Raw genomic sequence first — 71,815 nt, forward strand, 5'->3', positions numbered from 1 at the left:
TAACATTTACGGTATCCCAAGGTTTTAAGTTGTACCAAATTGATGTCAAGAGTGCTTTCTAAAACAGTTTCATAGAAGAAGAGATCTATGATAAGCAACTCTCAGGTTTTGAACACCCTAAATACCCATATAAAGTATACAAGCTTCAAAAAGTTTTGTATGGGCTTAAGCAGGAGCCTAGAGTTTTGCATGAGCTTCAAAAAGTCTTTCTTGCTAGAGCATTGATATGTAATGGGGTCGGTGGATAAAACTTTATTTACCTTTAGGCATGACACTGATTTCATACTTGTTCACATATGCGTAGATGATATCATTTTTTGTGGCACTTCTCATGCACTTGTGGCCAAGTTTGCAAATACTATGAGCAGGAAATTTGAGATGTCAATAATGGGTGAGCTCAACTTTTTACTTAGACTGCAAATCAAACAATGTAAGCAAGATACATTCGTCCACAAGGTGAAGTATACTAAGGATTTGCTAAAAAAGTTCGACATGAGCAACGCGAAGCCACTGGCGACACTAATAGCTCCCTCGACCATGCTTGATCCAGATAAAGATGGTAAGGTGATAGACCAGCGTGAGTATAGGAGCATGATTGGCTCCCTCGTGTACCTGACGACGATAAGACCCGACATTGACTTCACCGTCTGCTTGTGTGCCCACTTCAAAGCATCACCAATGATATCTTACCACCAAACGGTGAAGCGAATATTGAGGCATCTCAAATATACCCTTGAGTATGGTCTTTGGTTTTCTACATCTTCTTCTCTCGCGCTTCGTGGTTTTTCAAATACAGATGTACTAGTTGCGGAATTGACTGGAAGAGTACCTCCGGTACCTGTTATTTCTTGGGTACCTCTCTTGTTTGTTGGTTTTCTCGTAAATAGTCTAGTGTTATGCAGTAAACTGCTAAAGCTAAATATATTGCTACCGCTAGATGTTGTTCTTAGATTTTGTGGATGGTTGCTACTTTGAGAGATTTTTTGTTAGATTTTAAAAGTGTGCCACTTCTATGTGACAACGCCAATGTCATAATCTTAGCCACTAACCATGTCCAACACTTTAGAACTAAACACATAGATGTGACATTTCACTTCTTACGAGATCATAATGAGAAGTGAGATATTGTTTAGATCCAACACCAGCTTGCCGACATTTTCACTAAGCCTTTAGATGTAACAAGATTTGACTATTTGAGGGGAGAGCTTGAAGTGTGCCATCCCTATTGCATTATGTGAGGGAAAGTTACAGTTGTACATACTCTATATTATTTTTGTTGTATTTGCATTGTATTTTATCTTGTAAGGTAATCATAGTAATTGAGCTTTAACTTGTATGTCTTTACCATTTTCTTTTGCTAGACTTGAATTTGGGCTAAGTTGAGTAGTTGTGTAGAGCAAGCTTTTAATCTTAGGCTCATCTTGATGCTTTGATGTGAAGCATTTCAAACAAGCTAGCTTTCCTAAAAATAAAATTTGGTAATTTTATGAATCACGTAGACTATGAAATGCTACATTCTTGATCACTATGTTCGTAATTGTTTTGGCTTAGTCAATACTTATGTTAAGGCTAGTTTGATGAATATTTTGTTCTAGACTTCTTGGTTCAAGATAGTGGATTGAGTAATGCTGCACTATGTTTTATGTCTTTCTCAAATGTTTAGCTCATGATAGCACCTTGGGGAACATATGTTACTTGTGTCGCAAACGCACTACTTGACTTGATCATATGAAAACTTGATAATTTATGAAAATTTAAAAAAATATTGAGAAATCTAGTTTTTTTTTTTTTTTTTTGCTAAAATATAATCCAATACGGTTGTCTTGAAGCCTCGAGGTATTTTTTTTACCTAATTATGCGATACTTCGCTTGGATAAGAGGCAACTTAAGGATAAAAAAATAAAGAAATGTGCCTTAATGTTACATCTTTTAATCACTTGATTTAACTAAGTTTTGGTTTCATATATGAGCATTTACAAAACCTATTATCATGAATGCATGTTTGCCTAGTTTGATATTGGAGTTAGCTAGTTCTTAATACTTGTATTGCCTCGGCTATGTGAACTTAAATGTGCCAATAATTCTTCTGTTTAGCTTATCTAGATTTATGTTCTTGTGACACTATATCTTTTTGACCTTTGTGCGCTTGTGACCTCCGCATTCTACTGCACATAGCCCTTTCATGTCTCTAGCATTTGCAAATGCTTTGTAGTATACTTGTGAATGCTTATTAGGATTGCATATTCATGAATTGTATGGTGCTTTTATCCTTGATGTTTGCATAGAAAAAGGGGGAGAAAATATGAATCTTGCATAGATAAAAAGGGAGAAAATGTGGTAGAATGAATATGTGCATTCGTCAAGGGGAGCATCTTCTGCATATTTGAGCTTTTATTGTGTTTTGGCTCGTCTCTGCTTTTCTTCAAGCTTTGGCAATCTTCTTATACCAAGTGATATATTTTTGCTCTTTCTTGAGTTTTTTTGTCACTTGGATGGGCTTCTTGTGCCTTCTTCAAACCAATATCTTTATGCCTTTAGGATTGTCAATGCACTCATCAATGGGGAGATTGAGAAACTAAGTTGAAATATGCCTTGATTTATTTGTGATTAGTGATTGACAAAGTTGTTGTTTTGGTTTGATGGTTTCTAGGTTTGTATAAGAGTGTCTATATATTGCAATTGTGATCTTGTCGAACCAAAGTTGGAGAGAAAATTGTGTTAGAAGTTTTATCTTGGATTTTAGGAAAATTGTACACACCGGAAATTTCGGTGTGCACATCGAAAGTTTTAGTCCTCACAAGAACATCCGTGCTGGAGTTTTGTGCACGTCAGACCATTTCTTGCAAGGAAGAATTTTTCAAAGGCATTTGTGTTGTATTGAACATCGAAAGTTCCGGTGATGACGTCAGATCATTTCTTATAGAGAAGAATTTTTTGGAGGGTTATGTGATGTACTGAACATTAGAAGTTCTGGTGTTGAAACCAGAAGTTCCAGTGAGTACTCCGGAAGTTACATCGGACATTCTGGTGAAGAGCACAGACAGCAAAAGATGTTACACACACCGAATATTCCGGTGTGCAGACCGAAACATCCGATGTTCATGATTTCTGCAAGTTGTATTGACAACTCAAGATTCTTGTGTTGGATTAATTGGAGATAGTTTGAAGTTATATTTTTGCTTGTCTTATGGTGTGTAGGTGATAGATGCAAATTGACGGTCAACGATGAAATCGGGGCTAACCAAGATGTGTGGTATTGGATGATCAAAGATGTCGGACGAAGTCAAAGGTGATCCTACCAGTACACGTGAAGCTTAAGCAAAGCATGGGGGATGAGTGAAGTCGACGTGCTGATGAAGTCAAGCGAAGGGATACTAGTGCATGTGATAAGGCGGCTCGAGGGATCGGGAGTGGGAGAGACTTGTCGGCTATCAAGATCGCAAGACAGGATCCACATGGTATCATAGTGAAGATTGCATCGAAGCAAAACTAAGTCGTGAAGGCATCGCGACCGTTTGATGGATGGAGCGAAAAATAGACCAAAATGCTCTGGTGGTATGTGGGAAGAGGGTATTTTGGAAATAAGTAAACTTGGTATTCAAGGAAGTTGTCAATGACTATAAATAGAGGGGTATGGCTATTGGAAGAGGGTGAGCCAGCCATTTGAGTCTTGAGGGATAGTTTTTAGAGGAGAGGAAATGCGAGCTTAGCCTTTGTAATAGGTGAGAGTTTTTGTGAGTAAATTATCTTGTAATTTGTCGAAAAGAGGTTTGTCCTCTGGATGAAATGAAGAGATTGTCTTCGTCGATGCTTGTGTTCATCTCATCCTAGTCTTCTTCTATTGATTCCTTGTTTTCGTGAGAGTTTTTTTCCTTTTCAATGCAATTTTCGTTATGGCTTTTGGACTGATTTTTCAGCACATTGAGAAGTCAACCTCCTTATTGCTAGAAGCTTAAAATTTACATGCAAATGCATATAAGTCGGGTTGAATTTTCTTGACTCTAGATCCTCAACTTGGATAGTTTCTTCATGTTGTGCTCTTACTTTTTGGTTTGAAGGTTTTTTTCCTTAAAGTTGCAATTAATGACTCATTGGATGAGTTTCAATTAATCTTAGAGTTTATATACATCCACGAGAGTCATGTGTTTTTCTGAAGATTTCCTTAGCAACTTGATTTCCTTCGGTTTTATTTCCAATATTGATTTTTAAGGTGTGTTAGGTGATAAAAAAAATATATTCTTTTCAAAAAAAATTGATAAGACTTCTATTCAACTTCCTCTGACCATTATTTTCGGTCCTATAAGAAGCGATGCACCGGTGCCGCGTGCGTTTTGCCACTGCAATTTTACCGGTTTCACAAGCAAATTGAAGTGGAACCAGCCTATGTGATGAGAAGGGGAGGGAGAAGAACGAAGCGAAGTGAATGGTCGTTGGTTTCACAGCGGTGGGCTTGTTTGGGTCCAGTTGGTTAGAGTCGCATAGTGGGCTGGATTTTTTGTGTTCCGTAGATTTATGTAAGCCTCCGTAAGTTGGGTTGTCTGGGCTCAATAATGTTCATGGTAAATAAGCCTTGAAACATCAATGATTTATATATATATATTGAATACAAAAATTGTAAATATATACATCCATCTTGAATAATTAAAGATATAGATCCATGTGCCCTTCCAAACGGATGATATGTTTAAAAATAAAATAAAGTTCGTTATAATACTCTTCAAATTCAAAACATTATCAAAACAGTCATGAAAAAATCTAAAAAAAATCAAACATCAAACGGGTCCTCTCGTGTCCGTTTAATTATCATTTTTTCTCAACTTTATGCTCATTGACCAGACCAGCATTTTGGAATAGGCATTCCTTCCCTTTTGGCGTAGAAATAATTCGTTCCAATGAAAGCACGAGTCTTTATTTGGTCAAGCATCCATGGAATAGACACCTGATAACATATTGGCGCGACTATGCCGCTCCCACTTTCTGTTGCATAGAGCTTGATAAAAGAAGACTAAAAAATTAGATTTACCAATTTTAGACATCTCAATAATTATTTATGAATGTATCAATATTTAACATATTCATTTAATTATAGGAAAAACAGTGGTATTTTCATGCATACACATAATTTTAACATATAGACGACAGTAATACGAACCTAACTAAATTTGTTTCATTTTTTTCAGTTGTAAATATTTTTCTATGTATTTTAGATTATTTTAACTTATTTATCAATATAACTATGATTTCTTTTGCTATTTTTCTAGAATTTTGCAAAAGAAATATTATGTACATACATATATTATGTATATTTGTACGTATATATATATATATATGTATACATATACACATACATGTATATATCTGTAGACATATACATGTACATACGTGTAACCCATATGAATACATGTAATAGATTCCTATACTTGTTGCAAATCATCGCGTGCAATACAGCTTAAGACTGTACTGACAGGGCAGCCTCGGCTTCTATCTTCTCGCTGCTCTTGCGTCCAAGCTCTGGCACAGAAGCCAGAGCCGTCGCGCTCGTGTTCCTCTCGCTCTCGAGGCTCTTCCTCCTGCTGAGCTCCGCGACGTGGCGGATCATGTCCGTCAAGTCGGCGTGCGACGACCCGCCTTCCTCCATGGCCGCCATCGCCTTCGCGGCGTGCTCCTTGGCCCTCGTCCTCCTCGCCGTCCCTTCGGGGCCGTCGTCCATCAGTTCGGACACCGCCTTCTCAACGTCGGCGCTCGTCACCTGCACCCCCTCGGCCTCCTCGGGGACGTTCATGACGGGCACCTTGACGCCGGACCTGACGCCGAGGCCGAGGACCTCGACGAGCAACCGCTCGCTGCAGAACTGGTCGGCGAAGTATGGCCATGTCAGCGGCGGCACGCCGTGGGTAATGGCCTCCAGCGTCGCGTTCCACCCGCAGTGCGTCAAGAACCCGCCCACCGCAGGGTGGGAGAGGATTGTCACCTGCGGCGCCCACCCGCGGACGAGGAGGCCCCTGTCCTTGACGCGCTCCTCGAACCCCTCGGCGAGCCATTCCTGCACGTCGGTGTTGGACTTGGCCTCCTTGATGGCCCAGACGAACGGCCGCTTCGACGCCTCGAGGCCGCGTGCAAGCTCAATGAGTTGCTTCACCGGCAGGTGCGCTATGCTGCCGAAGCTGATGTACATCACGGACGCCGGCGGCCAGGCGTCGAGCCACGAAACGATGAGGTCGGCATCAACGTCCGCGCGGTTGCCCCGGCCGGCCTTGGCATCGGCGTCCATTCTGGAGGCGCAAGTCGGCCCGATGGACCACGTCTTCCGGCCGACCGCCGCAGCGTAGCAATCGACAAAGACGCCCTCGATGTCGCGGAACGTGTTGATCAGCAGGCCGTCGGCGGTGGCCTCAGCCTCGAGCACGTCGCGCTGCTCCTTCTCCACTTGGGGCCACTGGAAGAAGCCGCGGAACGTAGCATTGTTCCCGACGGCGCGTACCGGAAAGTCCGGCACCTCGAACGTCTCCATCTCGTCCGAGACGCGGTCGTACACGCCGTGCTTGGTCAGGTTGTGCACGGCGAGGAGGAAGTATGCGGACGGGCAGTGCAGCACCAGGCGCGGGATACCGTGGCGGTTGCACACACCCGCCGTCCACGGGTTGCACGAGTCGGCGATGAGGCAGTCGGGCCGCCGGGGCAGCGACCGCACGTACTCCTCCAGCGGCACCTCCATCTTCCAAATGGCCTGGAAGAAGAGCAAGTAGAGGTTCTTGTCCACCAGCAGGTCTATGTTTTCCATCCCTTCCGGCAGTCCGAACTCCGGGCCGGGGAACGGGATCTCGGCGAGCTCGACATCGAGCCCCGCGTTCCTGGCGCCCTCGATGGTGGCCCGGTTACGCGCGGCGTTGACGGGCGTGGTGACCACGGTGACGCGCGCGCCGCGGCCGGAGATGAGGCGCGCCAGGTCCACCATGGGGATGATGTGGCCCTGCGCGACCAGCGGCACGAGCAAGAAGTGAAGCCCCGCCATTTCTGCGTCCGCCGCTTCCTTGCCTCTCTGCTCTCCCGCTAGCTGCAGTGGCTGGTGCATTTGCACCTAATAAAAAGAACCAGCTTGTCACCGAAACACGGCCGATGTCGAGGTTGCAAGCAAGCCCAAGGTTGACGACGTGACGCGTGCAAGCAATAGAAATGCAAGACCAAATGTTGTGGGCGCATCTACTATCTACCGTGGGTGTTTTGAGATTCAGATTGATCGATAAATTATAAAAAATAACATCCTATCAAAATAAGTGTATAACTAGCCAGAACATTTACGCATCATAAAAAAATCAAAAAATATAACTAATTAAATCGTAACGCTACTGAAATATAGCTGCACTGACAGTTAAATCGTAAAAAAGTCATCACACCAGAACAAACGTATAAATAACCGGAACATTTACACTATGATTGATTATCAGAATATGACTGTAGCGACATGTACATTTACACATCTGTTATTTTCTATATTTTCTTTGGTTCGTACTAAGATTGGTGTGCTAAAATATATGCATATAATAGGTATGTGCAGATCACGTTTGAAATTTTCCTTTCGTGACGTGCTCGATGGAGTTCTAGAGCGAAGAGGAGCCAAGGAACCATCCTATGGTCAAGAACGGTGGACGCGATAAGGAGCGAAAGGTTGGGAGACGGCAGGGTGCGTCAAAGAACCGAACAGATAGAGCAGTGCAGCACTGTGATTGCATGATTGGATCTGCATGGATGAGTGGCGGACACGGAAGGTTGCGGCGGTGGCCAGGTGCCGTGGATGCAGATGGCATGGAGGTGAAAGAGGGGGCGTACTGACGTCTGCGCCGAGCGAAGCTCCGTTGTCGCCGTCTCCAGAGTCCAGTGAGTGGGGACTTGGACTCGTGGTTGGCCGAGCAAGGTCACAGTCCGCACCGCTGGCTAAATCTCCTCTTAACAAACCAAGAGCTTCTTTACGGTGGAAAATAATACTTGTAGAGTAGAGTATTGTTATTGTAATTTAATCATCCATTTAATAGGGTATTTTAGTAATAATCTTGGCTGGCGTGGATGTCGTCACATCCCCGCCGGCTACCCCGGAAGCCCGGCATGATGCGGGACGACATCTTTGGCATCACCGTGGGCATCGTCAAGGAGCTCGTGGAGGCGATGGCAGACAGCCGCGCCAGGGTAACTCATCCACATCATCAGCAACCCGGTGTTTCTGAACGGATAAAAGTTCTCAAAACAAAAGGAATATAGCACGTTCCAGAACAGAACAGGAGAGACTGTGTTTCTGAACGGATGAACGGCGTCATGGAACTTGCCGCGGTGGACAATAGCTGCCACACGTACATGCAGATGGCACTATGGACTTGAGATCTAAGTCTTGCCTGGTGGTTAGTGGAGGGATTTATCCTATGCTCATCAACGATTAAACTTTATGTTCACTTTTTTGTGTTTTATTAAAATAAATTTTTTTTTCAGTGGTAGTATCCGTCGACAATAAAACACACGTGATAATTTTATTAATTTTTAATTTCTACATCTTTGAATTTTATAGACGTTATATAAGAATATGACTGTAGTGATACAAATATCTAAGTGTCCATATGAGTTGTACCGGTGTTTCCAACATTTTTTTTTTTTTTTTGCTGTTTGGACCTGTGAAGCTCCGTTGACGTCTGCGCCTAGCGAAGCTTCGTTGTAGCCGTCTACGGAGTCCTGTGAGTGGGGGACTCCGGCCGCGTGACTGTCCGGGAAAGCAACTATAGCAAGACCACATCAATACTATATTCTAAGGAATTGGTACCTTTTCAGGGTCCTGCTACTGTAGTAGTGGACCCGAGTATGTATATGTATATACATATATACATACATATGTAATTTTCTTTCCAAAAATTCTAGAAAAATATCGAAATAAATATTAGTTACATTAATAAATCAGTTGAAAATTTTAAAATGCAAAAAAAAATCTAAAACTTAAAAAAATATGAAACAAATTTTTTTAGGTTAGTATTACTTTCACCTATATGTTAAAACTATATACATGCATAGAAGTACTATTGTTTTCTCTATAATTAATTTAATATATTTAATATTAATAATTTTATAAATAAATATTGAAATGTACAAAATTTGTGAACTTAATTTTTTTAATCTTTTTTTATTATGCTCTACATAACAAAATAAAAATAAACACGACTTACGCGCGCCAATCACACTAGTAAATAAATTTGCAGTCCGCACTCCAGGCCGCAAGGTGGAGTAAGTACACCTCTCGAGCACAAATGGTCTGTGTCCGTACATGTGATACCACCGTGGTCCAGCTCCAGCCCACGGATTAATCGGAGAGTGAAACTGCGGGCAACACGTAACTCACGAAAAGGACGATCCAGCTCGACCACTGTTAGATCAACGGTGTACAGAGGTATATCTATTTTTAAAAAAATCAGTATATATCAGCAGCTCGATTTTCCTCCGCCTCGGTGGTCCAATCGGCCCATACAACATCTAGCGGGCTGCCGGCACAGCTCCGTCGAATGCTACTTTCACGGCCTGAGTTTTTTTATTTTTATATTTTTTAATATTAATATTTAAATAAATAGATCCAATGAAAAAATTGTAAAAATAAACGCCTACAAAGGGTGGTAAGCAGTCTGACCCCACATGAAATGATAAAAATACATGTAAACAGAGCATTAAAAAAACTCACTTTTTCACCATATATCCTAGAGCTAAAAATAATTTTAAAAATTAGTCATCACATAAGATAAATATTGGTGAATTTTATCAAATTTTTGGAAATTTATTTGAGACCCTAACAATTGTTAAAAGTTATAAAAGTAGTCTTTTTTTTAGAATTTTAGTTTAAATTTTACATATGTTTTTAGTGAATCTAATTAAAATAGGTTGCACATGAATTATAAAATATGTAAAAAACATTATGATTTTTGAGCACCAAAAGACCACAATTTTATAGAAAGAAGATAATAAAAAATATTACTATGAACAATGATTTTCACAACACACTGTTCTTACTCGATACGAGGGTTGTTAGCCCCTGCGCAACACGACGGACTGCGGTAAGGGCTTAACTACCCTATAAGAGGATGATAGATGTCTATTCTTATAATTATTTTCATCAAGTGTATATTTATTTAAATATTAATGTTAGAAAATATAATAATAATAAAACTCTCACAGTTTAACAGAATTGACAACTTTTTTATTTTTATATTTTATAACATAAATATTTAAAAAAATCCAATAAAAAATATTTACAGAATAAACGTCAACTGCCCTCTTAATAGATGTCTACCACCCAATTCAATCCTTTTAGAGAGCGGTAAAAGTGCTACGGTGGTACAGTCAGCGTCACCAAGCCTTACCGCTCTGTGAGAGGGCGATTAGAGCCCACCCCTAGCGTACCACCCCTTACCACCCTCTCAAAGGTAGTTAGAATTTTTTTTAATATAACTTTTGTATATAGTAATTTAAATTTTATTGCACATTTATTCGACGAAAAATGTCATGGACTAGCCACCCTCTCATATTTGCCAAATTGACATATACGCTCCACAGAGTGGTTCATTTTATTCTTAGTTTTGGTTCAATATAATTTTATTAATATTTATTTATTTAGTTGATGCAAAATTATGTGAGTTATTTTTTAGTGAAATAATATTGAGATAATACAAAATCTAATTTGTCAAACAATAGTAGTTGTGAAGCACAATTATCATATAACCCGGTACGGAAGTTACATATGCTGATAAATATTACATGTGATATAGGGTTTTCGTCGCTACGCGTGTAGACCCTAACTATATTAACGACAACAAACATTGACATGTACGGTATGTCTAAAGACTAATCTAATAGTGTGTCGCTGATAAATCTAATATGCTTTGGGGAATAAAAATAGGTATGGCTACAATAGATGTTCTCTATTGAGTATATCTAGAATATTTGCCCTTTTGCAAGACATCAGGGTCCTCCGCCTTAGCGCGACGAACCTCTCCCGCTTCTTTTTCATCTCTGCTTCGTGTGTTTTAGCCATAGCGCGTTTCTTCGCTGCCTTCCTCATGTGCTCCTCCTCCTGACACTTCAGTCATAGTTCCTTCTGCTTTTGCTCGTACTCCCGGTATTCGTAAGCTTCCCTCCTCCACATCTCCATGTCGACCCACCGCTTTTGTTACTCATTTTGCTCCATGTCCAGCCATTTCATGAAGTCACAAATAAGTAGAGGAGACTAGACAAATAAAATAAGAAGGGAGATTAGTAAGAAAGTACATGGAATTGTATGTAAAGTGCCACATGAGTAATCTATATCATTGTACCAGTGGGTACTCATACGGTCTATCGAGACGAGTCGTGCTAATAGTTGGCACACATGAAGAAGCGTCTGCCATAAATGCAGGAGATGTCCTAGAACACAAGGGTTGCCACAAAAGTACATCCGCGGTTCGACCACTAGGGGATTTTCATAAATATTTATTGGGTAAGCTTGGTGGAGTTGAGGAAGACAGTTCGGTTGAGAGAGCTGAGAAAAGAGTGGTCTAGCCATGGTTCAGTGTGAGGTTATTTATGGTGACTAGGGGCCGATGCATGAGTATGGCTGGGGGCTAGAGCAATGGAGTATTGTGTATAAGAACAAATGCGCAGAGATTCTCTGTGAAAGCTGAAAAAGTTATGACATTAATGCTTAGCAGAGATTCCCTGTGGAAGCTATTGTTTGGTGTAATTATTTTATTTTGTAAAAATTTAGCAATAAGTTATTGTTGCCTTTGTATGGAAGACATGGAATCCTAGCAAAGCATTGGGTTTAGAAAAAAAAACGTATTGGTAGAATGAGAAATACCAACTATTTCATTGATGAAAGTAAAGTATATCACATATAAGGGTAATCGTAAGCATTCATTGTATATCTGTGGCTACAGCACAAAAGGCAATATACACCGACTCATAGTACAGAATCTATGATAAGTTACAATGGCATGTGGTACTCAACCGCTAAATGAAGCATACTTTATGAAAAGACAGATAGTCAAGTGCAAAAAAAATATCTACTGGGTGGGTAAAAAAGATAGAGGTTTATCATCCAGATATTCCTAGCGGATCTCTTGAAAGTTGCATCCATAGAGGTAGGGCTTGCTGCACACGTACCCTTGTGCCAGTCCACGTGTCACAGGCCCCGGCACAGCCGGTAGAACGCATATGCATTATGGGGAACCTACATGTTACCACATGTAGTGAGGTACTTATCCCACCACTCTTCGTTAAGCTCTTGTAGCATAATCTTCAGCCGTTCAACATCCACACGCCTTATTGTCTTAGCCTCATCGTAGCTATAGTTAATGTTCGTGTAGTCTTCTTTGTTCGCGTACCATTTGTATTTGCACCTGAGCTTATCGTATTGTTGGAGGGAAGCAGATGAATCAGATGAAATTTGTAGCATCGTAGGATGTCATGCAAACTTACCCCACATCGATACCAAGCAACCGTGGCAAACGAAAACAAAATCTGGCGTGCTATTTTACTGCAGTTGCACCATGGCATGCGTATCTTGTGCACTTCTATCTGCAACTCGATGTCCCTCCTCTTCTACTCTGGGTCTTCACTTCTCTTTCGTTCTTCTTCCTCACGCTGCATGTTCCATTCCTAAGCACGCACTCTTGCACATGACACTCACGTCTGCCACCCCTACGACCCTTATCCCGGCACAAGACGAACCTGTGCTCCGCAGTTCTCTCCTGATTTACGCGGTACATATGTGCCTTCTTTGTGACCTTCTCTATGTAGTGACATAGCATCTATTCATTGCCTTCAAAATAGTTACATAGCATTCAATGAAATATCTACAAGTTCCATGCATAATACCTTCAACAATTCCAACAAGAGGGAGAGACATCATACCCCGCTTAACCTAGTTGTAGACCTCAGCAAGATTAGTTGTCAGTATTCCATACCTTGCCCCTCCAGTGTCGTACACCAAGGCCCCACTTCTCTCTTGGCTCATTTCGTATCCACTACGAGAAGTTTCTAATAGATAACCCTGACCTCTTTACTATCTGTGGAGTATCTATTGGGATTGATCCAAGAGCAACTGGCTCATCTCCAATGTCTACTAGCTTAGCTAACTGCTTCATGGTTAATTCATCTAGTCTTACTTATAGTGCGTTGAACTTTCTCTGTTAGTTTTGACTGTGTAATTTCTTGAAAAGATTCATCAATATCTTGTTTTTAAATTGTCTATAAAAGTTTACACTCATATGCCTCATGCACCACCTGCTCTTCAAGTTAGGCCACTTTGCTATTACACAGCGTCGAACACTACCATATTGCATATCCAGCAAAGGCTGCAACAACCCTGCATATCTATCATCAATCAAACATACATCTGGCTGGTCCAGAACAATATCATGATTCACCTGCTCAAGGAACCAATATCAGCTGTCCCCGTTTTTGTTCTCCACAAAGGCAAACTCCAATGGCATGACTTGGTTGTTCATATCTACCCCAATTGCGAACAGTATATGTCATTTATACTTTCCAGTGAGGAATGTTTTGTCTAAGCAAATAATGGGTTGATAGTGCCTAAATGTCTTGATGGTTGCTGCAAATGCAAAGAAAGCATGTTGTATTACTTGAGGGGCATGGTTCCTCGTATCACTCGAGGGGTAATGCTTGATGTCAAAGTAACTTTCAGGGTTTCTCGCACATATTGTGGCTAGTTGATGTGGTAAATTGTCATATGATACTTCGTATATCCCAAACCTTATCTTAATAGCCTTCTGTTTCGCCATATATGTCTTGGTGTAGTTTACTGTGTATTGGAACATTTCCTCAATACCACGAATTATTGATCGTGGCTCATACTTTATGTTGTTCATAATCTCTCCGCACATCACATTGGCAACAAAAGCATATGACATATTACAATAGAAGAACTCTATTTTCTTAATGTGACAGTTATGCTCACTAACTATTGAGCACTCCCAGTGGTCAACCAACTTCCTACCGAATGCGTGCACCCGCCACGGACAATCAAGCACCAAACACTTGACATCTTACTCCCTTTTTCTTGATTTCATAACTTTAAACTGGCTCTGAAGAGACGGTGAGCAATATTTTACTACATCAATAACAACCTCCTTACTAGGTCATATAGCACCATGGGATATCTCGTTCTCATAATATTCCCACAGTGTTCGATGACCCTCACTGACCACTAGCTGTGAAAAATTCTGATTCCTTCACTCTGCAGGAACATAAGCACTTTTCTCCTCGTTGGATAAATCCTCATCGACAATAGCTTCCTCGAGCTCCTGATCATCCCTCTCTATCTCTTCAATTATACTAGAGATATGCTCCATCTCATCGACCACACCTCTCAATTGCATCTCCTGCATATCCCCAATATCCTTCGAGCAGATTACAGGGAAGAAGGTATGGACGGTGGGGCCAATGTGTCTGCAACAAAGACACCAACACAATGGCTGCAAGAGGAAACACGACCTCGATGGATGAGGCACAATGCATGCAATGGGTTGATTCAATGAAGCCAGGCTCAGTGATCTTTGTCAGCTTTGGCAACCTCGCCTGTACTGCAACTCGGCAACTTGTTGAGCTGGGACTGGGACTGGAAGCTTCCAAGAAGCCGTTCGTCTGGGTGATCAAAGCAGGAGATAAGTTTCCAGAAGTTGAGGAATGGCTCACGGAGCGGTTCGAAGAACGAGTGAAGGACAGAGGCATGATCATGAGGGGCTAGGCGCAACAGGTAATGATCCTGTGGCACCAAGCAGTGGCGGACCCAGGGCCCGGCGACTCTAGGCACCCGCCCGGGCTTCGTCCCGACCCGTTTCTGTATCTCTATATAGGCTATGAGAAAATTCGTGACTTGAATCAATCAAATTTTGGATAAAGTCTAGCCTGCACGGGCACGACCTACACCTAGTTCAGGCTCTGAAATTCCTGAGTCCGCCACTGGCACCAAGCCATTGGAGGTTTCATGACACACTGTGGGTGGAACTCAACAATAGAGGGCATCTGCGCAGGCGTGCCAATGATCACATGGCCACACTTTGCAGAGCAATTTGTGAATGAAAGGTTGCTGGTGGATGTGCTGAAAACTGGGGTGGAGATTGGAGTGGAAGGAGTGACACAATGGGGGGCTGAACAAAAGGAGGTTACACAATGTGGAGATGGCTGTGTCCAAACTGATGGATGAGGGGGAGGCTGCGGATGAGACGAGGATAAGAGCAAAAGGCTTCAGTGTTAAGGCGAGGAAGGCTTTGGAAGAGGGAGGTTCTTCTTATAACAATATAAACCTATTGATTCAAGAAATGGGAAGCAAAACATGCAACTGGCTGATACAGAAGGGAGGGACTAAGTATTTTTCCTGGATGCAAACATAGAACGGAAGACCCTACTAACTTTAATCTATGTACATCGTTATATTTTATAAGGAAGCAGTAGACTGTATTAGGCTCCTGGTAAGCAGATTATCTAGATATTAAATCTACCCTAAATTACCGCACAATCTGTTCTGCACACGGTTTCCCAGGCTGCATGGTAATCAACATAAAGTGAATATCTCATGCTGCTTTTTCAGATGCTAAGCTCTGATATGCCTTTCCCTGCCACTTGTGTAACATCTTTACGGGTGTGTTTGGTTAAAGAAATATCTCTGCCTGGAAGATGTCATCTAGTTTTTTAGGTGTTTGCTCGAAGGGCAAGCTAGATGGGATGGCTACTGAAGAGAATATTCTTCTCAGTTGTTGGATGAAGCCATTCGCCAAAAACTGCTGGATCCATATTCTACGTGAGCTTTCTCTTTGCTGATGTGGTATATTTTGGATGGTTGAAGTAAATACACTTTTTTGTTAGCACATTTTAAATAATATTATCTCCTAAACCGTTTATCTGATTTGTGATCCGATTGTACCATTGTATTCATTGCAATTAAATCAACAAAACAATATCATAATTATATTTTGATGAAAAACTAAATATATGACAAGTGGATTTCATAAAATTTTGACTAACCCCATCAAAAATTCTATCTGCCCCACCAAACAAGAAACTAGATCGTCCTATCTATGCTACTAAATAAGAAATTAGATGACTCACCCAACAAAACAATGAATGGTCATATCTCATTCGACCTTATCCTCCGATCAAACGCACCCTACATTGATCCCCAAACACCTTTCGATTGCATGCTATAATGCTAATAACCAGATATTCTCTGCAACTTCTTCTAAATCCAACTTACAGAAGAAACAATATGAAAGCACGGCGTAATATGAAATTTTACAGCTATTTTAATCTGGCATCTAGACACCAGTACGGTACATGCCTCGTCCTCCAAATCCTGACTGCATTAGAAAATTCTAACATACCAAAATAATTAAGGATATAGAAGGGAAAATACGCCGACCACAACATGTTGCAATGTTTATATATGATCCGAAATTCTATTAAGTTGATGAAAGAACGGGTCTGCGGGAAGGGCCGAAACCTGCATCTTATATGCTTTTCAAATTGGATCTCATTCTGATCCTGTTTCATGGGAGCCATAGTTAACAAAATATGATTTATATGCTTATTAATCACCCCTGTTTCATTCAATAAGTTGTACGATCCTTAGATTGACGACTCTACGCTTTATTTTCCTGATTCCCTCAAACTTTTAGTTTTACTGTTCAGCATAGCCCAAATAGGTTGGCTGGTAATTAGGGAATTGTAGGCAAAAATTTGATTTTGTACAACATACATGACCGTATTTGCTTAAATGGACAACTATTTTTCGTATTTACAATTTTAACACATGTATTTGGCACACGGTGTGCCGAAAATGATTTTTCGGTACACGGTGTACCGAAAAAGGCATTTTCGGCACACCGTGTGCCGAAAATGACTGTATTCGGCACACCGTGTGCCGAATACAACCAAAAAGCGTATTCGGCACACCGTGTGCCGAATACAGTTGGTATTCGGCACACCGTGTGCCGAAATACCTTTTTTCCGTACTCCTCCCATTATGTGATTTGCCTGTGTAATTTATGTAACAAAATTAAAAATTTGCTAATCTAAAATATTTTAAAATGCATGAGTAAAAAAACAGTCTTTAAGGCGACCAATAGTCTTAACAGGGTATATTCGAACATGCGCAAGATTAATAAGGTATCAGTGATCATCTTAAAATGGCAATAGAAAGTGATGATGTAGATTAACGAAATCGTCGAGGCATTGGTGGTATGAAATCGTCGTCATCATCATCTGGAGGTATCACGATTGGAGCACGTGCTCTTGTATGGTTCGTTGAACCTTGTACCGTGTGGCTGTGGCTGGTGGAACGTCGAGGCATAGATGGCATGAAATCGTCATCATCGTCGTCGTCCGGAGGTATCACGGTTCGAGCACGTGCTCTTGTATTATGCGTTGAATCTTCTCCTGTGTGGCTGGTGGAACGCCGAGGCATTGGTGGCATGAAATCGTCGTCGTCATCGTCTGGAGGTATCACGATTGGAGCACGTGGTCTTGTATGGTTCGTTGAACCTTGAACCGTGTGGCTGTGGCTGGTGGAATGTCGAGGCATTGATGGCATGAAATCGTCGTCATCGTCGTCGTCCGGAGGTATCACGGTTCGAGCACGTGCTCTTGTATTGTTCGTTGAACCTTCTCCTATGTGGCTGATGGAACGCCGAGGCATTGGTGGCATGAAATCGTCGTCGTCGTCGTCTTCAGGTATCGCGGTAGTAGGATGTGCTCTTGTAGTAAGAGTTGAACCTTCTCCTGTGTGGCTGGTGGAACGCCGAGGCATTAGTGGCATCAAATTTTCATCAGCTCTTGTACTCCTTGGGTTCGCTGATCTTCGTCGTCTTCGACGCGAACCAGGCAGCACACCCCCACCGAAGAGCATTTGCATTGCCAAGAGGTGTGGTATTTCTTTGTTGATTAACTCCGCATCTTCTGGGAATGCCTAAAGCAGAAGAGGGGTATTCGAATCAAAAACAATAAGACAACTATGGTGATGAAATAGAAAATGACGAACCTGTATGTGGGATGCATACTAGTCGGGCAACATCGCCATCCTTCGTTGCCTCATACAGAAACCCAGTAAAAAAGGATGGTCGGCTAGTTCGCAAACCCTGAGGTATATTCGGCGGCGCTCATGTAATAGGGCCCTAAGGTCGTCGGTTGTTACATGTAGAAGTGGAACGGTGAACGCAGAACATGGCGGTCTTGTATTTAATTTAGACACAGCTTGGATTAAGTTGCTCTCTTTGAAGGGATCATCCTTCCCTCCACGTACAACCTGCAAGCAGGCAGTTAATGCTATATCGATCGTTGTATATGTCCATGGGAATGCAATAGTAGAATTTCTCGCCATATTGAGATTTCCCTGCAACTTTTTTGGTCTGCACCAAAGCACGATTCGCTGGTTATTTAACAAACAATAAACATGTATGAAATGTCGAAAATGATATATACAAATACTTAATAAGTTACTGATAAATAAGTTATGTGTCATAATTAGTTAAAAAAGATTATGTAAACTAAATATAATTACTTGAACACTGAAGTGTATGGTATAGTACAAATGAGTACATAATATAGTGTATGGCATAGTACAAATGGCTCTTTAACGATGCCTACGCCGCAAGAAATCCTCAGGAGTGTAAGCGTCTGGCGGGTGTGTGGCCCTCATCCCAGCCGCCTGAGCTGGCCCCTGCCATGTGTGCCCTTGGTCCTCATCTTCATCTTCATGATGTGTTCCAACTCCGCCGAATGTGTATCCAGAATCGCTAACTCGGCCCTACATATACCACGCTGTAGGATCGTCATGCGGGAGTGTGACCGCCGGTAGTACGTGCTCGGTGGGAGTCCGAAATGATGAAGTCTCAGCTTCCTGGTACCAGTGTGAACCCCCTGGTGCATCGGGATATTGGGGGTATTGGCCGCTCAGTAGCTCCGTGAAGCTGCTCGATTGCAATGCACCAGCCCAGTCAAAATCTTGAGTGCCACTCCAGGTGGGCGTCTGGTGTGTGCAGTCAATGACATCCTCGTTGTGAGTTGATAATCCTGGTGGAGTTGTCTGCGTAGCTTGAGTAGGTTGTGTGAACGGAGGGGGCTGGGAACCCAGTATGCACTCCTCAGGAGCGGGAGCTTCAGGTATCACCTCCTCGGCTCCAGCAGAAGAACGTGTCCCATGATGTGCCGCAGACGAAGGGGCCTCCCGTGAATGTGCCTCATGAGCACTGGATGAGCGCTTGCTGTGGGAGGCACGGGACGGGTCCATGGCGGGTACGTCGTATGCCCTATAATGCGGGGCGCAACCACCTAGTCCACGTATCGCGGACCAAAGGCGAGACCCTCTCGTCCTCATGTAGTCTCGGAGAGGGTGCATATCCCTTCGCGTGGCTGACCCACTCGCTTCCCAACGGTCATGCTCCGCATGCCTATGCATTTCGATCCCCGCTTCGGTCTGTTGTTGTTGAGGGTTATGTCAGTAATACGGATGACAAACTAATAAAAATCGTTATAAGTACAACATCACTTACCACCACATGTAGAAGCCGGGCACGATCTTCGGGGAAGGGTCTAGGGGCTGGCGGTACGCTGCCGCTGAGTAAGGTGGGACGCGTTCGTGATTGATACCACACAAGGTACTCCCAGTACGAGCTATCGTCGTACTGTCCCGCAGGAACAACGACATCCACTGCACCAGACTCCATCCACCGGGTTATGTGTTCTGCATTAATCTCCGCCCAGTCGTGGGTGCTTGCGTTTCCTTGGGCACTCCTCCTGTATGTGACATAAATAGTTAAAATTTTGTAACATAAAAATGGTATCTACAGTAACACACTTACTCGTGCGCCTGACCAGCGTCTCGTGAGGGAGGTACTGGCACCAACTGACGATGATCAAACTGCCTCTGCACACGGTCAGGAGAATACACTTCTACATTGTTCATATAAAGCAGAAAACATCTAGTCATCCATAGGTCGGAGTCACGGAAACAAGATGGTGCGATGAGGCCGCTAGTCGCAATTTCGGCCACTCGTTCACTACGCCATGGATCCCACTCCACAAGATCGGCACTGAGGACATCAAGGTCACTGATCACCCGGGAGTAGTTTCCATGATCTTGGTGGTGACTCCATCGTAGCCTGGCATGAAGCCACCTATAACCCATCATTGGCCTCATGTCGTCGGCGACGCCGTCAGAGATGGGAACTGGATAGTAGGTCTTGCTCACCCACGGTCGACACACCGGGAGATAATCCCAGCTCCAGAGCTGTAGAAGGTGTAGGCAACCAGAAATAGATCCCATCTTTGTTGACCGTTGGGTTACGGCACACAATCCTTTGTATGTAGCAGCCAACACAGCAGATCCCCAACTGTAATGTGTCGGCTCGTACGGACGTGATGTGAGCTCACGCGCTAACCATAAAATATGCGAAAGTACATAATCACATGCCGTGTTGCAAAACATTATGCCTCCAAGCAAGATATACAAGTACACCTCATAATGCTGCATAACTGTTGCCTCGTCCGCATCCGGTGGGCAAGGGCTGAACTGTGGTAGGCCATGAATCCATGTCATGGAGAGCCCTACATCCTTCATGTCATAATGCATGTTAAACCTACAAGATACAGAGAATCAATGAACCATGAACAACACTCCAACGTATAAAATGCTTTATGTAACAAATAATTACCTGCCGTGAATATAACGCTTCCACTGCTCCTTTCCTGGTCGTGGAAGTACTAACGGGGTGCCCCTTATCGGGAGCCCGGTCAGCATGGCAACGTCCCGTAAAGTAACGTTGAAGAAGCTCGGGAAGGTGAATGTGAGCCATGCCAATGATTTCAAGCCTCATGGTTCAATTATAAAATAAAGTAAGATAATAGCTATTACAAAATGGGTACAACACCTAATACGTTCATAACAAATTACAATACAATCCATGTTTCCAACATACTTCATATAACAAACTCACTAGCACCAAAGCTAATACAATCCAATTTGATCGTAGCCTAATAGTTTACCGTCGGGTCGGACAAGTCCTCCTGTCATGGCCGGATTGCTTGCATATTTTGCACCTACGTAGTCCATCAACAGCATCTGCTGCATCCATGTCACCTTGAAGCCTCGTGGCTCTAGGCCTTCCAGGATCCGTGCGTCTGGCCCTGGGATAAGGTACCCACTTAGGCCCCTCGATTGCTTTGTAGCTGGATCCGATGTTAAATGAACGCATCTTTGAAAGCCATGTGCTCCTCAGTGCATCGATCGTGAAATAGGGTGATACGTATTGTGATCCGTCGTTCCCGCCCATGTCCCTGCAAGCGGCCAAGATATGGGAGCACGGGATATGATGTAGCTTTGGCTTATTGCATGTGCACTTCACCTCGTGAGGACCAATTTGACATTGTTGCACGGTGTCACCCGCACTGTATCCAGAAGTGTACCGACGACGACACATGACCTCAAATTCATTATTGGTCCGGTCGTGGATCCTAGTCCGATGAAAGTGTGCCTTACTCCTCCTTCTGGATAGGATTTCCTCCACCTTAGGTGCGAACCGCGTGCTGCACTCCATTGCAGCTATACCACGGTCTCAAAAGTAGTCAGCCGTCCTATAGAATGTGAGCTCAATTATGGCACACAATGGGAGGCCGCGTACACCCTTTAGGACATTGTTGAATGCCTCAGCTATGTTCGTTGTCATAATCGTATACCTATTATAAGATACAACAATTTTAGATACAATTTTTTGCGTAACCAAAAGGAAATTACGATCTTTAAAACGCTATGTTCTCACCTGGAACCGTGAGTATCATGGAATAGGGCCCAACGCTCCGCCGGTTTTCCCGCTATCCACTGGCTAAACGTACCACGCGAACGACTAATGATGGTTTGGCCCCCCACCATTTGCGTCCGTAGATGGTCCTCCTGTGCTTCTTGCTGTGCCATCATCTTACGAGTGGTCTCATTTAACTCTCGTCATATCTCGTTGAACTTCGCCTGCTGGTTCTGAAGACATAACCCTTTGAACCTCTTCACAAGACCCTTGTTGTGATACCTTGAGTAAAGGTTCGCACCTAAGTGTCGCATGCACCACCTTCTCTCCACATCAGGCCACGCAATGGAGGGGTTTGTGCTGGCATGCAGCACATCCAATGCATGCAAGAGGCCCTTATTGCGGTCTGATATGATGCAGACTCGTTCCCTATTACTGACCACACGTGTCCTCACCAAGGTAAGGAACCACAACCAACTATCATTGTTCTCACTCTCAACCAATGCATAAGCGAGAGGAATTATCTGATTGTTTGCATCCGCTGTCATCGCTGTCATTAGGTTACCATGGTACTTGCCACTAAGAAATGTAGCATCCACACATACCACCGGTTTGCAATGCCTGAAAGCTTCGATGCATTGGCCAAAGGACCAGAAAAACCTAATGAGGTATCGATCAGTGTTGCTGTATGACCCATCATCCAGCCTGATCGGCTCATCCGCCATGACCCACTGGGTCCCGGGGTTGGTCATAGCAATCTTCTGCATCAGCCTCGGTGCGTAGTGGTACGAATCTTCGAAACTTCCAAACAACATCTTCAATGCCTTCTGCTTTGCTCGCCACGCGGTGTGGTAATTGATCAGCATACCCGTCTTAGTCTGCACCTCCTCCATAATGGATTTTGGCGACAAACATATGTTTGTGCCAACAAGGGTGATGAGTAGTTGGGCTATGAACCTCGCATCAACCGCGTGGCTCACATTCCTAATAGCCTCTTCGCTGCATGTATGTGGGGTGTGTCTACTCAGCACAAAATAGTTCTCGTGCTTTGGCTTATGGGCTCGTACGAAGTAAGGACAAGTCGGATGCTTCGTACACCTAACCTCATACTCTGTATGGTTAGATCGGGCACACTTGTGGTCCCTTCTTGTGATTACAGAATAGTTGCTGATAAAGTGGATGACCTCTTCCCTGTTCCGAAACCGTTGCCCCACCTGGATGTCGCTATTCTAATATCCCCAATTAGATAGGGTGTTATACTCACTGATGGTACAATTTAGCAGCCCAGCACCATGAAAGTACTGGATCGCCGGCACCGGGTCATCATTGTCAGCACCTTCTTCGTCGCCACTACCACCGGCTTCATCCTCCATGCATTGTGCATCTACCTCACCATGGTCCACTTCGGGTCCATCCGTACCCGAAGTGCCCTCCCCGACATTCCCTCCCGCCTCATCATGCATCACATTATGGTCTAATCCTTCCACAGTAGCCACCTCTTCACCATGCACCGGTCGTGATACTATGGCTACGTACACTCCCATTTCAAAGTTCTCCTCTAATGCCTTACGTGAGTACAAGGCCCAAGCGTTGTTCGTTCTCAAATCGAACAACGTATGGACAATGAGCGAGCTGTTTGGTACAGGCCGTGGCCTAACACCCTCTAGGATAACATTGTAGGACTGCTGGTTTAGACACAAAAGGCTCATAACATGTGTTTGTAAGCCTTTTAGATCAATTGGTAGCTCAACCGTACTCTCTACGTGCTGGCAGTTCTGAATGGACACGAGTCTCCCATGCAAAACAGCGGGATGTTCTCCATAATAAATATGGATAGTCATAGCGTCTCTGCTAAACAAACATAAATGACCAAATAACTAATTAGATGTATGTTACATACGTACTCTATTTTAGCTAATGCATTAGCACGGAATAAATACTATACTTGCTGTAATTCCTTTTTTTATTCTAAGTATTACAGTTAATGTTACACTATAGTTGCTTCTGTTGCGAGATAATAGAATATACAAATAGTATACCTACTCTATTTTACCAACTTAATATCATTTATCTAAATGATTTGAACGATCTACTTGCTCTAATTACATTTTGTAATCTAAATATTACGATTAATATTACACTATAGTTGCTTTTGTTGTGCGATCATAAAATATGCAAATATTGTACCTACTCTGTTTTTCCAACTTAATATTACTTATCCAATGTATTCGAGCAGAATAAATACTATATTTGCTCTAATTACATTTTTTATTCTAAGTATTACAGTTAATGTTACACTATAGTTGCTTCTGTTGCGAGATAATAGAATATACAAATAGTATACCTACTCTACTTTACCAACTTAATATCGTTTATCCAATTTATTCGAACTGTCCACTTGCTCTAATTACATTTTCTAATCTAAATATTACGATTACTATTACACTATAGTACCATCTATTATTACAAGATCATAGAATATGCAAATCTTACACCTACTCTATTTTAGCAACTTAATATCTACATGCTATAACTATATTTTCTAATCTAAATATAAGTACATACATAATCTATGATTCAAATAAATATAAGTACTTACTACTAAGGAAGGCTGTCCTGCTGCACCGCAGCTCTTCGGGCTCGACTGCTCACACTAATTTGTTGCTCTGCTCTTCTCTCCTCTCTGCTCTCCTCTCCCTGCTCTCCTCCTTGCTCTCCTCCTTGCTCTTCTCTGCTCGCTGATGCCTCCTTGCTCTCTCCATTTAAAGCCTCACCGAGCAGACAACAACACATGGGTGAGCACATGCGCCATGCAGTTGGCTGCAGCCGGCCAAAAATCGTGGGCACAAAAGGACAAAAGCAAAAAGAAAAGAAAAGAGAAAAGTAAAAAGAACGACGTGACTTGACGTGACAAAAGTGTATTTTGGCACACGGTGTGCCGAATACCAACTGTATTCGGCACACCGTGTGCCGAATACGCTTTTTGGTTGTATTCGGCACACGGTGTGCCGAAAATGCCTTTTTCGGTACACCGTGTACCGAAAAATCGTTTTCAGCACACCGTGTGCCGAATACATGTGCTAAAATTGTAAATACGAAAAATAGTTGTCCATTTAAGCAAATACGGTCACGTATGTTGTACAAAATCGAATTTTTGCCAGGAATTGTACCAGCGGAGATCATTACCAAAGAACATGAGAGAAATGTACCAGTGGAGATCATTATCGAAGAACATGACTTCAGAAACAAAGAGCTCAATATATTTTAGAGCGGTTATTGATCCTGAAGATCCGGGGGGAGGCTTATAATGAGGGGCTAACTAGTCTATAGGTGACTCTGTTATAGGAGTTCTGCACAAGATTGGTGATCAATATTGGCATCACAAAGATAATTAAATGAAGAGTGAACCTCAGCAAAGATGATAAGATTCAGAAGGGGAGAAAACATGAAGTAAAATGGATGCGTGATACAAAGACAGCTGCTCAAAGTAAGAGATTAGTAGAGGTGGATGATCCGAAGGAAGGGGATAAAAGTGAAGGAAGTTCAGCATAAACCACACAAGAATTAGAAGCTTAACTTCAATCTAATAGTATGACAACGTGAAAAACACAAGATTCTAGGATCAGACGAAAAGACTAACCTGAACAAATCCGTTGTTTGAATGTGTTGTTTGTTCTCTTCAAATAGCCAAATAATGGTAAGTATGCAGTTTAGTATTTTAAAGTATTTCATAGATATAAGTATATTTACCTAGCGACTGTGGGCACTATCTACACATATCTTTGCTCGCAAATTCGCCATGACATAAAAGCATATAGAAATGGTCTGTTTCTTGAGATATGACAACATGTACCGAGCAAATTTGAATAGAGCCTCATGTTCAAATATCCTATGTGCAAAGTACCTATACGTTTCAAGTTCATTATAGTTTCAGATAGCAACCAAGCGAACATGATCAAACATATGAAAGCCTCAGACTAAGGAAATACAACATACCTGGTTTTGCAAAGGCCCAAACTGTAGATCTCCACAAGATGCCATCAATTACTTACCCAATCGCTTGATACTTATGCCAATAAAAATCGTCTTCACACCCAATGTTACAGAAGTATTTCTTCAATAAAAATATCTGCAAAGCTGAACAAGCTCCAACAGTAAGATATTGATGAAACATAAATACTTAAAAAATTCTGTACTATTATTGGGCTTTTTTCAATGTACATGAATCTGAATCTCTTCAAAAAATATTCTAAATAAGAAGTCGACAAATTATTCAGCAGAAGAAAGAACAAATTAATACATAACAAACCAAAAAATAACAAATATTTCCGAATGACATGCAGAACATGCACATGTAATAATGTAGTATTACCTTTCTTTGATTAAATGCTGCCCCAGAAGAACAATCACCCAGTGATTGCATCAAGGTGCAAGGAGATTAGCTCAAACAGAACATAACATGAAGGCTTCACTGGATTAATAATACTGTCTCACTTCTAACTTCACTTCCTGAACAGCACAGTAAATACTACATTTCGAGTGATTTGCTGGCCATCAGGTGATCGCTCAGAGCTGACACTACAGATATTCAGTTGTCATATGTGACTGATGTATAAGACTTACCAATAGTCTTTACAAGAACAGAATCCATGTCTAAAATGATGGAAGCGTGTCCTGTCCCTCACAATGACCTCCCTTCCATACAACTTGGATATCAATTTTATTGCATTATGGCAATCCAAACACATCCTCAGATTTTTCACAATCCTTATCGCCACATTAGATTCTGAACTGAGTAGAGCAAAAGCAATTGCCAATTTCTCACTGTGCCAGTAAACAACCTTCTGTTTTTCCTCTTCCCCGACTTCAACAAAGACCTCAGTTACATCAGGAACATACCCAGCACCCCTCAAATCAGTGAGCATCTTATCCAACTTGGAGTAGATTTCTTTGCTCATAAGATGAGATCTATCACCAGCTACAAATTCATGAATCATGCCATTCATTTCAATCAGACTGCAACCAGGTTCTTTCTTTATTCCTTTCTCCATAATTGCCTGCCTAAGTCGCCGGACATCTCCCCATCTACTAGACTTTGCATACATGTTTGACAAAAGGATGTACGCCATGCTGTTCTCTGGATCCAGCTCAAGGAGGCGCTCTGCTGCCAATTCACCTATCTCTGAGTTGCCATGAACCCTACAAGCTGCCAGCAAGGTCCCCCAAATAGTGGAGTTGGGTGTCATTGGCATTTGACCTATTGTCGTCAATGCTTCTGCAAGTTTCCCAGATCGGCCTAGGAGATCAATCATGCATCCATAATGCATCAAACTAGGGGTAATCTTATAGGTCTCAATCATGCTGAGAAAGAACTCTCGTCCTTTGTCAACCAAGCCAGCGTGCGTGCAGGCTGTGAGAACACCAATGAAGGTCACCTCATCTGGAGCTTCCAAAACCTTAATCATTCTGTGGAACATATCAATGGCCTCTTCCCCATAACCATTCACTGCGAGACCAAGTATCATAGTAGTCCAAGTAAACTTATCTCTGATGCGCATCTCTTTGAATACATGAAATGCTCGTTCAACGATTCCACACTTAGAATACATGTCTATGAGTGCATTGCCGATGAAAACATCCACCTTGATCCCATGCCTGCTCATGTAAATCCTTGTCCACTCTCCCATCTCCAAGGCACCTAGCTGCGCGCAAGCTGTGATCACACTCACCATGGTGAACTCATCTGCCCTCACATTGCTATACTGCATCTCACGGAACGTTTCCAGTGCCTCCCTGAAGCGGGCAGACTGTACACAACCAACGATCATTGCAGTCCATGAGACAGTGTCTCTCTCAGGCATTCGATCGAAAAGGGCTCTGGCTCCATCAACCTGGCCTAATCTCACCAACCCAGAGATCACCGACGTCCAGGACACCACATTCCTCAGTTGCATGCCGTCAAATATCTTCAAAGCCGTGTCCATGTCAGTGCACTCAGCATACATATCAACCAGAGCGTTCTCCACTGCCAGGTCCGGCAACACCCCACTCTCCACAACACGCTTGTGCACCTGCATCCCAAGCAGCACATCTGTGACCTTCCCGCAAGCTGACAGCACCGAGACGTACGTGACCGCCGTGGGCATGACACCGGCCCTCACCATGTCCACAAACGAGCAGCACGACTGCACGAACCGCTTAACTCTGTTATGACCAGAGATGAACGCGTTCCACGCGACAGGCGCACCCCCTCCCACGGCGCACGCGTCCAGCAGCACGCGCGCCGCCGCGCCGTCACCCCTGGCCGCGTAGAGAAGGATCAACGAGCTCGCCACATGGGCGTTGCGCTCCAGCCCGGACTTAACCACGTGCGCGTGGACGGCGCCGCCGAGCGGCCCCGAAGCGCCGCCCCGCGCGACCGCCTTGAGCAAGGACGGGAACGTGTACGCGTCGGGCCTGACGCCGCGGGCCAGCATGCCCGCGTACCCCGCGACCGCATCCTCCGCGCCGCGGCTGTACGCCCTAAAGCCAGCGGTGGCTGGGTTCCAGCGCGGGGCGGCCCGGTGGGGAGTTCCGTCGAGCAGGCCGCGGGCACGTGACGCGGCGCGGAGCATGTGCCCTTCGCCGCTCCCTCACCGCGGCATTTGCGCGAGAAGTGACCGCGGGTAACTAGCGGTACCCGCGCGGTCTCACCGGGTCACCGAAACCGCCGGGGAATATCGGGGAGGCGGTGGCACGGGCCTGCGAGTAACAGCGGTAACTGGCGGATGAGGGGCAAGGAGAGGCGGGCGAGGTGGGGAGCCCGGGTGGGTGGGGTGGGAAAGGCAAGGCCGCGAGGACCACGACGGCGCGAACGTACGTACGCGGGCAGCGGAGCAGGAGTAGATCGCGGGGCGCGGATTGATCGCGGGCTACGCGAGCGCGACCGGAAACGACGGGTGCGGTCCCTTCCCTTCCCTGTGTGTCGCGGGAGGCTAGGCGTCCTGGCTTAACATCTCCAACTATATTCCATTTATTTCATTCTCTTCCTAATTTCTCTCTTCATTTTTATTTTTTTTATTTTCTCTTATCTTCAACAGTTTTTTTTAATAAATTTATAAAAAGAAAGGAGAGAGAATCTCTGAAGGGAATAACTTTGAAAATTCCTTCGTGACGGGAACCGTAAAAGAAAACCGTTAGAACGCTGAAGGGAACGAACATTCTCTCGTGAAAGGATTTTAGTCCTTGACAGGAATCCCTTGGAGATGGTCTTACCTCCTCTGCTTCACTTCACGAGCTTCCACTTTTCAGGTGCTTCATCTGGTTTGGCTTCGCGATCGCAAGCGTACATCAGGGGGATCGTAACAGTGGGGAGAGCTGCTTGGCCATCTCGATGTCAATGGTGCAAATGCACGGCGCAACAGGGTGTGTTGGTGTGCCTGTGTAGGTTTACTGTGTGGTTGGACGTGCCTTCTTAGTGTTAGGTTTAAAAAAAAGTGTGATGCTCGCATGTCGGATGCGATTTTAACTATGGATGAATCGTCTTCGATCTCTAGACACTTATGTTCGCTCGTGAATTGTCACATTGCTCACCCCTGCCTCACCTCATCCACCATCTCCAGCAGCACACAGTCGTCGGATCCACGTCCACAGTCCACTGCTATGCTAATCTTTCTGTTTTGGAGCTGGTCGCCCCACCCTCGTACCTAGCTCCTTCACTGGGCTGGCCTCCCTCTCTTAACTCCTATTCTAAGCTCGGCAACGAAGGAAACATCTCCCTCCCCTAACCCCTACCGGCGCATCGTTCTTTGTCGCTTGAGCGATACCTATTGTTTCCATGCGCCTAGAAATTAGAAAGTGTGTTAAGAAAAACGCTACAAACGTATGTATAAACCCAGGTCATGCATGCAAAGGGGGTAGATGTATACATGGGCGGACTTTCTATAATTCCTAGGTATTCGATTAAATATTCATTATTTTTGCAAAAAAAACAAGTATATGTAAGATATATACACGTGTATAAACCTTGGAGGTCCAATCTCATCCAGCCGGCTCAAAGGCCATGAGGCTGAACACAGAATGCTGATGACCTCGTCGGCCTGCCTGCTCGTGACTTCATCGGCTCATCTCGTCTCGGCGTCTCCTCATAAAAGTGCATTTAGGCCCTCTATATAGGTTTTGGATAATTGATGACAAGCGATCAAGTGACTAATGAAATTTAATGAGTTTATAAACAGGTATTAGGCCATGTTTGTTTCCTTCTTCTGGTTCTACTTCTGTTGCTGCCAGAAGCTAGAAGCCAGAACAAATGGGGTTTTGGAGAAGTGGCTTCTAGAGAAGCCAGAAGTCTGCTTCTGAAAAAAATGAACTAAAGCTAAGAAACTCGCTGAAAGATGCTTTTCTGAGAAGCTATATGCTAAAAAGCCAATAATTTATTATAAAAGTCAACCTTCTATTTCCATAAGCAATTTTTCAGACAAGCCAAAAGCACATCTTTTCAGAAAATTCCAAAAGCATAAGCTCAAATAAACATACCCTTAGTCTCATGGAGAAGTTAAAAGACGCTAGGGACCTCAAAAAAGAAAAGAGAAGCAACATGTGGCTACTCAATGTATTTAAAAAAAATATTGAGTATAGGTATACTGTAATATTAAGAGAGATACGTACAAATTGACTTGAAGATGTCTCAAAGCTCAAAGTAACTATTTAGACTAATTATGAGAGATACAAGACACTCCATGTATACTGGAGTTTGCTAACAAGTTTTCGGTACTCGAAAGTTTCGGGTGCAATCTGGAAGTTCCAGGTAGTCGGAACCTCCGAATGGGCTCCGTGCAGGGGTGCTCGGTTTGGGTTTTTTAATTTAAGCCAAAAGTTTCGAATGGTCCGGAACCTCTGAATTCTGGAGGCTTTTACCGAATCCTCTGGATAGAATTTCGAGTTGGGGTCCTCGGTTGCTAGGGTAACGTGTTAGCCCAAAAGTTTCGAGTTATGTCAGAATGCAATGTAACACTTAGATTTTGGGGGTTATGTATAAACCCTCACCCCTCTATGAAAGTGCATCTAGGCCCTCTAAGTGAGTTTTGGCTTATTGATAACAAAATGATTAAGGAACTAACATTCTTTTCTAAGTTATGAACAGGTTTAAGCATTAGTTGTAAAGATAAGTGACGTTTGACGCCCGTCGAAACAAATGGAGAATCAACGAAGAGTACTCAATAGGATTTAAATTCTTTTATTTTTGAAATTGAGACTAGGATAGCCGCTCTATTAAGAGGGTTGCATTTGATTGCTTGGTTAGTGTCTCAATGCTCAAGATATCCTTTAGAACCAACTAGTTGAGAGACACAATCACTCACGGACACCGAGTTCATTCTGAAAAAAATCCACTGAGTCTGGATACTCCGGTGTTCACTGGATACTTCGGTACTCAGTATTTAGCCCGGAGTCTCCAAGGTAGACTCTGGTAGAGAGTCTCGGTTACGGTTTATTTTTATTTGGAAAAGAGCCGGATACTCCGGTAATTTAAGGGTTAACAGACCGGAGTCTCCAAGGGAGACTCCGCCAGAGAGTCTCGGTTAAGTGTTTATTTTAATTAAAAGGGGATCGGAGTCTCCGGTGTTCACCGGATACTCCAGTAAATGTTTTAGTGCTAACCGGAGTCTCCGAGGGAGACTCCGGCAGAGACTCTCGATTAGCGTTTAATCTTTTTGATAAAAGAAAAGAGAGACCGGAGTCTCCGGTGTACACCGGATACTCCGGTACCTGGAGAGGCCGGAGGGTCCGGCTAGTCTCCAGACTTAACGTTTTTGGAAGGACTGTCAGGACCGGAGACTCTGGTAATTTAACAGAACTGTAACGGCTAGTTCTGACACATTCTGTGACCGTTCTGACGCCGTTTTTGGATTTAGGGCCGGATACTCCGGTGTACACCGGATACTCCGGTCAGTTCTGACAAAACAGTAACGGCTAGTTTTTGAGAGAGAGCTATAAATGCCCCCACACCCCATAGCATTTAGAGCTTGCTGTTGCTGGTGAACTTTAGACCTCTTCAGCACTTTAAGAGCATTCAAAGACCCTCCAACCACCTCTAGTGTAAAGTTTACAAAAATTTAGAGAGTTTGTGTTTGGAGAGGGTTCAAGCCACTTAAGCATTGAGTTCTTCATCGAGCATTCGCTGCAATCATTTCTCTTGAAGCTTTGTGCTTCTAGACGGAAAGACGTCGCCCGTAGAGCACCCAAAACTTGTGGAGTGCCACGGGAAGTTTGTAAACATCTTCGAATTGAGTAAGAATTTCTAGTTTGATCTTGGTGGTAGCTAGAAGAGGATAGGATTGGAAAAGACCCGGCTCTTTGTGAGCTCCTCAACGGAGACGTAGGCACTTCTTTGTGAGGTGGCCGAACTCCGGGATAATCTCTCGTGTTCGTATTTGTGCCATTTGCTTTATTGTGTGAATTTTGTGATTTGTCATATAAATTGCTTTAGTGATCATCTTGCTAGTGTTAAGTGTTATTCTAGCTCTGTGATATCCAGTAGACCTAGCTTAAACCTTAGATTCTAGCTATTAGCTTTAATTCGTAGTTGTTCTAAAATTCCTGTATAGACCGGAGACTCCGGACTAGACCGGATACTCCGGACCATATCGGAGTATCCGAATTTCAACGGAGTATCCGGCAGATTTAATCCGTTGTTTTAGTTTTAATTTTCAGAAAAGCCTATTCACCCCCCCCCTCTAGGCACTTTCACTCCATTCATTCAGTACCAATCAAATTCGAGATAAAGACATTGAAAGATGTCTAGAGCTCTCCCCACTGACCTAAGATTCAATTATCAGAAGGAATTAAGAGTAGAGTGAGGGATTGCAAGTGTGAGAGTTAGTGAGCTTCATCTCCAACCTTTGAGCATTAGGTTCATCGTCAAGCTGGTCGATTCCGCATTTGTCTCCCTTGGAGGTTTACCCTTCTAAATGGCTAGGCATCGCTTGTAAGCACCTAATCTTGTGGTGTGCCGCAAGAAAGTTTGCGAATGTCTCGAGCTCAATTTTTGTTGTCGCTTGATAGGGGAAAGGGTTGAAAGAGACTTGACTATTTGTGAGCTCATCAATGGAGATGTAGAATATGTGGATCTAAACTTTCAAAAAAAAAATCACTTGTCTCCTTTGCTTACTTGTGTTGTTCTTGTGTTCGCTCTCGTGCACGTTGACTTTTGAGCGATTTGCCCTGATCTACTTGTTGTCAAGTTTGTAGCTGCAGTTGCTTTGTGAAAATGCTTGGAAATAGCATTGGTGATCTATGGTAACACTTGGATTCAAGTAGAATTGCATAAGTGTAGTTTAATTTTAGTTTTGAGCTTTGTGATCGAAATATCTGGGTTGATCTTGAAACTTCCAGATAAGTCCAGAAGTTCCAGATTGAACCCGGAGGTTCCAGATTATGTTTAATCCACTACGAAATTTTAATTTTTTTTAGGAACATCTATTCACCCTCCTCTAGGCAACATCTCAATCCTTCAATCAATCGTTACCAACACAGAAATTAGCGCCTTAGCGCCCGTGGTTAGGGTTTAGGGGGGGCCAACAGTCAGCGCGCGATGGCGGTGGTGCACGTAGCCTCGCAACGGCATGACCAAGCAACCAGATAGGACATATATTTGCTTCTTTGTATGGCATTATTCAATCCGGCTAATTCATTTGCTGCTTATGATAAGAATAACTTGGTTAAGCTATTATATCCTAACTATTTCTTAAGCACATAGTTGATACATCTTCCATTTCAACTTACACACTTCATTACTGATATGCACAGAGATGAAAGATTTAGAAAAGTAAAATCTTGCTGAGCTTTTCATTATGCTTGTTGAAACAAATAAGAACAAGTATTATGGAATCGTGTACAAGCTTCTTAAATCGATGTTGATTCTTTCAGTAGCAATAGCTAGTGTTGAGAGAGTATTTTTTTTCAATGAATTATATGAAGAACAAGTTAAGAAATCGGATGGTAATGAATTATATGAAGAATAACCTAAGAAATCGAATAGGGAACCAACTTATGAATGATTATCTAGTTACGTTTCTAGAGCATGACTTTTTTGTCAAGTCAAAGAAAATGACATCATCCAGCACTTCCAAGCCATGACAAAACGCCGAGTTGATTTGTAGTTTTCTTAATTGTTTTGTAATTTCTCTAAATTAGCTAAGATGTTGCTACCTGAATCATTTGTGTACTTCAGTTATGCTATTGTAAATTTGTATCCTCTTCTATTAAACATTTTTTTTAAGTTTGAACATCCATTATGCGAATCCTAGTTCGCCACTGGATGTATAGATGGTGTCATTAAATCTAGAACCACAAAATCACGTACAACCAGGAGGATGGTAAGAGCATTACCGATTTTTTAATAGAATGCAATAATTAACCTAGTTTATAAGGGAAATTAGGCCCGAAAACCTCACAAACTTCACACTTTAAAGGAACTAGTAAGCAAACTCAAGATGACAATACGACCTCAAAACAAAACAACTCTCATACCAAAGGCATAACCAGACAACAGCCAAGTCTAACTCAACTCAACTCGCGCGTTAACCAACCCAACCACAACCTCTCTCGCAATTCGGTTGCTCGGAACTCTGCTCCCACAACTCCACAACTCGACTGGCGAAGCCCTGTTCTCACACCGCCACAACAGAACTTGGTCGGCGAAGCCCTGCTCCCACGCCACCTCTTTGTCACACGAGTTGATAGCGCGTCACTTCAGAGGAGCGTGCATTGAAACAAATTACTATCAAGAAGTACCAAACCAAAATGAAAAAGCCACCATGAATTGAGGACGTATGGGCAAACCTACAAAATAAACCAATAGTTCAAACCGAAATCGGCCAAGCCACCACCAAGCCGACGACCACCACAGTACGAGAAAAGGATCTCCAGAGCGATACCTCCAAGGAGGACGCGATGTCAAGATGCCACTATCGCCCACCCGAAAACCCTAACCAGGTTTTCACCCAGAGACTTCAGGGGAGCAGAGTGGGGGCGCTATGACAATGCCTCTAAGGAGGAGAATAGCGCCTGAGGGCGTCTCCGTCATCGATGCTGGCCAAAACCAGGCAAAGCTTTCGTTAGCGGCTCCCACAACCCGTCCCTCGCGCACGGTAGCCCGCGCAAAGCCAACACTATCTCGGCGTCACAAAGCTCCCCACGGGCTCAACCAGCGGAAGAGGAGGAGGTTGGGCAAGCGGAGGAGCAATGCCCACGCCAAGAGCCGGGAACGACATGGTGTTGTTGCCACCGGCCACCATCTCGCAACTGTGTCGTCCCACAACCATCCTAGCATCACGAAGCTCCCCACGGGCCCAACCTGCAGAAGAGGAGGATGTCGGGCAAGGGGAGGAGCAATGTAAACGCCAAGAACTAGACACACGAGGGAGCAACACCATGGGGGACAGTATCACCACGGTGATGGCATCACGACAGACAGTAGCACCACGGCGTCCCCCACAGTGGACACTTGTAGGACCACGACGGTGGCACTAAGGTTGCGGCAGACACACCAATAGCACCACCAGCGGACAAGCAGGAGACCGACAGGCAGAAGCGCGTCTATGAGGTGGAGGCTGACAAGCAGGACGCCATGTGCCACAGATGTTGTCGCCAAGGAGGCCCCCACCGCCGCGGAGAACCACTCGACACCGACGGCACTGCATTCGATCAGAGCCGTCGCCTAAGATCGAACTCCGGCAACGATGGGTGGCCATGATGACGTCGGAGCAGCAGCCATCTCCATGGAGACCAACACAGGGAGGTCGAACGTCGTGTCATGGCAGTGGCCCCAAGTCGACCCCCAAGACCATAGATCGCTGGTGAACCCTTGGAGGGAGCACAGAATGACCTAATAGGTGTGGATCCGTGACGAGCAGGTTGACAGGGCACATATCCGACCAACGGGAGGCCCGATCCGACCAGGCTGGGGCGAAGCCGACAAGGGCATCGAGCTCGGCCAACACCACCCGACGGAAAGAACCAACTAGTAAAAGAGGAGAAAGGAGGAGAGAGAAGGGGAAAGAAAGAGAAAGAAGAAGGGGAGGGACCTGCCACCGTAAGAGCAAGATGGGCAACAGAGACCAAGCTAGGTGTGACTAGGGGGCACTAGGCGACGATGGTGTGACTAGGCCCTGCTTCTAGACGACGCGAGGCTTCTGTGAGCAGGGGGGCAACGTAAGGCCAACTCCAACAGAGATAGTATCTGTACTTTTGGCTTCCTACTACAGTAAAATGTCTCTCCCTCTACACCATATCTATCTCTAACAGATGATCCAAATCAACTTTTTCGCAGCTACAGTAATATGGTCGGGATGGAGGAGCCGGCAAATTTGCTACCTACTATAGCATGCCTCATCACTGTGTACTGAGTATGCACGTGAGTCTGGAGGGAGGAGGAGAGTAATGAAAAATAGGAAATATGGTGTCTGTTGGAGATGAAAAAAATAGGAGATGCTATAATAATATTAAAGAATACTATAATAGTATTATAGAGTATGAATTTTTAGAGTTTCTGTTAAAGATGACCTAACAATCTTTATTATGAAGTATGATGATTGTATTCGTGTCAAACCATCATTATTATCACTGCACGCATTACTCGAAAAGGACACGGTGGCGCAGTGACACACGTCCAGGCGTCGTTGTACGCATAGCGACACGATTTATACCGTTATGTATCGTACGGCTTTGGCAGTGCAGGAGATACATTCGTATATATACACAGCTACGACAACCACCGTACGTATTGGAGGTCATGCATTAATTAAAGATGCGACCTGTCTCTTCTGGTTTCTCTCATCGACCGCCATTTGCGTGGCCTCGATTACAGTCGCAACAGGCTTGCGTCTGGTTTGTCCCCTTCGTGATTAGTGATTAAAACTAAGAGAAGCTGTCTTAGTATGTAAATACATGTCATTTAAGAATGTGTGTGATAAAACTTCGAAAACTATAACTATTAATAATATAAAATTGAAGTGAACGGATTTAAGGAAAAATATTTTTATATTATTATATGATTAGCAAATTTCACTAAAAATAATTTAAAAAATAATGTTACAACATGTGTATTGAAGATATGTCATATACAAGTAGCAAGCTGGAACTCAAGGGCAAAAGGGGCCTTTGGCTCCGTTGGGGACATGAGGTGAGAGTAGTTTTTGTAATCCCTTCACGTGAGCCAGCAATATTCTATTCCAAGCAATGTACTGCGTATTACAAGGACAATTACCTAGTTAAATATATAGGAAAGGAAAAGGTAATTATACATCTATTATATCAAGAACAAATGTAGGTTGCCCTGCTGTGCAAGAAGGCCAGGGTGCTCAGTTGGAACACGGTGGCGTATAGTGAATTAAAACCAACTGATGTTATATGTACAGGTGTATTATCCATGAACGCATGCGGATGACTGGATGGAGTACGTGGTCCATTCGACGTGAACGCGGATGAAACAGTAAAATTAACTAGCATAGTGTAGGCCGATTCATCTGCATGCACGCATCTGGATGTACTTTCGGTGAATGAGGTCCAGTGCTGCATTATCCGTAGTCTCACATATATGCACTGATGATGCACATGCTATTGCTTCTGATGCACTCTATCTTATCCGCCTAATTCCTTTGTGTAAATTGGCCCAGAGAACAGTAGATGTGCATACACTACATGCACATCAATTTCACACATCAAATACCTTATTTTAGCATATGACAATTGACATTGATATATAGAAACGCATGCATCTTGTCCGTATATACCTAATTATTTGTACGCGTTAGCATGGTGTGATGATAGTATCCGCAGCCATATACTACCTCCGTATCCGCTCCGATCCAAGTATGTCAGCGTCTCTCGCACTGCCGCACAGCTTGTTCTTTGGTCCATATGCACAGATACACTCGAGTGACACAGGCACACAGCATGCAGCTAGCTGCTCACACGGCTCCCGAGCCAACCAGCTAGCTTGCTCACCAGCTACTACTACCCATTCACGCACGCACAGGCGACGTCCAGACGGGAGTTCTCTGAGAGCTTGCGCACGAGACCGGCCACCAACCATGAAGTCGTCGTCTCAGAGTCAGAGCCCGAGGACGGCGTCGCCCGGCGTCGCCACGGCCGGGGGTGGCGCCGAGCACGCGCGCGCGGCTTCGGAGCCGTGGCTGGTCGCCGCGGCGGCGGCCAGCAGCAGTGACGACTCGTGCGTCAACGACGTGGACAACTTCGCGCGCACCGTCGCCGCACTCAAGTCCAAGTCGGCGGCCTGCGCGCGCCCCGACCTGCTCGCGTCCGTGCTGTCCCACTACGCCGCCAAGTGGCTCCCGGACGTGGTGCCGCCCTCCTCGTCCGCGTCCGGCCGCTTCCTGCCCCCGGAGAGCCCCACCGCCATGTGGCTCAAGAAGCGGCTCCTGCTGGAGTCCCTCGTCGCCGCGCTCCCGCCCGATCCGCCAGCGCCCGGCTGCGGCGGCGCCGTCGCCGACGACGGCATCACGTGTGACTTCTTGCTCAAGCTGCTCCGCGCGGGGAGCACGGTGGGCGCCGACGCGGCGCTGCTGCAGGACCTGGAGGTCCGCGCGGCCCGGCGGCTAGACCAGGCCACGCTGGGCGCGGTGATGATACCGGCGTTCGGGCACGGCGAGAACCCAGGCGGCTCGGCGCTGCTGCTGGACGTGCCGCTCGTGCTGCGGCTCGTGCGCGGGTTCCTCAAGGAGGGCGCCGCCGCCATCAAGGCCAGCACCGTCGGCGGCGGCGGCGCGGCGGCCGCCAGGGTGGCGAGGCTGGTGGACGCGTACCTCGCCGAGGCGGCGCTGGAGGCCGGGCTGAACCCCGCCGAGTTCGAGGAGCTCGCGCGCGCCGTCCCAGCCCATGCCCGCCCCGCGGACGATGCGCTCTACCGCGCCGTCGACACCTATCTCAAGGTGCGCGTGCGCTTGCTTACTCGCCTCCATCCCTTCCCATTTCTGCTTCCTCCTTGACTGCACTCCATGACTTGGTGCCCATTCCTACTCGCGGAAAAGGCCTCGGCTACAAAGAACACAGCCGCGTGTCAGCGTTACTGTGTTAGCGCATACTAACTTGCATTCCTGCATCGCAATCGCCATGCCTAGAGAGGAAATCTCAGTTGCAGTCTTGCAGTGATTATTACTTTCGCTTGGCAACGCCTTCTTGTGCACGGCGAAAAGGCAGCAGGGCGGTGAAGCCTTCGTTCTCGAGTTGATGGACAATGGGGGTGCCTTGCCTTGGGTTGCACATAGGCTCATCCGGCCATCCCAACCGAACCAGCGCAACGTGTTGGCCAATGTGCCTCCTTCGGTGGATGCATGCTCGACATAGTAAAATGAGTAGTACCGTAAGAGAGAGGGATCCTCCTATTATAAATACATAACATTTTTTTGAAAAAATTAGTCAAATTTTTAAAATTTTGATTAATAATAGTTTTTAAAATATTTATTTTGAAAACATTAAAATCATGCGTGTAAATTTATTTTGAAAGATACTTTCATAATATCATAAATTCAATTAATTTAATAAATATATTCTAATAAAAATAGTGATCTAAACTATATATTAAAGACTATGTCATATTGAAATGATATATATTTATGACCAACTAGCACATGAGGACCTTAGTCTTTGGCCATTTGAAAACTTGGAGGCATACTCATGTGTTTGTGTGTTTGACTGCAGTCCTGTTATTTGCATTGGACCATGTACTGGGTGTCTAGGATAATACCAGTGTAGTACTACCAATGGTCATTTTAAGTTTCACAAAACTATAACTATTATGTTATTTATAACATAAAACTATAACTATTATACCTAGTATTATAAAACTACAATTATGTACACATTTGCAACACAAAACCTAGTTAGCCCATATGACAATGAGACAATCAAACCCAGTTGGCCATAGTTATAGTTTTGTGCTATTCACTCTATTTCTTAAAGCATCTTGTTGCCGTAAATCGAATTATTCTGCAATCATAAGTTAGGTCTTGTGTGTACCATCAAATAAAAATCATTGCAAGCCTGCAGCATAAAACTATGCATATTCTATCAGGTACGGACACAAACTACACTTGTTATTTTATCCCATAGGATTTTGTTTCTGCGTGGCTTGTGAACCGGATGATAGAGTAGTAGCTTCCATGGTTGGCTAATGCAAAATTGAAATCCCTCCCAGCTTTTTTCGTCAAGACCCTTCCTTGCATCTGTCTGATGCATAAGGAGAGTATGTCAAAACGCTGAAATGTCTTATCTCTTGGTATCACTGTAGTGTCCAAAAGTTAACACTAACCTCCGAAGCTTGTTCAGCCGCTTCACGCCTGATGGTGTTAGAATCTGCCTAGTGAAGAACAAACCATAGGAAACAGAGCTCACGTGAGCTCCAGCTGCTAACCAACAAAAAGATTTACCCTGTTATTACACATGGGAATAGGTGCTTGTGGATACCAAAACCCTTCTTGTCCCATGGTGCATGGCTGCATGCCCTGTGCACTCAACTGTTCAGCTGCCACACTTTTTTTTGTCTTGCTATGACCAACCGCTAGCGGTGTTTGCAATAATTAACAGTTTGATGTCCCGTAGAGCTGAAACCGGGATTTTAGTCCATTATTAAAAAAACACTAGCAGTGCTTGATACTAATATTTCGTTCAGATTCATCCAAAAAAATGTGTGGTTTAAATTCCCAAGTAAGCAGTGCCTGCAACTTGCTCAGGGATCTTGTAGACATGAACAAGAAATTTACTAGATAGATACTCACAGTCTTTTAGGTGCCAGCCGTTGCAGAGTGCAGGCTAGAACAGTGCTTGGTCTATCCTTCGATCTTATGGTCCTGAGCATCAGAACTTTAGCACTTTATCCATGCAAAAAAAAAGAACTTTAGCACTTTAAAGATCGAAATGCGGCCAAACAAACCATGGGGAAGTTTGTTTCATTGCTCTGCGTTTTTCTCCAGCTGAGATCCTGTCATCAGATATGCTGACAACTCTGTCCGAGATGACACATCCTCGTGTCAAATCAATGATACACTGGCCATGAAAAGTCATGTCTGTGCGAGAACGTGGAAGCTTTATCACCTCTAATAAGAGGCCGCGTGAGTTTATAGACGAAGACCGAGAAAATCACGATAAACATTATATCTTAGGCTATCTTTAAGGGGGTTTTTTGACGAAAATCTCATCGTGAAGGGATTTTTTTTTATTTTAGTGCTCCAGCGGTTCCCTTTTACGGTTCTCATCACAAATGGATTTTCAAGATCATTCCCTTCGAAACGAGATTCTCTCTTCTTTCCCTTGCGATTCTTCTCGAAAGAAAGCTGTTGGAGATGAGAGAAAATAAAGTGAATAGGAATGAGAAAGATAATCGAAAAGTAAACGAAATAAAAGGAATATGGTTGGAGATGATCTTAGAAATAGATTTCAAAGTTTTATATTGATATAATAGCATCCTAATTTTTTATAGATAACAACAAGCTATCTATACTTAGGAACTGACTCAATGCATATATTATTACAAATTATCTCTAACAATCATCTTCAATTATAACTTTCCTAAGTTGAGATTGCGTTTAAACTCTTTCAACTTCTTAGTAAATAGCGGCTTGGTAAATCCATCGGCGATTTAATCTGCTGTAGGGATAAGTCAAATATCCAACAATTTTTGTGCCACACGTTCTCTGACAAAGTGAAATCTATCTCAATGTTCTTTGTGCTTGCATAGAACATTGGATTGTCCGATAGGTAAGTAGATTCAATATTATCACAACACAGTCGTGTCGCTTTAGGAGTATAAACACATGTCTCACCGAGTATCGTTTGTAACCATATAACTTCAGCTGTTGCAAAAGCCTTGTGCTATGCCTATGTACGCTTGATCTTGATACAGTAGGTTGTTTCTTAGCACTCCAGGAAATAAGATTAGATCCCAAGAATACAATGAAGCCACATGTGGATCTTCTATCATCTAAGTAGTTAGCACAATCTGCATAAGAAAAAACACTCACAAGTACAAAAGGAGACTTCTTTTATCTTCAATCCAATACCAATAGTATGTTTAAGTTATCTTAAGATTCTCTTGACTGCTGTCCAATTAACTGTAGTAGGAGAATGCAGAAATTGACATACCTTGTTAATCGGAAAAGCAAGATCAGATCAGGTATCATAAAGCACCTACAACACTTCTAAATTTTGTTGCACTTTCAAGATCTAATGCTTCTCCTTCAAAGACCGACAACTTCTCTGAAGATGGAAGTAGCTTACTAATAGGCTTACAGTTCATCATCCCAACTCTGTTTAATATATCAATAGCATATTTTTCCTAAGTTAATAATATATTATCATGTATCCTTTTTACTTCAATCCTAAAAAATAACTAAGATCATCAAGATCCTTTAGAGCAAATTCTTGCTTGAGATCCTGCAACAGGGCTAAAGTTGTCTCTTGTGAAGAACTTGCTACAGTTGTATCATCCGCATAGATAAGAATAAATATAATCACATTTCCCTTACTGTAATAGAATAGAGAGGCATCTCCTTTGGATGGCCGAAAACCAAGACTTTGAAGTTTCATGCTCAATCTTGAATATCAAGCTCGAGGTGTCTGTTTTAAACAATACAAGGATTTATCCAGTTTACAAACATAATTTGATTTTGATTCATCTTCATATCCTGGTAGATGCCTCATAAACACTTCCTCGTCTAGAACAACATGAAGAAACATATTCTAAATATCCAATTGGTGAAGAATCCATCCCCTGGAAACAACAATAGACAAAACCAATCTGATAGCAGCTGCATTAACCACAAGAATGAAAGTATCATCATAGTCTATTCCATATCGTTACTTAAAACTGTTGGCTACCAATCTAGCTTTATATTTATCTATAGTGCAATCAGCTTTTTTCTTGACCTTATAGACCCATCTGCACTCAATAATATTATTCCATTATTGGAGGAACCAGATGCCAGGTTTGGGTTTTCATGAGAGCTGCAAATTCATTATCTATGGGATTTTTCCAATTACAATCGAACAAAGCATCTTCTAAAGTTTTTGGTTCTGTAGTAGTAGTGAGAAATCCATACGGAATTGTACCATCGATGTGAGTTAGGGGCTTACGAATCCCACTGCAAAGTCTTGTGCCATGTTGACGAATTGGAGGTGCGGGGATCTATTCAACAGCAGCATGTGCATTGCCTCCAGCCGTAGAAGATCTTGCGCCCTCATGATTAGCTGGTGATGAAGATGCAATGCGCAGTCTGGGAGCCGATGGGCTAGATGCATCGTCGCAAGATTCAACAGGTGTCTGTGTGCCCACGTTGTTGTCATCGGTCGATCCGAACAGCTATGCTGCATGTCATGCGCAGACTCAACACGCACGGCTGGAAAGGGCACCGCTTGAGCACTATTTTTTAGGCCGATTCATTCAACAAGTGCATAGGGAAATCTGTGCTGGGATCCGTGCCAATGCTGGTTGCCGCCGAATCTGCTCCAACCTGCATAAAATCATGATTCGCTTCCAAATAGTCCGCAACACTATTTCTAGAATTATTATGTGCATCATTAGCAACAATGGTAGGGGTATTAATCACTTATTGATCATTCATAGAATTACTCCCAATACTAAGATGAAAAGAAGGGTAAACAAGAATTTTATATCTTAACCTTGAGCCAGCATTTGGGTGTAACTGAGAAAAAAGAAAGATAGTTTCATGAAAAACAACATCCCTAGAAATATATATTCAGCATGTAGATATATCAAAACATGTAAACCCTTTGTGTAAGTTGCTATAACCAAGGAAGGCACAATATTTAGAACGAAATTGAAGCTTGCGTGAATTGTATGGTAGAAGGTTTGACTAACAAGCACAACCAAACACACAAATAAGGGAACAGTTAGGTTTATAGTCGAATAGACGTCCAAAGGAGTGGTGTTTTGATTAACACGACTGGGAGTTCTATTAATGAGATAGGTTGCATTAAGGAAGGCTTCATTCCATAACTAGAGGCATAGACGCATGAGCAAGGAGAGCAAGGCCTACTTTAACAATGTGATGATGTTTTCTTTCAGCGAAACCATTTTATTGGTGCGAGTGTGGACATGAAACATGGTGTGATATACCAATTTTGGTGAAGCTTTTCATATCCCCCTCCCCCCTCCTCCGCCTACCCCCTAGTCAGTCTGCATGGTTATGATTTTACGATCAAGAAGTTGTTCAACAAGAACTTGAAATTCATGAAATTTTTGGAGAACTCCAGACTTGTGTTTAAGGAGATAAACCCAAGTGAACTTGCTATAATCATCAATAAAATTGACATAATATTTCTTCCTGCCTACAAAATTAGGAGTAGAACCCCAAACATCAGAAAGCATAAGTTCTAAGGGAGCACTCGAAACACTAGTGGATCTAGAATAGAGCAATCGATGACTCTTGGCCTGTTGATAGACTTACTCCTTATTGAACTCTTTGGAACAAGGGAGATTATTTTGGATAATGACTTCCTAAACAACTGAATAGGAAGGATGGCCAAGCTGACTATGCCATTGTGCTGGGGAGAGCGTGCAACCAAAAGCTTGTTTTATTGGCGCAGGTACGAATGGAAAAGGATAAAGTCCTCCTCTACACTCGAAGGAGAATGCTCTTCATTGCCTGATCCTTTACAAGGAAGAAATTAGGATGAAATTCAAGAAAGGCATTGTTATCAGAAGTAAATTTATGAACTGAAATTAAATTCTTCCTAGTTTCAAGAGCATGAAGAACATTATGAAGATGAAGATTTTGATTAGGAGTAGGAACAATAGCATGACCAATATGATTAATCCCCATACTTGCACCGCTCGCGATGTGGATCTGATCATTGCCGTTGTATTTATCACAATCTGTCAACTTGTCCAACTCGCTCGTGATGTGATCAATCGCACTGAAATCAGTGTATATTGTGTCTACCCCATAGGAGCACGTCGCTGCAGCTGCACTTTTGTCTTCGGGGACAAAATTTTCATCAAATATATGCCAACAATTGATTACCATGTGGCCTGACTTCTTGCAGAGTTGACAAGTGGGACGTGTATTGCTAGAGCTACCCTTGCCACTCTGGTTGCCTTGTCCTCCTTGAGATGCCTGCCTGTCGCTGTTACCATTTCCACGACCATTGTTGCCACGACCACGATTGCCATCTCGTCTGCCGTGACTAGCAGTATTAGGCAACGACGTAGATGAAGGATTGTCATGTAGGAGATCCATCTGAACTTCAAAGCTCATACGCTGCTCATAAAGCTCAACAACGAAGATCAGTTTCACTCGTGCCAGGATTGAAATCAACGTCGAGGTCGGTGAAAATGTAGGAGATCATCTCTTCATCATCTAATGGCTTGCCTTCAAATGCCATCTCCTCTCCGAGGGCTTTCATCTTAGTGACATATTTAGCGATTGTCATGGACCCTTTTGGGTCGTAGCCAGCGCCATATTGGTGTTAACCGCCCGTGCGTGAGTCTGGGAGGAGAAGAGCGCCTCGATGTTACGCCATGCTTGGGCAGCAATCCTTGCCATCACCACTTGCGTGAGAATTTCCTGAGATAGGGAATTGAAGAGAAAACCAAGAACTTGTTGATCCGTGGCGATCCACTAGGTGTACGTCGGATTCACTATCTTGACCATCTTGTCTCCCTCCTTGACATTAAATTCAGCGGGAGAGCATATGCTTGTGCCATCGAGGAAATCAAACAACTAGGCGCCTCGGATGACCGGCATGAATTGGACTTTCCACATGAGGTAATTGGTTTTGGGTAGTTTCTCGGCAATGGGAAGGCCGAGAGGGGAAGGGTGGGTAGGTTTGAAGGATGAGGTTGCCATGGATGCTTTGGTGGAGAATGATGACTCTGATACCATGTGCGAGAATGTGAAAGCGTTATCACCTCCTGTTATAAGGCCGCGCAAGTTTATATATGAGTATAAATTATCTCTAACAATGCCAATTTCAAAGTTGTCAATTTGTGCAATGCAAATTTGATGATGTAGTAGAATGAAATTGCGTTAAGATGATCCAGAATGCTGTGATGGTTCCATTTCCATCAGGCGCATCCAAACACGGGCAAGGAGGAGAGGAAGTCGCTGTGCAGGCTGATCGACGCGCGCAAGCTCACGGCGGAGGCCGCGGCGCACGCCGTCCAGAACGATCGTATGTCGATGCGCTCCGTGATGCAGGTGCTCTTTTCAGAGCACGGCAAGCTCAGCCGCCTCGCCGAGCTGAGCGCCTCCTTCACCGGCCAGCGGAGCCCCAACCCGGCGCTGGAGCTCCCCGGCCGGTGCCCCTCCAAGCGCGAGGTCCTCGCGCAGCACCAGGAGGTACGCCGCCTCCGCGAGGACGTTGCCAGGCTCCAGGTTCTTCATCATCTTGAGCTCTCTAGTCTGCACCCACTTCGGTGCTCCGATCCAATACACTGATATTGAAACGCTGAGATGGTCTCGTACCTCCATTGCAGATGCAGTGCAACGCGCTGCAGGCTCAGGTGGACAGGCTGAGCTCTGAGAGGCGGCGGCGCGGCGGCGGTGGATTCTTCAAGTGGAGTACGTTCTGGTTCAGCGGCGGCATGGGCGCCGACGTCGCGAGGGTGGATGACTCGGAGAGCGGCATGGAGCGGCGGACGCCGACGAAAGGGAAGAAGGGCAGCACCGCGACGGCGACGCCGAACGCCAAGTGGCGCAAGTCAACGTCTTAAGGGAGGGCTGGAACTGGAACCATGCTGATGGAATGATGAACACTGGGTTGTTAATTTTGTTTTTTACTTTTCGTTTGGTTACAGCCATTTCTTTGAGTTTGAATTGTCTCTTGTGTTATAGTGATTTCGAGTGTCTGTTCATGGTGAAATTATCTCACTGCAGTGCATGTATAAAAGCACCAACTGTTGACAGCCTGAAACCACAAACAGACAGACCAACATGGACAATGAAAAATTGGTGTTCCGAGGTGCAGATAAATCTCACACTTTAACAGCTCAGGAACAGAAATAACTCCATTTTTTTCACAAATCAACGAATAGTTGTGCACACACTAATCTGATCACATTAGGGTGACCATAAATAATCTCACAAGTCACACGCAGAGCCTCAGACAGAGGTCTGCAGGCTATGCTTACTCACTTATTCAGCTACAGAAAAATTATAATCAGTATCAATTTGAACACACATAGAGAAGAATAAATAAGCTGAGATGTAGATGTAGAGTGCAATGACTTATTTGTTTACTGCTTTCTTGATGGCCTGCTTGCATCTGCTGAGGAACTTGCTGCTGCTTGTGGACATTGCATCCTCATAGCCATATCGGCAGTCGTCGTCGCCAGCCACTTTAGGCTTCCTGCCAATGCACTCCACACCTCTTCTCATTCCCAGGATCTTGGAAGGTGAGGAAGGCAGAGATCGGAAGCCCCTAGCGCTGTCGGACCTCGGGAACCAAATCTTCTTGTCCTCCCTCTCCTTAATTTCAAAGCTGTTGATGCATCTTGCGGTGCCCTGGTCAGTAGCAATCTCGTCCCCGACCTCAACAATGTCATCAGAACATTCAGTTATTTCATTCCTGTAGCTCTCTTCGTCGATTCTGCTTTGCATTTGCTGCTCATGTGACGCATTCTCCTCGTCATTGTTATGTTCTTCTGGGGAATGGTATACAGCAGAACCTTCTTGTTGGTTATCCATAAGCATATGAAGCCATTTATCCACATTTCCTTTGCCAACATTGTTCATGTTTTCATCTTCAGATCTGCCACGGGAATGAAGTACTTCATTCTTTTGCAGCAGCATTGACTGGTCTGTAGGATATCTAGCAGTCCCATACATGCCAATTGCTCTATACGGTGGACTTGGGGGAAGTGAGGGAGTCCTTGGCAGTGAAGCTGTCTCGCTGGCATGATACTTTTCAATCTCAGACTCGTTGGTATCGCACTGCAGATTGGTCACTTTACCCTTATCATCTCTTGACCTCACAGGTGTACCAATTCCCCTATATGGCATGGTCTCCTTTCTTTCTCTTCTGCTACGACGCCGTTCTTTGATAGCCAAGTGTTCTAGCTTCTCCCGCACTGATATCCTGCCACCTTCAGTAGCAACTGTCTTTTCTTTGGTGCCGAGAGACCTCCTTGGGAAGCTTATCACCTTAAATGGTTCATTCCTGTCATTGCCCAATGTTGAGGTCCCTTCTCCAATTTCTTCCTCCCCTATGGAAATGTATGCATCTGAATTCCTCTGATCTTCCTCCAGGAAAACCCTCAACTCCTGCTTGAGAGGGCTACTCAATCTTCTTGCTGAAAGATACTTCACACTCTCACTGTGCCTTTGCTCAAGCAATCCGTCATCAACACGATACCTCTTCCTTGCTTGATCAGTGAAAGGCCTTATCTTCCTCTCCAAATCATCTCTCTGTTGGTACTTCTTGCGAAGCTCGGTTTCAGACGAGTCGCACATTGCTCTCTGGGCCTCCAATCTGGCCATGAGAGTACTGGTTGCAGCTTGGTTCAGCCTAAGTTGTTCCTTGTACACAACGCTCCTGCATTATGTACCACAACGAATACTTAGCATCATTAAGTTTCTGACAAAGAAAAGTTCATGCCCCCAATTTGGGGATTAATCCTTACTGGTGCATGGCATCTCTGATCATCTTCTCCAGCACGGCCTTGTAGTTGGACTGAGCCTCCGCCAAGCGACGGCACTTCGCGACTCGCCGCCGCCTCTTGATCAGGAGGGCCTCCAAGCCCTGGATGGCTACCCGCTCCTCTTCATTCTTCTGCTTCAACTCATTGGCCGCGTTCTCCAATTCAGTGAGCTCAGCCTGCTTCTTCTTGGCCTCTTCTCTTTGCCTCAGTGAATCCCTAGCCATAGCTATAGACAAGTAAGGATTACTAATGTAGCCATCAGCATCCGGGCTATTGTTCTCCTTCGTCGAATTAGGCCCGTAGCTGGACACTGCCACATTAGCATTCTCATCCTTTTCGCCAACGAATTTCTTTGCAGCTACACAGAGAACACTCAATTAGGACTTCAAAGTGTTTTTATGCAGACATAAAAACAGCAGCAGCAGCAGCAGATAGAAAAAAAAATACCAATCAAAGGGTAATTAGGCCTCAGTGGTCGGTTCGCATCAAGAGATTTGAGTACCGAGTTTTCAAAACCCCTCGAAGAAACAATTGCGGCAGGCGCAAGTCCAACTTTCCTCTTCATCTCGGAGAAATGCTGCGGGAACGCGTGCGCTTCCACTACCTGCAGCGAGTTCAGCTCCTCGCTGGCGCCATCAGCGAACAAGAATGCGAATGCTCTGTTCCTGCACATCTCAGAAGAACCATCAGTTCAATAAGGAGTGCTTCTCCAACACCTGGAATTTGTTGACAGCAGCAGCAGGAGTTCACCTGAAGTCGGCGTTCTTGGAGGCGAAGATGGAAAGGAACTGGTTGACGGAGACGCCGAGCTGCAGATCCCACCACGGCATGAGGAACTCCAGCTTGTTCTGCTTCTTCCTGCACACCTGCCACTGCACTATCCTCAGGTTGCTGGGCACCGTCTTCCCTCCCCCTGCAAAACCCCACATGCATCGAATGTAGAACCTTAGGAGTTGGAAGTTGGAACTAAACAAAAGGGCAAACTAAAATCGCAGCAATTTCTTACTGGCGCAGGGGAACCAGTGGTCGATGTCCCACGCGAGGGGCGACGCCGAGTCGGCGTGCAGGTAGAGCACGTTCCCGTACGCGTCCACCCGGAAGAGCGCCGGATCGAACCCGGCGTTCCTGCAACCAAGCGCCGCAGAAATCAGTCAGCCGAACTGAAGGCGCGTGAAATCGCGGCTTCAACTTCAAATCAAATCGTGACGAGTCAGCGTCATCGCGCGTTGGATTCCGAGTAGGTTACGCACCCGAGGTGGTCGAGCTGCTTCCAGAGGAGGTTGGCGAAACCGCGGGGGTTGGCGGTCGGCGGCGCCTCCGCGTCGGTCACGGGGAACATCTCGTTCAGGTCCTTGGCTCGCAGCGCCTGCGTCGATCGATCCATCCAATGAATGCAGATCACCCAGAACCAAAACGATCAGTCGGTCACACAGGCCAGCAGGATGACGCGACCATGTACACGTACACGTACCTCGTGCGGCTGGAGGGCGTAGGGAAAGAAGGCCTGCGGCGGGCCGTGGCTGTAGGGCAGGCCGACCGCGCCGCCGCGGCAGAGCCTGGCGTAGGCCTTGGGGTATCCCAGCGCGTCGTCCACCGCTTTCTCCTCCTCCGTGAACGCTGCCATCCTCGTCGGTGCCGGTACGTACGGGTACGTATCGGGATCAGGAGCGAGAGTGAGGTGTGGGACTGCGGAGTGATCTGCTGGTTTTGCAGGGGGAGGGGAGGGGAGGGGAGGGGAGGAGCGTTTCGTCTCGCGCAACGGTCGGAGCGGGATGGGGAACGGGGAGAGAGCCGTTGGGGGTTCAAATTGGGCAGGTGAGGGCACGTGGCCTTGGGGGCGTTTAGGAGGCTGGCCTGTGGGCCCATGGCTCCTGGAGTGGGTGTGGTTTGGGCATACGAGTTAATTGTAAATTTGTTACTGTTTTAGACTGTTATTGTAAACTTATTATTAGAAAATTACCTCTCCGGTTTTAAATATACCATGTTTTGATGTATGATCAAACTTTTAAAACTTTGACAGTAAATAACTTCTAAAATATTTATTTTAGAAATCTAAAAATATAATATTATAAAAGTATTTTTTAAGACAAATCTACACATGTGATTTTTATATTTTCAAAGAAAATATTTAGAAGCTATTAATGGTCAAAATTTTAAAAGTTTGACTGAATTTTAGTCAAAACGTCATATATTTAAAACTAGAGAGAGTAAAAAATACAGTAATTTGAGTACTAGCATTCTTGCAAAAAATGATAAAAGCCAATGGCAAATTTACAAATGACTTGAATTTAGAATACCGTTAGAGTGAGTGATCATTGTACAACGCGCATTGAACTGGGTGGAGTACGATTGGGACACCCTAATCTGATCTGGCTTTTGTCGGGCAAAGGCCTTTTATGATGGGCGATTGATTACGTCTGTCAGCATGTGTAGGACGGCCGTTTTGGTCGTGTACATCCCATGTCGTCTCTAGAGGAAATTTTTCTGCACTTACATGCGGAGATCGCCGGGATGCCAAGTTCGCAACTCGGCGAAGATGAACAGGTAGAAGATCGCCGTCGGGACGCTGGTGTCTCTGTACCTCTGGTTGGTGTGTTCAACCATACCTAGGCTTGGTATCGATGCATACTTTTCTTTTAATTTCTTTACCTTCACTCTCGTGACATAAGTTGTAGTACTTGATATATCTTAACGTACACCGTACTCTGTACGCACACCAACTCACATTACTAAGCTGTATGCTAGACCTACACATATATACAAGTACACACCCGCTGAAAAGATTTATGTAGCCATATGCTCTGCAAATGACGAGTCCACCGTTATTCCATTATGATCCAAAGATGTTAAAGAACAATCTAAAATTATTTTGGAATAAACCTCGGTGAGACACCCAGCGGGCGGGCAAGGTGCCTTACTAGCAACGCTAACACTGCGCTACACACCCGTTCTCCACTTCTGTTTTAATTGGTCATCGATGTGTCACTGGCCGCCAAATGGGCCGGGGAGAGGCATGGCGATTAGGAGCGCTAGAACAGGATGGACAGACCCGAACGGTGAGGCATCGATCAAAAACCATGACGAACTCGTCTTCTTCCTCGACCTCCGTCTGCTCCATGTATCCCCATCTCTCTATGCTGCGTATCCCCAACTATGTGCTTAACCCAACCTAAGCTCCAATTCCTCCTCTATTGTAGCCAGTTTACCCAAGTACTCATGCTGATGTTGTATGGGGAAGATCAGGAACATGACACGATGCACACTTCAAACCATGTTGGTCTATCGCGGCTTGTTGAATTTGGGCTGGAAGTAGGTTTGGGCGGACGCTAGACAGGCCTCGAGCTTTTTTATTATAATATTTTTATTTTTTAATATTTACAAAAATACATAGTCATGTTAAAATATTGTATATACTTAGACTACTATCGTCTGTTAGAAAGACGACAGTAAATATACGACACCTTTGAAGCGCACGATATAACAGATCAAAAATTAAATACCATAGCTGACGTGGCATTCACGTCAACGTGTCGTACAACCAACGGGCGACATTTTGCTAACCTCTGCTAATGTCGCCCTTCTAACAGGCCAATATGGGCTAGATGTGCAATATTTTTAAATTACAGTGTATTTTTTTAAAATAATGAAAAATAAAAATATATAAATAAAAAAATTCAACAGCCCCACCCACGGACATGGCTTCAGATGTTACTTACCGGGCCTGGATGGAGTAGTTAAACATGTTGCGGACGGCAGCCCATGCTCCGGGTTCAACCCGCGCAGGCCGCGCGAACTACTGGAAGCGGCCCAACTAATTCGCATTCTAACTGGGCCAGTGCCCCTTGGAGCAAAACTGTAGCGGGGGTGGGCCCAAAACCCGGCCGACTCTGGGCTGTGTAAAAGGCAACCTGGACTGGGCAACAACGTGGCCGATGTTCTATTCGTTTTCCCTCTCAAAATGACATGGCTAAAATCCATTGATTACAATCGCAAAAAAAAAGTTGGCATTATTTACCTTGATTTACCTTTGCTTCTGCATATTATGGATCTTTTGTTTTTGTTACATCACAGCTCTTTGAATGTTGTAGAGTTTATTCTCTTTTTAATAATGGAATATCATTCAACAAACTATCTCAGCCTCTATATCCGGAGATATACACAGTTGATAATTGTTACAAAGCTTGTTACTATGATGTAGAATCCATCTACCACATAGTCATAAATCACCTTCCATGAAAAAGAGGTATAACAAACAGCGAATGTCCATTATGGTGCACCTAATCTGTTTCAGAGTTGATTCTAGCTCTTTGCAGAACTTCGATCAGGTTAGTGGCTACTTTGCAGAACAACGTTCAGTAAAGGAGACATGACGATGAGACAAATTTATCTCTCCATTTTCCTTGGCAATTTGCCATTGTCATTTGTCTGCAGCACCACCAGCAAGTACTCCCAGCCACCCACCACACCATTCACTGAGTCCCTGATAGCTGCCTAGCTCCCAATGGCAGTATCACTTTCCAAGATTTGGATCAAAGCCTCGCTCTCCCTCCCGCTACTAGCCCGAGAAGAGCCTTTTGCAGGGTACTTTACTTGACCACCTAAAGTTCCTTTGAAAGCAGGTTTCGCTCCGTATGTATGCATGGATGGATTCCCTCCCTCCTTGCTCCTCCAAGATGCTTCTTTCTCTTTTTCCGTCTCTTGTCTCCTCTTTTCCTTGTCTTTTGGTACCTGTAAGCACCTTCCCCCGGCCCTTAAACCCCTTTAAAGCCCAAGAGCATCGATCCCCTCTCAAAATCACTCACGCGCCCTAACCTTATCCCATGCGTTATGCTTATCACCATTTGAGATCTCATGCTTCACCTTGGTCTGTTGCTCTTGTTTGCAGCTGTGCAAGTATCTCCAAATGATTGATTGTTTGTTGCCTTTGCATTGGGAGACCCAACTCCCAAGAGGCAATGCAACATGTGATTGGTGGCTTCAGGTAAAAGTGACCAGTGAGAATGTGATCTGAATCCAGTCGTTCAGGATTCATGAATGATAGGAGTGTGCTGCTGGTGCCAGATGTTGCCTACCTCTATAAGACAAGAATTTGCAGCAAAGGTGTGGAGGGATAAAGTGCCGAGCTACTGAAGTCAATGCAGTGCACTGATCAGCTCGTCAAGAAAAAACGCAGAGCACCAGGAGTGTTCGGGTAAAAAGGATTTCGGCCAGAGTTCAGGAATGGCTCTGGCTCGGCTAGAGCAGACTAGTCCTGCGAAATGCAAAGCGAGCTAAAAAAGGGTCCTGCCAAGCTAGGCCACTAGTCACTACATGTCAAGCTAAAACGGACACCTCGTTCAGATTATGGAAGAAAACTGCATACTAGTAATAATTTTGCAGCAAAGAAGAGCTGAAGATAAAAGTTAAAAGCGATAAAAGATTTTTTTTATAAAAAAATCTGAAGTGACCTGACCTGTCACTGCTCTTCAGGCTTATGGTTCTATGCTCTTTGCATCTTGCGTTACCTTGCACCGAGATGTGCAATGGATGGATTGTTCACGGCTCCATGTGGTACGGAGGAATCGATCCATTTCACCGCATCAGGCACAGTAGAAAACAATGCAGCGACCAGTATGTAGCAGCTCATCTAGAACGACGAATGACTTTTACAGTTCAGAAGCAAACGCTCGCAGGTAGCAGCGAAGCACCTCGCAGAAGCAAGAGAGAATCGTGTCGCTGCAGTAGGGTTTCAGGGCTTCCATTAATTGGTAAAGAGATAATCATCCTGTAATCCTGATGTCGGTAAAAGGGATGAACTAATCAATGGATTTTAATTGGAAAAAGGAACTGTCAGGGAGAGGCTCTTGAGCTTTAGTTCGCCACAGGTGACCTGCTTCTCGAAGGTGGACGTGAGGTTAGAGAGGCTTAAAGGTTTATGTCTGCAGAGGAACAAAAGGGAAAGCCACCTCCGACCACTTGAGGAATGTTTCACTGTTAATGAATCATTATATCTCTTTCTGAAAGGGCTGGCTGGCTCTGAAACTCCTGCATGTACGATGGATATCATTTCATTGAGCCTTATTTCAAGTAAAGTAGAATGCACAAGCTGCAGATAAATAAGTAGCAAAATTTCAAATGCTCAATATTCCAAATCGAAGGTCTTTTTTTTTTTCTTGAAGTAGTACCAAAACAGATTTAAGGTGATATAATAAATCCTGATCATTGATTAATAATGGTTTATTTTGTCCAATAAAAACTATATGTGCACCTTCCAATTAGTATATCAGCTAAAAAGGAAATACTAATGCACATGCTAATCCTTCCTAAATTTAAGCATGCATGCTGGTATAAGAAATAAATTTAATTTATGCATGCATTCCGACCACCTAAAAAAGGCAACACCCAGCCCATTAGTTTGGCCTAAATGTACAACAGATTTCAAAATCCAAAGTACAGTTGAATGTATCAAAATTATTTTGTACTTGAACCAAAAAATTACACATATATTTTATGTGAAACTACTACAACTTTGAATATCTAAATCACTTCAACGTTTCCAATCCAAACTTAAAAGTAAACAGCATGCATATATTGGTTTTACGATTTAAATATTGAAATTAAGTACCAAATTCGAAATTTTGCTGCCGAAACTGATACTTAATTATATTTATAGTTCAAAATGCTGAGAACAAGGACATAGGAAGTAAAATTCTTTCGCATGATTACTTACCTTAATAACAGCCAAACTTTTAGTAGCATGTGACAAAATATTTGTTTCCTTATTTGTTATCTAACAATTGATTTAGTATCTCTTATTACCACCCATGAGGTAAGAGGAATATCAACAGTTAGATCAATTCACAATGGATGGTTCACACTATCTTGTAGTACCTTAAAAAAATCCATTCAAACCAAGAGCATTATATTTGACGGCACATGAAAGGACACACTTTTAGCAACAAGCGGACAGATAATAGTCTGATATCGGAAGCAACAAACGACAACAGATGGTCAGTTGAAAGTATCGGCCTTGGTCTGTCTGAGAAACTCAAACGATTGATAATCATTTCTGAAAAATGTTTTTCTCCAGAATTTCATGTTACAAAAAGGAATTTCTACAGGGAAAATATGATCCAGTACGTAAAAATCTGATTCAAACAGAATTTGATGAGCACCAGCAACTTGGGAAATATCTTAAACACAAATGGAGTAGCAACTCCTGTATGCAACCTTTTTATATCAATTTTTTACAATATATCTCCGCGTAATATCGGTTCAAGATCAACAGAGCTCGCTCGAATCTCTGTACCTAATTTCATGACCATCCAATCCAGCTGAGGCTGAGCTCAATTCTTTAAGCCATCCATTAATCCATACAGTTGGCTGTCAAAGGAGTGTCAATCGAGCTGGAGGATATGAGGAACATTCAGACCTCAATTCCGGATCGGCCAAAGAAGATGAAGGCCAAACCACAGGATCACACAGCCAAGCTTTGCTCCCCTGTTTGTTTTTTACTCACGCGAGAGATAGAGGAAGAAGAACCGAGAGTACAGCCCCTATATATATATAAGCTGGTTGCATCCTACTTTTCTATCTAGACATACCACGTTAGCCTGCAAAATTATAGCTGTGCTTGAGTCACAGATCTAAGTACCTTCTTTAGAGTTACAGCATTACACTACGAGCATCTTCTGTAAACTACCACCATGCTTGCTACGTAGTTACACGAAGCAAAACAAAACACTCGCCTTCTGTAAACCTACTGCCCATGCCACCTGACGTCACGAGCTGTGTTGCCCTAGTATGCCTCTCCCTTTATAAATAGCACACTCGATCTCTCTCCTTTCTCCCATTTTGCCATTCACGTCACCGCACCGCCGTCGCCATTTACGCCGCCGCACCCCTGCCAATGCCAATCAGCCGTCCACAAGCCGCTGAGGAGCTTCAGGGCCACGCCGCCGTCTCGGTGCCACCGTCGGTCCACCAGGAGCCTAACGGGAGCTGCCCACGCATGAAGTCGAGCCAACACCATCGCCGCTGCAACTTCTCGCCACCAGCTACCATCCCGTTCCTTCGACCCAGACATCGGTGAGCCTCCCAGTTCCCCCTCACGTCCGCGTAGATAGCATGTTGCTGCCCCGAGCTCTTTGTTAGCGTATAGCCACGCGCCGCCGTGCTGGTTGCCTTCTGCCACTAAGCAGTGGTTGTCGCCGACGTGCTGGTGCTACATATGTGTGACTAACCATTGTGCCGTGATGCCTAGAGGCCTCAGGCCCCCTTTTCGTTGCAGGTTAGCGCCTTCCAGTATAGGGGAGGTGCTGCCTAATTTTGGCCGCGTCGCTGCCCCTCTTCAGCTGCCGTCTGGTAGCATTCTCGCCGCCGGACATCGTCGATGAGCCCTCTGTCAAGTCCGCCTTGTCGCATAGAAGTCCAGTGTCGCTTGTTGTTGTGAAGCCCCGGCGGGAAACCAACTCGGGTGAGCTCGATTCCTCGCCACCGCCCGCTGATCCCCCTTTGCTGTCGCGCGCCTGCGCACGCGTAGCTGGGCCGCTATTCGCACGCCACGTGGCCCGGCCAAGCTGTGCAACCCAGCCGCTAATGGGCCGACCTGTTAAGGCGACCCAGCCTCCCAGTGGTTGTGCCCTATGGGTCGACCCAACCTCAAAGCCCATTGCCAAGGCACGCTAAACCATTGGCCCAATCTCGAGCAGGCTAGTATTGTGCAGCCCGGTACTGCGTGACCCAGCCCAGCCTGGCCCATCCAGACCCAGACCTGGCCCAAATCCAAGCCCATCTTGGGCCAATGGTACTATTCATGTGGGCCTATATTGCTGTTCATGTGAGCCCAGACTACTGTTCAGTGGGTCCCACATATGAATAGTGTCATTTCATAATTTTTCTGATTTAAATTTAGATTAAATCTTTCGGGGGCTATAACTTCTCCGTTTTGGCTCCGATTTTGGTGATTATTTCGCCGAAATTCATCTAAATTTGAGATCTACCCATCTATCATAATGAGATATCTATTAGGGCTCATTTGATTTTCTATTTGGTGTTAAATTGGTTCTTCTCTGGTACAACCCGTATTGATCGTAGTCACACTTGCAGAACTACCAGAGTTTTGCGAGTGCTGCGCATGAAGCATCAAGAGCGAGGAAGATCCTGATTCCAACCAAGACTTTGAAGAAAACTCAGGATAAGGCAAGTCCTATCTCCTTGATCATATTGAACCTATGTTTTCCAAATAATCTACACGGTCAACTAAAACTGGACTTATCGCATGTGCTATGTATTGCGTTTTCTTTCAAACTATTTATAATAGTTAATTCTGTCAACACTGCCATGCCTTACATGTCATCATCTATAATACATATCATCCTAGGAGTACCTGTTGTTAAATATATTAATGATGGGCATCATACTAGGAGGCTGGGAGCAGCGAGTGGTCAACTGATCATCTGTCCCGCTATTTGGAGGTTTCTAGAACCGTCTTAGGCTTAAAAAGGGGGTTGGCCTTCAGTACATGAACTCGTAGAAAGGCCCGGCAGGAAAGGTGATTGGATGTGTCTCGGTATGATTCGCTCCTCCGCTTGCAACGGTTGGAGGCTGAGCATATCGTATGGGTAAAGCAATACAACCTCTACAGAGTGTAAACATATTCAAAAAGCCGTGACCACGGTCATGGACATGCGACAACAGTAACCGTTTTGACTAGACTCTGGGTGCCTATGTCTTGATGAGTGAGTGTGTGGACTAGATATCCGTGTGATGAGGTTCCTAGCTTAATCCGTCAGAAGTTATGCGGTACAGAAGGACACAGATATGATGATAAGGGACTGTGGAGTGAGGTGTAGCCCCTCCTAGGACCAAAAATCCCCATAGATACAGCTTGATACCTTGTTTTGAGCTATTTGAACTGTTTTTAAAGTCTATAATAGATGATACAATTGAATACCTGCATGAAACTGCTTTACGCAAAAACTAAAACCGTAAAGCATGGCCCTTGAATTTCTCTATTATGCATCTATCAAACACTTTGAAGTAGTATAGGACTTGTTGAGTGCCTTCCATACTCACTCTTGCTGTCATTCAGATAAAGGAACTGATGCCGATTTTGGCAGAGATAAGGCCATTTTTGCTACAATCCTCCCTTTTTGTGATTGATGACAACACAACCAAAGTAAGTGATCAATAATAAATGATACAAAATGTATAGATCATAAACAAGCACAAAATCTTACCACAATGCTTGGATACATGTTCTTACTGCTTAGTCCCCTTTTGTTGTGGCTCCTCCTTTCTCCATCGCTACTATCTCTCATGATCGACCCATGCAAGAGCTTCCTTTTCTTCTCTCCTCCACAATATTTATCTTGCAACTTGCATCTTGCTTTGGTCATCAAAATTCTTCCTTTTTGTCAATAATCTCCTAAAAAGACTATATGCACATGTTGAACTCAAAGGAAAAAATATTAGAGCACATGGGAAAGAGCTTCACAAATCATGATCCAATTAAAATGATACCAATTATATGGATATCACTACAAATGAATGATATCAATTATAGGCTATGAAAGTATATAGATCATAATTTATGAAACTCACATAATATAGTCTACACTCTCCCTATATGTGTACATACATACGATGAGAAAGAAACATATAGACAACTAGACAATATGTCAAGATAGAAAGTTTTAGCTATATTATGCATAGAGGTAGCTTAAATGAATAAAAGATTTGACAATGATACCAATTGAAGCATTGCATACCTCTAGGGATATGTTGATTTCTCCATGAGACTATAAGAGATAAAACTTGGAAGATATGTTAGTCTCAAAATCACAACCTATAGGATATATTCTTCTTAAATATGTGCATACAAGTGTTGAATACTTGTGAGATATATGCACTTGTTATTGATAACAATATTGATTTATCCTATAGATTGGATCACGGCACATGGAAGATACCAATTGTAGAAACTAAGACCAAAAAATAAACCTACAACTAATAAATCATGTAGGTTGCTCATGGGTTAGAGATAAACACAAGCAACCTACCATATAAAAATCTACACTAGGCATTGCAATAAATTCAAATAAGCATATGTTATCCTAGATGAATCAAATAAGGTAGAAGAACAAAATGCATAAACATAAGTCTAGCTACCATTTACTTGTTTTACTTTTGGATGAAGATTTAGGTATGTGATGATCATAATCTTCATTAATGCGCTCATCTTGTACACTTGACTTGTTTGCTTTAACCTTCACTTCATCTTGTGGGTCAAGTCTCCAAATCCCCATAGTCGCTTCGGGATTTAATTTTTCTTTAAAACCCAAACCGATTGGGGCCCCTTCATGTTGGTGATGACTTCGTTGGGCACCCAAATAGGTTGGTTCCACTTTAACTCCTTTCTCTCAACCATATATGGAACCACCTTACCATTATCCTTCTTCTTGAGCTTGTAGTGGCTGCTCTTGTTCTTTATGTTGTAGTTGGGCTTGGTTTAGAGTTTGAAGGTCTTGTTGAAGAGATTTGCCATCTTCTTCTTTTTCTTGGTCTCCTTCTTTACTTTTTTTATTAAAAGAACCTGTAGCCTTCTTGATGGCATTTGAAGCATGTCACGATGGATCCCTCTGCAAGTTTTTTCACCATTAACACACGGTTATATTGAGGAGGTTGGACATGTCCTTTGCCCTTAAACTCGCCAAGTCTTTCTTGAGCTTCTCCACTTCTTACTTAAACTCATCATTCTCTTATGCAATGAGGTTGCTAGATGATTCTACAACAACATTCTCAATACCAATCTCATTACAAAAGTGTGAGCTAGATAAAATAATTAAATTATCACAAGAAGTAGAAGTATCTACCTTAGGATTGAAATTAAATAGAGAGGTAGATTGCTTCAAAGGGACATTAGTTTGGGATTCAATGCACTCAAATTTAGACTTAAGCTCATCATGCTTCTTGTTTAGTAAATTAAATTTGCTCAATAATTGTTCATAATTTGAAACAAAGGTAGCATGAATATCATCAAGTATATTGAGTTTCTTAAGCTCTTTTGATTGTTTCTTAAGGGTTCTTTGTTGCTCATTGATCAAATAAAGTAATGCATCATAGGAAGGAGAATCCTCATCGGATTCATTATTACTTACATCGCTATTCATACCTTTGGCCATAAGGCACTTATGAGATAACTTACGTGATGACAACTTATATGATGATGATCTTGAGGAAGAGCTTTTCTTTGAGGGAAGGATGGTGAGACTTTCATCACTTAAGCTAGAATTTTCATTGTCGCTCACCCATCTTCCTATGCTTGTAAATGTCTTGGCTCTTCCTTTTATCTCCCTCTTGTTCTTGGTCTTCTTCTTCTTCTCTTTTTTTATATGATCGATTATGTTGACCAAATCTTCAATGGAGATAAGATGATCAATTTTGGTATTGATCCTCTTCATATTCTTCTATAATTTTGAGAAGAGCTTGGCCATTTTTGGATCAATTTCTTCATCACATGATGTGCTTTGATCATCTTCTTCATCGCTCTTTTCATTTTGATCACCATCATCTTCGCTTGAGCTTGACTCTTACTCTTATCTTCTCATCCTTGACTTCATATGTTGGTATTGAGGTTGCTTGCTTATAAGAGCAAGGTTCTTAGTATCGGATGAGGAAGAAGCTTCCACCCCCATGTTTATTGTCATTTCATGAGCGGTGATTTTGCCAAGCACTTGACTTGGAGTTATCTTCTTGATGTTAGTATTGACGTAGATGATGAAGACTATCAACTTATACTTTGGAAGAATAACTTAGAGTATTCTTCTCATCATTCGATCATCTTCAATTAGCGTCAAACCTAACCCATTAGCACTTTTATGGGGTAGTTGCTTTATGCTATTGAGTTTAGTAACAAGCACATGATATTTCAATGAGACTATCCTAAATATCATGTGCATTAATGAGAGAATAAACACGATTAAATGCATGAACACATATAGATGATAAAATGATACTCTTTGTCAATGCATCTAATTCTCTCTCCTTACTGGTGATGCGAGGTTTCATTCCTTCCTCGGTGACTCTTCAAACATCCAACCATCGGGCTTGTAAATAATAAGACATTAGAATTTTCTATCGGGGGAAGTTTGTACCATCGAAAAGTGGAGCAATATAGGAATCCATTTCAACCCCGAATGTCACAACTCACTAGATGGTGAAGCCTAACCGATCGCAATGAGACTAAGGCTCAAATACCACTTGAATTGGCTAAACCTTATGAAAAGGTGTGAAGCTCTAACACAAATTAAAAACTAGATGTGAGCCCTAGCTCTGATACTAATTGAAGGGATCAGTGACGTCCTAAGAGGAAGGGGGTGAATTAGGACACTTAGAATATATTTGGCTCCAAAAATAATATAAGATAAACATATATCAATTTCTATCTATATGTGCTCTAGATTTATCTAGTGTGTCTACTCTACCGATCAAAACACTTGTACCATATCTAGGAAGGTAAATTGTAAGAATATAAATGAGATAAAGAGAGTAAACTTGCCACAAGAGATTTTTATCTAATGGTATCGATGATATGAATGTCACCCCTAATCCACAAAGGATATGCTTCCGGTCTGCACCTGATCATGGCTCTTGAGCCATCAAGTCATAAAGATAAGGTTTCCACCAAGATGAGCCACCAAGCCACCAAGGCAAGGTCTCACCACTAGCCCCTCTTTCGGTTCCTTGCTGTCGTGATCACTTCAGAGCTTGAGCCACTAAGGCAAGGGTCTCAGTGTCCCCGTACAAGCTTCTCGTCGTCGCTGCATACCAAGTCTGAGGGTCAAAAAGCTTGCCAACGAGTCACTAATACTTCAAGGTGCCGGCGTACCACTTGGTACAAGGTTGAATCACTCCTTGATCCACTATCTAGGCAGTAATCACCTAGCAATACTCTCTCTAGGCCTATAAGCACTAATCACTCACTAATCTTATACTTAATCACCTTGGATAATCATTTTAAGCACTTTGGTGGCTTTGATATCTTCTCAAGTGTATATGAGCTTCCTCTAGACTCCAACAACATGGCCCTACTTCAAATGATTGAGTGGAGGGATATTTATAACCTCAAACCCGCGCACTAGCCGTTAACCCAATGACTCAGAAAAGTTATTAATACCGGATGATCCGATGAGAACAATAGTACTAAGACGGATCATCCGGTAAGTACACTCTCACAAACTAGCCGTTGAAACCTGAAAGGACAATGATGTCGCCTAGAGGGGGGGATAGGCGTTTTTACAAAAATTTAACCCTTTCTACCGTTGGCCTAAACTTGCAGCGGAATATAAACTAACGAGTTTTTCACAAGAGAAAAACCTAAATATGCTAGGCTCAACTAGTGCACAATCACCTTAAATAAGTGTGGAAATTACAATCCTAAGGTGACTAAAATTATTCAATTCTAGCAAGAGATATGCAATAAAACTTAAATTGAAAAAGGCTGAAAATACTGTTCATATGCCTGGAATTACTGTCCGGTGTGTACAGGTCCGGAAACTCCGGTAAAGGCCGGATTCTCCGGGTTCTGTACAGAACTGAGCCCGAAACTGAATATAAATGATGAGTAGAGAGTTCTAGCTCAAACCAGGTGATGTCGTGTGTTCCCGGAGATGATTCCAAGTAGATTCACGAAGAACCTACACTCAAATACACACAAACAAGTATATCGAGCAATATGCACAAAGATTTGAGCAAGAACTTAAAAGTAAGGAAACAAGAGAGGAGACGCAAAAATTTGTTTCCCGAAGTTCGGATTCACCACCGTGAATCCTACGTCTCCGTTGAGGAAGCTCCAACGAGCCGGGTCTCTTTCAACCGCTTTCCTCTCCAAGCTCGGTCACACTTGAGCTCGGTTTTCACTAACTTGATCTCTTTCCTTCCGGAGGCGAGATCGACCTTCACAAACTTTCCGCGGCTCACCACAAGCACGGGAGCTCACCGGCGACACCTAGCCGGCTAGGAGGCTTCACCTCCAAGAGTAACAAACGCTTTGAGAACTTCTTGTCAAGAACTCAAGTGCTCAAGAATTGATTTAGCTCACTTGCACTCAATCTTCCAATCTCTCAACCCAACTCACTTTTCTTCTCAAATCACACACTAAAATGGAGTGGGAGAGGTTCTTTTGGCTCTAGAAATGTGTTCTTTTCGTGCCCTTCCAGCAGCCCCAAAGGATGGGGTGAGTGGGGTATAAATAGCCCACTCCAAACAACTAGCCGTTACTGTTTTTTGTCAGAACTTACCGGAGTATCCGGTGAACACCGGAGTATCCGGCCCTAAATCCAAATACGGCGTCAGAACGGTCACAGAATGTGTCAGAACTAGCCGTTACGCACTTTTCTGGACTTTTACCGGAGTATCCGGCCTACACCGGAGTCTCCGGTCGGCACTTAACCCAAAAAACAGCCCCGGAGACTTCCCGGAGTCTCCGGCCACTCCAGGTACCGGAGTATCCGGACTTCACCGGAGTATCCGGACTTCACCGGAGTCTCCGGCCTTTCCAGGTACCGGAGTATCCGACCTACACCGGAGTCTCCGGCCACAGCACAGCTGACCTTCGAAAAACGGCGATAACTTTTGATTCCGGAGTCCGATTTCGACGATTTTGGACTCTATGGAAAGCTTATTCAGAGGGCTACACATCCCAACTGAATTCATGACCTAAAACACATAGGATCAAATTAGGAACACTCCAAAACCCATTTTGGACACTTCCGCACTTTCCGCTCCGGACTCTTAACAACAAACTCTCACTTTGGGTTTGGTTGGGAACTCTTGAGCACTGAGACGCGACAATTAGCTCACGTTGCATCCCTCTTAATAGTGCGGCATACCTATACTCAAATTCAAAGATAAAACTCATTTGAACCACTTTGAGCTTTTGAAAAACTTTCAAGTACCGCTTCTTTCTTTCAAACCTTGAGGGTTGCCAACTTCCATAAAATCTTCACTCCATCTCTTCTTGATTCTTCATATAATTTATGTGAATCATCCATAGCTTCCCATAGCCTCGCACGGTCCATCGGCGCAAAGCCTTCACTCGCTCTTCACCACCGCCTTGGTCCTTCGGCGTCAAGCCATTTGCTTGCCCTTCACCACGGATGGTCCATCACAGCCGAGTCTTGCTTGCCCTTCACCGTTTTGTCATAGAAAACCACTTTGTATTCGACATCTTTAAGGAATTCACTTTTTCATATATGGAGTCCACTTTTGTTCTTCACTCTTGGCATATGTGATTTCAATTCAACTTATGCCTTCTTATAGATCCTAACCCCAACTCACTCTCAAGCACAAAGCACATGGGTTAGTCCATAAAACCTAAATGACAACATTTATACCTTAAGTTACTTGATCTTCACAAGTAACTTATTAGCCTTCATGCATATTGTCAATCTTCATGTAGAATCTAACCCCACTCATTCTTAAACACATAGCACACGGGTTAGTCCATAAAACTCTATTGACAAGTCATACCTTTAGTTACTTGATCTCCACAAGTAACTTAGCCTTCAAGCTTATTGCTAATTTTATTGAGCTTCTTCTTCTTCTTATGAGCAACACTAAAAGCTCATTTATTTAGATGCATATTTCTCCTCCATGCATCACATCCGAGCATCACCTAGAGCTCATTCATCTTGATGTACTTTCAATCTTCTCATTCACCTAGAGTTCATGCATGTCTCTTCTCCATGCATCACCTATTGAACAACCTACTAACAATCTCAATAACATTGTGAGTCCATATGTATTGTCATTAATTACCAAAAACACACATAGGGGCTAGATGCACTTTCAAAACCACACTCAAGCCCCTGTGAACACCAAACATTCTGGTGTATACTTCATCTCCATCACTGAACTATATGGTGAGTTATCATGAGCCATCCGAGCCAACTACATCATCTCTGTGTAAATTATTCCAGTGAGAGCATCCGGTGCACATCATTTTATCTCCGGACTATCCGATGCCTTGAATTTTGTTCTGACTCTTTACACTATTCATTATCCGGTGTAGTCTTGTTTCATCACCGGACCTTCCGGCGTGTTGATCTTTGACCTTTCACGACTGCAACCTTCTCTAGTGGAAATACTCTGGTGTGTATCTTTCTCTAATCACTATACTTTCTGGTGGGTTGTTTCATTCAGCCTTCTGGACATCAACACTCCGGTGTTGCCATGCTTTGATCACCGGACTATCCGGTGAGGCTTAGCTTTCATTCTTCGGCATGACTCCCTTCTCTAAAAGAATTGCTCCAGTGAGCACACTTGCTAATCACCGGACCTTCCGTGAGGTCTTTAAGCCTCTCTCCCCCTTTGTCAAATATGCTCCGTTGAGTTCAACACCTAGAGCACTAGACCATCCGGTGAAATAAATCTTTATAGGACTTCTTCAATTCGACCAAACTTTATCTCGGCTACGTTGACTTCTTCATGTATTGCATCGATAAGAGTTATTATCATATTTTTTTAACAAACATATTAGTCTCATTAACTATGTTATCATTAATCACCAAAATTACAATCATAATCTAATAAGATCATTTTCGCTACACTAAGCATCCAAGATCGTCTCCACCTTGATCAGCCACGTGGTATAGTTGGATGGCGTCAACATCGAATACGGCACACCGCTGATATCCTTTGCTCCTTGATGAGGAACAAGCGCCATTGAAACAAACTAAGAAGCTTTGCTCCCCTGTTTCTATTTTCCTCACGCTAGAGATAGAGGAAGAAGAACGGGGGTGTGGGCCATAGTGAAGCTTTGCTCCCCTGTCTGCCACATTTTTTGTATGGGAGGTTGGTTTGTGAGAGAAAAGGGGGTTAAGAGGAATTGACATGTAGGGCAAAACCACCTAATAAGCCAGGGTAGGGACTTAGTCCTCTTTCTTCGAGCACCTTCTGTAAACTACCACCGTGCTTGCTACTTACAGGAAGTAAAACAAAACACACACACCTACATGTACATAGTCTTGCACTTGGACACTTTAACATTGCCAAGTCTTGATTATTTTCCAACAGAAGATAGATATGATTTTCTGTAGGAATTCTTTTCAGGATCTCTCCACTTGGTAAGAGGAGCAGGAAGATTGATCAAAAGTAGCTGGATGCAGGATGGTCCTTTACTCAAGAACCTTAACACGCGACAATTAGCATCCCGTTAGATTCCTGATGAGCGCTAGCCGTTCTTTTTCCGCCTCTCCTAATCGATCGCTTCCTTTAATTTCTTGGTTGCCGCAACGAATCATCGATCCCCACAGTTCTGCACATCATGGCGAGCTAAGCTAGCCCATAACACCTCGATTATTCTCCTACTCGTAAAATCGAATAACTAAACAGGCCCACATTGCACTACAGTACAGCCTACAGCTACTCGTAATCGTTTCTCTTTTTCCGTATTTTCGGAGGCCGCTGTTCTCCTTTTCCGTACTTGTACCACGATCTTCCAACATACCACGAACAGCAGAGGTACTAGAGCTTCATGGAATCGAATTGAAACAATAAATTTGAAAAAGAGCAAACTTATCAAGATCAGACCACTTAGAATGTTGGCTCAAAACTGTGAGCCTAATTGAGTGTTTCTTGATGTGAATTTAAATGTATGTTTTGCTTTATCAATTACACATGTATTCAGAACTATGTGTCACCACTGGAAAAAATATTTTTGCAGACGGTTCGAAAAACTCGTGTGAGACAGTTTTTCAAACTGTATGTAGAAAAGAGACTGTATAAACTAAATTTGTATCAACAGGTTTTGAACCGTCTGTACAATACTTTTGTACAGACAGCTCGGAGTCAAGAGCCATCTGTGATATAGTAATAATACAAACGGCTCCAAACAATAATGCAATAATTCAAAATTAGACAACATATATGAATGTATTTAACGAAATAGATAATATGTAGTCATATTTATTAATTTAACATCCATATTCGGCACATGGTGTACCGAATACGACATTGTTGCTTGTATTCGTGTGCCGAATATAGTCTATTTTCGATACAACGTATGCTGAATACAGTCCATTTTCGGTACATCGTGTGCCGAATAAGGGCAACAATGCCGCATTCGGCACACCGTGTGCCGAAAATAGTTTTTTTTCGGTACACGGTGTACCGAAAATCGAAAATAGATTTTCGGTACACCGTGTACCGAATACGGATGCTAAATTAATAAATACAACTACATGTTATCTATTTCAGTAAATACACTTAAGTATGTTATCTAATTTTAGATTTTTACCTAAACAATAAATATCTATACTATATAAAATCACAAACGATTCGAAATTTCGAACCATCTTTACATAAACGTTCTACTAAATCATTTTTTCCAGTGTGCGGTCATTTTTGGAGAATGTTGGCTCGAAGCTCGAAACAAAATGACAGCAATGATGTGGGCAATTCTGCTGTACACGGAGCAGGAGTGAAGGGAAAATATGAGAACAAAAAATTAGCGAGGGAGAAACAAATAAGGCGCGGCTGGTAAAGCACAGTTGCAGAGGTAGGATAGGGTAGGAGAGGAGGAATATTCGCGCGCCTGGTCGCACCAGACAAAAGGGATATTCACAGGACGATTTGGACAGGCCGGCCACCACTGACGCGTGTCACGAGGAGGAAGTGCCTAAAGGCTAAAGCCGTCTGCCGCGTTGCCCAAGCCAGTAACGGTCAGAACGCCTGTACACAACTTCTCCTTGACTCGGAATATCACCCAGCTACGTACGGGTACGGCTCGTCAGCCTACACGCGGATCGGTCCAAAATGCAGAGAGAACTTTGTTGGGAGTATACTCATGTACTAGCAGTGATGGGTCATCCAAGAAGAAGAGAGAAAGGATGAGAGGAGATTGAAAAGAAGGAGTAAAAAAGTTTTTAATAGTTTATCTTATATCTGTCATTATGTATTGGCACGATATGAATTTATCTAAGCTTTGAATGACCCTTCTTGAGTTAATCGACGTGATAGCACCATCCCATTCCATTGTGTTAATTGAAGCTACTGTTTATTATATGTTAGGTGCATACCTAATCTTTCTATCCTTCTCGAAATCCTGGCATTAGGAGTAGCATGTTTCGTGATTAAATGGAGAATTTAATATATACAGTAGAGCTCTATTAGGGCCAACACGGGCCATCCATTTGGTTGTGTAATTTACAACATTTTTTATGGGAGTACTTAAAAAATGACCCTCTCTTACTTACCTAGTTATGGCCCTCTCTAAAATTTGGCCAAGCTCCCTGATAGCTACTGTAACAGTATAAGTTTAGAAAAGAATTAATGCCCTAGCAAGCTAGGGTTTGAATAACTCAGGGTGAATACGCTTTTATATAGAGAGAGATGGGAAAACTAGTTTGTACTCTGAGAGTATATAAAGGCTAGATCTATAGTTGATACCGTTATAACAGAGATGTATATACACTTTTAAAGATATACTATACTTCTTTCTGAACCCCTATTAAAGAGGAGTATATATTCCCAAAAGTAAGTAAGTAAGTACGTACGTACATACATACATATGTACATATGTAAGTACATACACACATATTCTGAACCTCTACTATGGCACGTACGTAGAAATGATCGATGCGTGTTCATCAAACATAATTTTGAGCATGTGGCACGAATTGGTAATTAGCTTGTACACAAATATTCTTGTACACTCCTCTTCTTGCAAATACCTATATATGTATATATGTGGGGCTATAAGGGTATATGTGTATGTAAGACATGTCTGGTGTTCATCGCGTAGGGTATCAAATGTACGTACGTAGGTAGTATCACATGTCGTTCACGTAGAGAGCCAGGGGAGAACGCAAGAGAATCTAGGGAAAAGGTAGGGATTGGAGTCTTGTACCTGAAGACTGCCCCAAGAAAGCGACCAACCCTAATTATTGCACAAGGAATTCGATGCACCAATACACATACACCTTTCTCCTTCCTTCTCTCTCTACCCCTAGTATAGCAACACACCATGCATGCATGCTGTGTGTGGAGAGAGAGAGAGAGAGAGAGAGAGAGAGAGAGAGAGAGAGAGAGAGAGAGAGAGAGAGAGAGAGAGAGAGAGAGAGAGAGAGAGAGAGAGAGAGAGAGAGAGAATCTTCTTACCTTCCTGCCCACTTCCTAAAAAGCCAAGAGTGGTAGCAGCAGGGGAGATTCTCACATTCTCACTCACACTCACAGTCTCCCTCTTTCTCTTTCCAAAGCACACCATGTTTTCCTTTGTGCGTGCTTGCCGATATCCCCAAAGCCTAAGATATTCCTTGCTTGAGCCATGCTAATATATTCCTTGTGGATGCAAAGCGAGCCGGTACTTCTTGCACACAGAGATAGGAGACACAGGCATACGTTTGTGTGTGTGTTATATTCCTGGCGAAGAGCGTGTGTGTGAAGGGATGCGCCACCCTTTTCAAAGCAAAGAGAGAAGAACCTTTTCATATCTTTGGAGGCTTGAATTATGTGTGTGGTATATGCTGCTTTACTGCTTTACCATTTCCTCCTTTGATTAATCGTGCAGGAATCATCCATTAGATCGATCGAACCCCATAAAACAAAAGTTGACAATGTGTGAGCATCTACAATATACGAGTTAACTATTATTAATTGCCAGTTATATAGTATTATTTTGCTACATTTCTTTTGAGTTTTGCAATGCAAGTAGGGAGTTGGAGAGGCAGGTGCACGATGTGGTTCTCAGGTAGGTTAGGTATATCTGGCGATTATCCCTGTGTTCTGAAATCAAAATTAGGTAAAAGGTAAATATTCTTCAACGCACCTAGTTGGTTCTCGCTTAGACTTGCAAGGTTCTCTACTCCTTTGAGTTCATCTTTAATTCCTTTTGAATCAAACGCACCCAGCTAAGCTTTCCCATGGGTGGACAATGCAGGGACGGGTAGATTCTTCGTTGTAAAAACCATTGTAAAGTTCACTTACCACAAAACGAGCATGAGCATACGTGTAAAAGATTAGCTGGTCAAGGAAAAATTACATCCATGTGCAAACACTCAATATGACAAGATGGTTTGGCTATGTAAAAGTTTCTGTTTTGTCATGAAATCGTGCATGCATGCTGAACAGGGATTCAGAGAATTAATGCGCATATATAGAGCTTTGTTGAATGCCAGAGCTGGATATGATTTGAATGGCGTTGCCAGAAGTACTAACAAGACTAGACTAGAGATTCTAGAGAGAGACAGAGACGTACGTACTATGGAGAGGCCCAAAACCACATGACCCCATCTGTGTGGTCGTTGTGTTGTGTTGGGAGATAAGTTTTTGATTCCATAGCAGCAGCTTGTATATATGTACATGCATGAAACCTCCTGCATATGCAGAAGCTTTTGCCTTTGATCTTTGCAAGAAGTTACCATGCCTTCGCTTTATCGATCCCTCTCTGCAGCTGCTGCTATATAGCTAGGTACCTTGCAAGATCATCCATAGCTTTTCCTTTTCTCCCCCTCTAAATCCAACTTTATTCTCTCTTCCCTCCCAAAACTCACCCTTAAAAGAAGCCGATTCCCCATGATCCCCCATCAAACGCTCACATTCTCTCTCACAAAGGCACACTCGATATCTAAGTAATATACCAGCAGAGCTGTAGGCTGTAGATAGCTTACACCTGCAGTGCAAGTTACAACACAACACCATACTTGCACTCGTACTTGTAGCACAACGGCTGAGCTCGGCCATATGGCTTCTTCGCCGTCCGACCTAACCCTAGACTACAAGCCCAAAGGCGGCGGCGGCGGCGGCGGCGGCGGTGGCACCTACGAGGTGATCCCGAAGCAGCAGGCGCCGCTCGTCGACGGCCACCATCTGACGACGGAGCAAACGACGCAGAAGCTCCGGGAGTTCCTCGCCCGCCTGGAGGAGGAGCGGCTCAAGATCGACGCCTTCAAGCGCGAGCTCCCCCTCTGCATGCAACTCCTCAACCACGGTGCGTATCGTAACGAATAACCGTGTACACTACACATACACTGATGCATCCATGCAAGCGCGTGTACGTAGAGACCGTGACAATGTGTTGATCCATGCATGATTGATGACTTGATGTAAGCAGCCATGGAGGCGTATAGGCAGCAGCTGGAGGCGTACCAGATGGGGAGCCAGCAGGGCGCGGCGAGGCCGCTGGTGCTCGAGGAGTTCATACCACTCAAGAACATCGGGATCGACGTGGCCAACAAGCCAGGGAACCCGTCGTCGGAGAAGGCGAGCTGGATGGAGTCGGCGCAGCTGTGGAACGGCCCGGCGGCTGCGGACACGGCGGCGAACGGACCGCAGACGCCCAAGGAGAGGTCGGAGCACCCGCTGCCGATTGACACGC

General features: G+C 43.7%; 5 protein-coding genes and 2 pseudogenes across 9 annotated transcripts in view; 3 read left to right on the forward strand and 4 right to left on the reverse strand.

The window, feature by feature from the left end:
• Positions 1–5,279: 5,279 nt before the first annotated feature.
• On the reverse strand, positions 5,280–7,208 carry LOC133897563 (UDP-glycosyltransferase 73C1-like). The gene has a single exon (XM_062338336.1). The coding sequence runs from the start codon at positions 7,070–7,072 to the stop codon at positions 5,450–5,452; it is 1,623 nt and encodes a 540-aa protein (XP_062194320.1). The 5' UTR covers positions 7,073–7,208; the 3' UTR covers positions 5,280–5,449.
• Positions 7,209–8,061: 853 nt separating this feature from the next.
• Positions 8,062–15,410, forward strand: LOC133902203 (UDP-glycosyltransferase 73C6-like; annotated as a pseudogene).
• Positions 10,790–28,776, reverse strand: LOC133897571 (pentatricopeptide repeat-containing protein At3g62890-like). Of its 5 annotated transcripts, none has more exons than XM_062338372.1 (3): positions 26,179–28,776; positions 25,803–25,943; positions 10,790–11,245 (listed from the first exon to the last, which is right to left on the reverse strand). In XM_062338372.1, exon 1 carries the CDS (start codon positions 28,418–28,420, stop codon positions 26,426–26,428), a length of 1,995 nt encoding a protein of 664 aa, XP_062194356.1. In that variant the 5' UTR covers positions 28,421–28,776; the 3' UTR covers positions 10,790–11,245; positions 25,803–25,943; positions 26,179–26,425. The 5 variants fall into 5 exon arrangements, with proteins under 5 accessions (XP_062194356.1, XP_062194349.1, XP_062194340.1 ...); XM_062338365.1 differs by having other exon boundaries at positions 25,447–25,943; XM_062338356.1 differs by lacking the exon at positions 10,790–11,245 and adding an exon at positions 24,973–25,710.
• An 8,872-nt stretch (positions 28,777–37,648) lies between these two features.
• On the forward strand, positions 37,649–46,668 carry LOC133897606 (coleoptile phototropism protein 1-like). The gene is made up of 3 exons (XM_062338402.1): positions 37,649–38,734; positions 45,890–46,195; positions 46,297–46,668. Exons 1-3 carry the CDS (start codon positions 37,658–37,660, stop codon positions 46,531–46,533), a joined length of 1,620 nt encoding a protein of 539 aa, XP_062194386.1. The 5' UTR covers positions 37,649–37,657; the 3' UTR covers positions 46,534–46,668.
• Positions 45,064–45,185, reverse strand: LOC133910354 (small nucleolar RNA Z247; annotated as a pseudogene).
• A 146-nt stretch (positions 46,669–46,814) lies between the features above and the next one.
• On the reverse strand, positions 46,815–50,183 carry LOC133897599 (uncharacterized). Its single transcript, XM_062338390.1, has 7 exons — positions 49,931–50,183; positions 49,710–49,825; positions 49,466–49,584; positions 49,210–49,372; positions 48,907–49,124; positions 48,442–48,817; positions 46,815–48,353 (listed from the first exon to the last, which is right to left on the reverse strand). Exons 1-7 carry the CDS (start codon positions 50,081–50,083, stop codon positions 47,048–47,050), a joined length of 2,451 nt encoding a protein of 816 aa, XP_062194374.1. The 5' UTR covers positions 50,084–50,183; the 3' UTR covers positions 46,815–47,047.
• Positions 50,184–70,677: 20,494 nt separating this feature from the next.
• LOC133897616 (transcription factor NIGTH1-like) overlaps positions 70,678–71,815 on the forward strand; it is a 2,729-nt gene continuing 1,591 nt past the window's right edge. Inside the window, exons 1-2 of the mRNA XM_062338410.1 lie at positions 70,678–71,428; positions 71,552–71,815. The exon at positions 71,552–71,815 is cut by the window's right edge and continues 360 nt beyond it. Of these exons, the coding sequence (XP_062194394.1) occupies positions 71,182–71,428; positions 71,552–71,815 (511 nt within the window). The 5' untranslated portion in view covers positions 70,678–71,181. The remainder of the gene's footprint in view (positions 71,429–71,551) is intronic.

The sequence above is a fragment of the Phragmites australis genome, chromosome 2 (assembly GCF_958298935.1).
Source record: "Phragmites australis chromosome 2, lpPhrAust1.1, whole genome shotgun sequence".
NCBI lineage: Eukaryota > Viridiplantae > Streptophyta > Magnoliopsida > Poales > Poaceae > Phragmites > Phragmites australis.

Excerpts from the sequence above, each read along its gene's own strand:
- LOC133897563 (XM_062338336.1), bottom strand. The coding sequence starts at position 7,072 with ATGCACCAGCCACTGCAGCTAGCGGGAGAGCAGAGAGGCAAGGAAGCG.
- LOC133897571 (XM_062338372.1), bottom strand. The coding sequence starts at position 28,420 with ATGCTCCGCGCCGCGTCACGTGCCCGCGGCCTGCTCGACGGAACTCCC.
- LOC133897606 (XM_062338402.1), top strand. The coding sequence starts at position 37,658 with ATGTCAGCGTCTCTCGCACTGCCGCACAGCTTGTTCTTTGGTCCATAT. Across the intron at positions 38,735-45,889 it reads CCGTCGACACCTATCTCAAG|GCGCATCCAAACACGGGCAA; the intron begins GTGCGCGTGCGC and ends CATTTCCATCAG. Across the intron at positions 46,196-46,296 it reads AGGACGTTGCCAGGCTCCAG|ATGCAGTGCAACGCGCTGCA; the intron begins GTTCTTCATCAT and ends CCTCCATTGCAG.
- LOC133897599 (XM_062338390.1), bottom strand. The coding sequence starts at position 50,083 with ATGGCAGCGTTCACGGAGGAGGAGAAAGCGGTGGACGACGCGCTGGGA. Across the intron at positions 49,585-49,709 it reads AAGCAGCTCGACCACCTCGG|GAACGCCGGGTTCGATCCGG; the intron begins GTGCGTAACCTA and ends GCTTGGTTGCAG. Across the intron at positions 49,125-49,209 it reads TCCAAGAACGCCGACTTCAG|GAACAGAGCATTCGCATTCT; the intron begins GTGAACTCCTGC and ends TGAGATGTGCAG.